Source organism: Triturus cristatus, chromosome 4_1 (genome assembly GCF_964204655.1).
Source record: "Triturus cristatus chromosome 4_1, aTriCri1.1, whole genome shotgun sequence".
In the NCBI taxonomy this organism is placed as follows: domain Eukaryota; kingdom Metazoa; phylum Chordata; class Amphibia; order Caudata; family Salamandridae; genus Triturus; species Triturus cristatus.
This window is the reverse complement of record NC_140585.1, coordinates 580,444,763-580,516,851: the sequence shown is the minus strand read 5'-3', so window position 1 is coordinate 580,516,851 and position 72,089 is coordinate 580,444,763.

Below are 72,089 nucleotides of genomic sequence, written 5' to 3'. Positions count from 1 at the left end.
CTTTCCTTCCCCTGACATCTGCAAATTTCAAAGCACTTGTAAAAATCCAAATCATACAGGAATACTCTTCAGGATGAAGTATTATATGCCTGCAAGGACCTGAGCGGAGTAGAAGTCAAATCGCACAACAAGCGGAATCAGCACAGTTCCCACTACCATAGTACATTCATGGGATTTGACAGGATGATTCTGGCATTAAAAACGAATGGTAAAATGAAGGGAACTGTCTAGATGTGAAGAAAAAATTAAGGGGACATTCCCCGGCAACCATTTTTGAATAGACTAATGTTGCAGAGGGGCTACAAAGGGAGGATTTTGATGTGGCCACGACAATGGCATGTCAAAGGCGTTCCAAAGGCAAGCCAGTCAGCACCCATCTGCTCACCGACCTCGCTCAGCCCCAGCCATACCGCCACATTGGTTATGGAAGGGTCAAATTAGATAAAACAGATGACCCATTCAAGTAAGGAGTTGAAACAGTTAAGACCAGTTTGTATTAATTATAATATAAAGGAGGGAAGAACAAACCGAGTGGGACAAGGGCCAATAATCACTCAAGGTAATATCAAAGAGGGGCCAAAGCTGATTAGATTTGGGTTAGTAATTGCACAATCATCAGTACAATATGCATTAGAAATTACTATGGTACTAGAAACTAATGCATGGGACATGTTGTTTGCCACAGAGATATGGATACCCTCGGAGTGTAACTCTGCCCCACCAAAATGGATCCATCAATTGAGACAGGACAAAAGGGGACGGGAGTGGTGCTAATTTACAAAGAAAAATGGGAAATCACCATGTTAAACGTGGAACAAATGCCAGGAGTAGAGATGATAATTTTTTTACTAATGGTGAAAAATTGTAAGGATTTCTTTCCGGAATCTTCTGTTATCGAACATCAGGCACCACTTTCACTCAACATTTCTTGAGAATTATCTCAAATCTCATCCTTACATATGCTAACTTCTTCATGTTAGGAGATTTTAATTTATGGGCAGAAGATAAAACACTCCCTCAGTGTTTTGAATTCTTAGGTTCCTGCAAAATAATTTGATTGGAACAACTAATAAATGGCCCAGCACATCAAGTGGGACATACACTGGATTGACTAATAGTACCAAAGGACTTAATCACCGTCAAAGATATGATCCCTTTGAGCTGGTCAGAGCACATGTGGATAGCTTTTGAAATAAAAAGCTTAGAATCACAATGAAGGTATGCAGTCAAAAAAGGAGTACATGGCAGAGCATGGCATAGGTTGAATAAGAGTGAGTAAGAAAGAGAGGAGGCCCCACCAACCCAAGGGACCAGGGCACTACTTAATAGTGAAGAACAATTATGTCCCAAGGAGAGAAAAGAAAACTCATATTCACACAGATACAGTTTCACTCAGACTCATCAGCCCGTGAAAACGGGGAGTGCATATATGCTAGGATTATTCCACTAAGATACCACCAGGCCAAAGAATGTAGTGTCAAAGGCTTTATTTATATATATGCAGAAACTAGACTCATATTGCAAACAGTACAATTCACATTTAAAAACCTTTGTTATCTTACAATTCTTAAAAAACATGATAAATCTGATGTGCTTTAAAACAGTTCATACAAAATACAATTAATCGAATGTACATTTAGAACCAATTTGTTATGTTTTCATTATCACAAACACGTAAACCATAAAAACAATGTGTCAGTATTTAATAAAAGAACATTCTACACAAAAAAATAAATTTAAAAGAAAAAGACCATAAGTCCTAACAGGGAGACCCTATTGCACAGTGAGAGAGGTACTGTTACAGAACCTGATCCAACTTCTCACGTACAGTTCAAATCGTTATCGCTATCTCTCAGTGTTCTTTGCAATAATCTTTCTCACGGTTGGATTCAGTACTTATACAGCGTTGACACATTTTGGTGGACTTGGACCTGCACACCCCACCTTCCTCAGGACAATAAAGTGTATCAGGGATTAGAATCTCCCTCTTAGGGATAATAAAATAAGGTCAAATCAACAATCAGTGATGTGCTTTCCAATTTCATTAAGATAAAAATTCTCTTTTGGAGCAGCGAATATAGTACCTGTCTTTTTTCTACCAGGATAAAAAGATATTGTCCTTGGTTCTTAGGAACAGGTTTCTATGTTATGACAGAAGTACATTGGTATTAGATTCTTAATAGACCATTAAAAGGAAAGTCCTAGCATTGTCGGTATTTCGAATAACCAGAAGTGTGGTAATACACTGGTCCCTTATTACACTTCGGCGTAAACCATCAGCACTGTGGTGCATGGAAACTTTAATAGAAATTAAAATAAAATGTAAACAACTAGAAAGACAATGGCAGGTGCTCTACATAGACAGTGATGAGCAACAGTTAAAGAAAGCATTAGATAACTATACAACAGAGATACGGAAAGCTAAAGAATGTTATTACGCTAAAACAACTGTAGATGCGACAAATGGGTCTGAAAGTGTATTCAACATTGTAAGAGAATTAATGTACACTGACTGTAGCAAACAAACAATAATGCATTCACAAGAACTTTGTGATGTATCTAAGTGGTTTAATAATAAAATTGAGTTGATTATTGCTGACATAAATCTGAATTCATCCAGAATAGTTCAAATGTCAAGATGTGAAAATATCAGAGAGGAGACAGAAATCAAGGTGTCATTAAAACTATAAAGAATGGAACCAATAAAAAAAGATGCTTTCAAAAGTTTAGCAACATCGATCTCCTCAAGGGCTATGCTGGACCCGATTCCCCCCAAATCTAGAAGAAATGGGCAGATGATTTATAACCGTGTCTGAAACAAAGATGTAATCAATACCAAATTATAGGCAGGGCTCCACAGATGTAGAAGAAAGCATTAATAACCCCCTACTGAAGAAATCTACAGCCGGTCTATAAGTGCTCAGCAATAGTCACCCAAAATCGCAACTTCCCTACCAGTAAACATTTTAGAGAAATACGTCAGTAAACAATGTCTCAAATTTTTGAAGATCACAACATGCTATAAAAAGAGCAACTAGGTTTTCGACCTGCTCATGGCACAGAGGCAGCTCTAATTTTGGCCATGGATGAGCTCCAACTGATGGTTGACAGGGGTCTAACAGCGGTTTTGGTATTGCTTGACTTATCAGCTGCGTTTGCCACATTCAAGCATCAAATACTTCTCTCCAGATTAAAAGACATAGGTGTGGATGGGATATTTTACAATGGATCAAATCCTAACTTTCAGACAGAACTCAGGCAATCTCTCACCCCCCTACCCATCACAGTTCATAAAAGTAAAACATGGGGTGACTCAGGGCTCTGCCCTTCGCCCTATCCTCTTTATTATCTATTTACTCCCCCTGCTGAAAATGATTCAATAATATGGGATTCGTTTTGTGAACTATGCTGATGATACACAACTGATTATTTTGCTAGATAGAGTTAAACATACATCACTAGATGCATTTAATAATTGTCTACGAAATGTAGCAGAGTGGTTGAATAGCAATTAATTCAAATTAAATGGTGAGAAGACTGCATTTTTATGCTACTTGCCTTAAAAAAACGCTCAAATGCTCCCAAATAACTTCTGGCCTTCAACCTGCACAGGCAATTTAGCTACTTCAAAGTCAGTGCGCAATTTAGGAGCACACACCGATGACAAGCTCTCTATGGAGACACAAGTTAACAAGACAGCAGCTACATGTTTTCGACTTCTATGGAATTTACAGACAATGTTACCACTACACCACGGCCTGCAGGAAAGCTAGTGGTGCAAAGTACATTTCTAAGTAGAATTGATTACTGTAATGCCTTGCTGCTTGGAAGCCCAGAGTATTTGCTAAAAAGTATGTATAGAGTACAGATATAGCAGCAAAACTTGCACTAGATGAATCTAAACATGCCTCCTCTTCCGACACTCCAAGAAACTCAACTGGCTCCCAGTGAAATAGAGGATCACAATTAAATCAATGTGCATCGTGTATAAGGCGATCATGGAAAGAGGACCCAGGCTGCTGCAAAGAAAATGTAAACATGTTCTAGCAAGGAACCTCCACTCCTACTCAGATAATTTGCCATGCATTCCGAAGTTTTGGAAAGTGAGATATGGAAGTCAGATTTGTTCTGTAAGGGCAGCCCAGATATGAAATAACTTGCTGGCCCATTTAAGATCCAGTAAGAGTCTTCTCCAATATAGGAGGGACCTGAAAACATGGTTCTTTCCTAAATAGGTAGCTGAGTACAACGGAGACAGAACAAAGAGCTGTGTTTAAGAGACTTCCTCACAGGCAGTTTTTAAGAAAGTTAACTTAGTGCCAGGATATCTTTTAGGTGAAAGAAGCGCCTTATAAGTGTAAATAATAATAATAATTCAAGATGTTTTGATGCAATAAAAGATGCTACATCATTTCATTTGTTGGCACTGTACAAATGGGGCTGGTTCTGTTGAATTACCCTTGAAGTGTTTGGATTACATGCCCAAGATAATTTGGCAATATTCAGCCAATACCCAAGTTTGAGAAATGCACATGATTGTGTGAGATCGGTTCAAAGAATGTTCTGTTCAGGCTCTCTGTGCCTGCTATTAAATAACTTTAAAGCTGTTCTTTTCAAGACAATTACAACTGGAAAACCACCAAACTTAATAGGGGCATGCAGAGTTTTCCTATATAAGTAAAATGCATGGACTAACTCAAACAATTAACATTTCAACAATTGTACCAACTCGAGCACCCTGGTAAGGGTAGGTGCATAAGAGGTGCTGTGGCTCATTTCCAGACTCGGGAGGTCCAATCTGTAAACGAGTGAACATGCATTGCATGCACATAGTATAAGAATATCAGGGGCAAATGGCTGTGTTGCATTACTCCGCCCCAGGGAGGTATTTCATGGGTGGTGCGTGGGTGTTCCCATGCAACACCCATGGATTTTGGTACATTCACAGATTTACCATCAGTAGTAGACCTGTGAATGCGTCAAAACTGCTAAGCATCCCCAGGGGAGGCACAACAAGGAGATATGTCTTCACTTCTCCTCGTTTTTTTCCTCTTTCTATCTGTGCTGCATTCTTCAGCACACATAGAAAGTGGAAAATACCTCAGGGGATTTATTTTGTGCAGGAAAGTGTCCCTTCCTGCACAAAAACAATCCAACTTGCAACACAGGCACCCATGGACCATGGTGTAAGAGTGCCTGCATTGGCGCTAGGCAGCACATTGTGTGCCAGTGCGGGGAAAGGCAGGAATGCACCATATTAGGTTAGATACAGCCCATTCCTGTCTTTTCCTTGTCACGCAGTGCAGCACATCAAGGTGGTTTTCTGTACTGTGCTGCGTAACTTGTTGATAAATAATGTTGTTATTATTATTTTAGATTTATAGAGTGCATTGCTGCCCAGAAAGGGTTTTCCAGCATTAAGGCACTCCGGGCAACTTAACTAACGCTAGCACTGCACACAGAATCAAAACAACTAGGGGGCATTTTATCAAGAATGACGTTAAAATTATCGCCGCTTTAGCAGCAGGAAACTGCCGCTAAAGCGGCGATAATGGGCTTGATAATATGCCCGTGAGAATTCCAATAGAAGTCCATGTTCTGGTGTGAACCTGGGCTTCTATTGGAATTCTCAAGGGCATATTATCAAGCCCATTATCGCCGTTTTAGCGGCAGTTTCCTGCCGCTAAAGCGGCAATAATTTTAACGCCGTTCTTGATAATATGCCCCTAGGTTTTTAACAGCTTCTGAATGACAGAGAGAGAGAGGTAAGATATCCAAAATGTGGTAAAGAGTTCCACAACTTGGTACCCAGAAAGGAGAAAGCCCAGCCCCCTTACTGCTTCTTCCTGCTGTGGGGACTGAAGCTAAATTGGAATATCTGGAGTACAGATGCGGTTTGGCTTTTATGCCGACACCAAAAGTCTGTGGTAGGAGGGACCCATGTTTGACAAATGTTTATGCATGTCACATGGTGCTTTAGGATGAATTCACATCTCAATTGGAGATCTCAAATGGAGATCATGAAGAAGCTTGGCTGTAGATGTAAATTTAGAGGGCTGCAACAGGAGTCTGGTGGCCACATATCAAACTAACCGAAACCGCTTAAGCAAAGCCAAGGAAACACCCAGGTGGAAAATGCTGACATAGTCCAACCTGGACATGATCAAAGTCTGTATCACTTTTTTTATGCTGAAAGAGGGAGACAACTGAGTATTTTCCTTAAGCCATTTTAGGATTCCAAAGCAGGTAGGTCCAACCCGGGTGATCTGATGGTTCATAGAGACCTTATCGTCCAGCAAGAAGATAAGATTCCTGACAGCAGGTACTGGAGTTGGAGATGGCCTCAGAACCTCAGGCCAGAAATGGAGCCTCCAAAGATGAAGTTGGTTACCCACTAACAGAATCTTGGTCTTATCCTAATTCAATAAAGATGTTAGCGTTCATCCAAGCAAACACTTTTGTAAGGCAAGTATTTAAAATGTTGGCACTCTGATTCTACTGGGATGACAGAGAGACAGCAATCTGAGTCTTGTCAGCATATGAGAGAAGTTTAAGACCACAGCTTCCCACAATATCTGCAAGAGGCTGTACATAGGTATTGAACAGGCTTAGTCTAAGAGCAGAACCCTGAGGTATGCCAGATTATAGTGGGTAGGGCTTTAAGAAGTGCTGTTTAGCACATACCTGAGAAAACTGGTCCTTCAAGAATGATGTAAGCCATTTCCAGGCTTTACCATGCACACCTATGTCCTCTAATCTTTGGAGCAGAAATATGCCCCCATGTATCAGCATATTGATGCAGCATGTGCCCTAGAGCAGACCAGCAGAACTGCTTAGCCAGACTGTCTTTGCCTTATCTCTATTGCCTGTGTCAGGAGCTGAGGGTCACACAGCACTTGATGCCAGGGGGCCTGAGCTCCCTAAATCAAAGATAAACTACTACTACTCCTGCCTATGATCTACCTAAGCCCCAAGGCCCTCAGTCATGAGGTAGTTTTTAATTTGGGACTTTCCAGGCATTAGAAAACAACATCTTAGTTCTCTGGAATTCAATTGACATCTTCAGCACACAATGACACATTGGTTAGAGTGGTGCACGTCCTGTCTGGAATGCTGGTACAACCAGACAGTCCTAGGAGGACTCTACAGCTCACAGCATCAGCTCAGATTCTCATTTGAATATGTGCCTATCCTGGCTGAAATGCTATTGTTACAGCTGCGAGACTGCACGAATTGGGGAACAGCAACATCCTCACATGCCCATTAACATGTTAAAAAATAACCTCAGTAGTAACATGCCACATTTTCGCTTGCATGTCTCTGTATCATTAAGTTGAAATGCATGGCATGTGTTTGATAAGGGAACACCACTCACAAGGAAATTAAAGTGCAACAAGTAGTCTTTTACAAGACCTGGCAAAATAAACCTGTTGCTATGCCTAGACCTCCCTTTTTAATGCATATAAGTCACCCCTAGGGTAGGCCCTAGATAGCCTAGAGGACAGACTGCAAAATGTGGACATAGACTTTCTACGTTTTAAATGTCTTAGGAGTGAACAACTATCAAATTCATTTTTCACAACTGCAAGGCCTACCTCTCCCATAGGATAACATTGGAGTTACCTTATTGCATTTATTAAACTGCAATTTCCAAATAGGGACAGGTAATCCATTCATGTTTGGTGTATTTAGGATTGTTTTGAGAAATCCTACCTGATTGTGAAGTCAGATTTTAAATTAAAATTGTGAAAATGACACTTTTAGAAAGTTGTCATTTTCCTGTCATAGCCATTGAGTGCCTGTTGCTTGTCTCTGGGTCACATGACTGGGTGTAGCTGACAGTTTGGCTTTGTGTATTCCTCCTAGAAAGCCACACACAATAGAGAGCTTAGGTGTGCCTGGATGGTCCAGCACTGGCAGGATGCGAGGGGGAGCTGGGCACAGCTATATGTAAACTTGAATATGCTTTGTCATGCCTCCACACTAAGGGCTGCACACCCCCTGTAGTTAGTCTGGAGCCAGAACAGCAAAGGCAGGATGTCTGGAGATTCAAAGGTAATTTCTAGAAGCTTCCCCCAACTTCCAGAGGAAGGGTACCAGGTAATATATTGGACCTCAGACACCAACTCTTCAGAACACTTCTGGACCTGTGTATACTCTGCCAGGAAGAAAGACTGCTCTGCTGCTGAAGGACTGCCACTCTGCTGGACTGCTGCCCTCCTGGTCGACTGCCTTGCTGTGCTGACCTGCTGACTGTCTTCGCTTTTGCCTGGGTGAATAGTACTGGCCCTGCACCTCTTGAACCCAGGACATCTATTGTGCCTCCAAGGAATAGTCTGCTGGCCTCCTGCTCTGAGTCACAGGGGCATAACAGGCTACGTTGTGGGCTCTTCACAATCACAAATGGGACCGGTGGTGCTGAATCTTTGACTCTCGCATAGCCCCAGCAAAGAAAAGGTCTGCCAGTCCGACCCTTTGCGCTACAGCATCAACCAATCAGCTGGAGCGACACCGCAAAGTGCGAAACCAACCTACAGTGAGTACCATCCACGATGACCGCCCTGCTCTTCAGGCTGTATCAATGACCATCTGCATTGCTTCCCTGCTCCTTGCAGGTCCCTTTACCGCGAACGGGACTCTTGACACTGAATTGAAAAGATAACTTCTCAGCAGGAATAGCTGTAACCGACCCGCGTGCCATCGCGGTCAGCCTGAACTTGTGACTTTTTTGCAGTCTCACGTGGCCAAATAGCAGGGGTTGGTGCTTTGTGCCTTTCAGCGCTATTTTAACCTGAAATATTTAAAAATTCATAGCACCTGTCCTATTGATTGGATTTTTGCCATTTGGGTGTTGTTTTATTAATTACATTTTGCCTATTTTTCGAAACTGGTGTAGTGTGTTTTCACTGTGTTACTGTTTGAAGTGTTACACAAATACTTTACACATTGCCTTTGAGTTACATCTGACTGATGTGTGCAAAGCTACCCGAGGGTTGAGCACAAGTTAATTTAGGGTTGCTTGTGACATCACACTGAGAGGAATTGTGGTTTCTGCTTGACCAGGGCTCACACCCTTCAACCAGTAACCCAATTTCCTACAGTTTTGTCATGTGATCATGCTTCATTGCCATATATTAAGAGAAAGACCTTAATTGGCCTGATCATTTTCTATCAAGAGCCAAAGGCCTTTGACCTTTTACCATGCTGCCTGCTATTTTGCATTAAATGCTAGTTGGCTTTTAAGCGTCCTGGCTGTTGTTTTTTATTTTTAACACTGTAAACAAAAAAACACAGAAAAGAAAGAGAAAAGGAAACTGATTCAGAGAGATGAGTGACAAATATATATTATGCACCTGTAGACTTGGAGCTAATCAGCAACCTTCGAATTCTGAATTCTCTTTTTCTAACCTAATAATGCTAGACTAGATGGTGTTTTTTACTTCACTTTCGGCACGACTTGCATAATGAAATGTGTGTGTAAATCTGCTAAATGTTCCTGTATATATTGTGGAGGAAGGTAAGTTTTCATCTCACAATCGGATCCATTTTTCACACATTCATAATTTACATTTTCTTATAATTGACGGCATGCAGTATGCACAAAGCACATGCTATCACTTGTCGACCTGACCTACAATAGTCTCAAAAGGCTTTGATAGCACGAAGAAAGTGGGGGTGGACCCGTTTGCTCATTTCCTGTCTTTTCTTTAAGCGTGCCCGGTCCTTAATCTCGCTGTGAGTCTTATTGTCTAAATGAATCTTGTTGCTATTTATATTCCAGCCCTGAAATCTACTTTTTCATTTTTTATTTTGGATAAATATATAAACATTTTCACCATTGCCTTATATGTTTGAAATGTACTGTTTATAGAATGTGATGTGAAATAGCTTTTTAAGCGTAAATGCACCTTGACCCCAAAAAAGCCATCTTTAACTTGTGAAATGTGTGAACACCCCGGTTAGTTTTTGAAGTCATTTTGAGGCTGTTCCACCAACGTTGAGACTCTTTGTCACTGTGCACTCGTATTGTCAGTTTCTGCTTTGATTTCGTGACCTCTTTCCACGTTTCTATAAGATTTTGGTAACCGGTCTGCAGCATCAGTCAAGCCTCGTCTATACAAGACGTTTAATTCTTTAACCTTCTGGTTCAGCTTCTGTGAAAGCTCCCCTGAAAAGAGCGCTAAATTCGTTTTTCTCCACGGTGAAGCGAGCTTCAGCTGAACTATTATTAACGACGAAGGGACTTGAAAAATGGCATTGGTTGGGAAAAACTGTTGGCTAGTTTTGTTGATCTTTTCTCATGTGTCTTCAAAGATCTACAAATTATGCATTTTACCTAAATAAACATTCAATCACACCGGCTCCAAATGCTTGGACAGTAATTTTAAAAGTAAATGTTCTATCTGAATGTTCCCATAGATGTCTCCTGGATTTTGCTACGTCTAGAGACCTGTTGATGGCGTTTAGAGATTTTTCCAAAGACTTTGCCACCATTATTAAATGGGAAAAAACAGCGGAGTTGTGAAAAGTTGCCAGCAGTCCAACTTCATAAAGTTGGGGTGTTATCCACCTTAAACAAAGATGTCAGTGGAAATGCTATTTCCGCACACCATTGCATATTTACCAGGCAGTATGACTTGCAGATAGCTGAGAAGATATCATTCACATAAGGCGAAATAGTCCTGTTTTTAATATTTAAGGCAGTGGACTTTGACTCGGAGCTTCGGCGTGCCATCTACAGGAGATCAAAAAAAAAGTGAAACATTCTTAAAATTTCAGTCACATTACTTCATTTCAGAGTGGCTGTTTCTTACACCTAATTGGCTCCAGATTGTATCAAGTTGCAAGCCTGAGGTACATCTGGAGAAAATTGTACTTAGAAGGTTGTTCTATAGGATCTATTCTGATAGAACTGTGTGCTAACAATCCACCAGCCCCATGCAATTACAAGTTAAACCTCATGGAATGGGGAATTACCATGCAGAACGAGATTTATCTGGCAGCATTACACATGGTATCCCTCTTTCCATTGGCTTTAATGCACACATTTACCACCTGTTTGAGCAGGTGGTAAAATTGTGCAGGGAATGTGGTGAAAGTGAGCAGAGGACTGTGGTAAAAGTGTACATGGACCTGTTGTACGATGAGGTGGAAGTAGAGTAAAGGAAGGAATGGAGAATATTGTCTGGCACGGAGGAGCATATAATGTTCTCTGTGCATTGTCTAATGTTTGGGCAGGGGTCAGTAAAAGGGTCTTGGCTACAATGCAGTCTTTTCCCATGGTGATTTTACCTGCTTGACTTTCCAGTTGGTAAAATCAGGTAAATTGTTCCCGCATCCAGTACATCTAAATGCAGCAACACTGAATCGCTTATAATTGTGTGGAATGGAATTTGTATTATGGATGCCTTACATTTGGGTTGGTTAGTCAGAGAGAGTGCAACACCATGAGGAATGGGAAGCAATGAAAAATGAAGAAAGCCTCCTCTACAAGCAAATGGATGTTAGATTACCTCAGTGGTTCAAGGGGGTGGGATCTATCGGGAATGCCATTCCCACTATTTTTTATTCTTTTCAATAACAGTTTCCATACTTTCTTTAAAAAACACATTCCAGAACAGATAATGGGGACCTTCATGTTCTGTGAAGCCAAGGCGGAGGCATACAGTGAGAGTAGAAACAATCCTTCTTGCCACAGTGCCTTGTACCTGAAAGATATGTAAAGGTGTGCAATTGGTTAATCTGCAAATCTAGAGACTGCTTGAGAGTCACTATGTGGCTTTAACCCGTTCGGTGTTTGTGTCGGCCAATGGCCGACGCAAAGCACTACCTCCCTGGTGCTGCGCGTGTCTGGTGGCGCGTCGCAGCCCAGCCCCGCCCGCTCTTTAATTCTCCCGCACCACGGGAGAACTTGCGCCGCGGTTAAGGGGTTAAATGAGTCATTTGAGGCTTCATAGTGACAAAGGTATATTCTTGTTATCAGCTGCGTTCTAGAGAGTGTCTTAACGGAAAAACTCAGGACACTTTTATTGCATTTAAACAAAACAATTACTTTTTTTAACATATGTGGGGGCAGATTTACTAATAATTTACGCCTGGTAACAAAAGTTAAACAAGCTAGCACAAACTATTGCTTGGCTGGCTAAAACTTGGAGAAATGTTTTTAGTTCTCTAACTTTTTCTAACTTTGCATGCATGATGCACTGTACAGCACTAATACAAAATAGGAAAAGTATTATACTATGTCTAATCATACTATTTTGTACTGGAAGGGTAAAATACCTATGAATGACGACACACACACACACACACACACACACACACTTGCACAATGACGTAAGGGTGTGCATTAGCAGATGTCCGCATACGGTGTGCTAGAGCAGGGAGAGAAGAAAACAGCACTGTTTCCTAGTAGATATGGTACTGTTCTGCTCTCTCCCTTTCACCCAATGCTCTGCAGCAACTTTGTCTGCCTTACTGCATTTTGTGAAAAGTTAATATATGTGCCCCTGAATCTCTTGGTATATTTTTCGACAGCCTTTCTATATACTGTGTGTAATATAATTTTCCAATAAGGACTTGAATATTCACAGTGCTTTTACTTATATGCTGGGACCACAAAGCACTATAAATACATGTAACTATTATACTGGTGCCCCAGTCATGATTCACTTGTGCGACTCCTTGGTTACACACACACATGCATCAGCAGTAACCACATTATCAGCTTAGGTTTCATAAAGTGAAAGAATGCATTCTCCACTGATTATTTTCAGACTCATTTTTCCTTCAAGGTGTGTGCCTTCTATGTTATATTTATTTACCTGAAGGTGAAAGACAATAGACTAGTTGCAGAATATTTTGGGCCTCATTTATGAGTCCCTATCGGTACTTTTGCGCCCCCAGAATGTCACTTTTTTGACGTTGCGGTGGCGCAATGTGCCACCGCATATTTATAATGCCTAGTAAAGCCACTTTACATGGCTTTTCATGGCCTTATAAATATGTGCCCCTTTCATGCAGAAAAGTGTATGAAAGGGGCATTCCATGGGTGTTGCCGTGGATGTACCCACACAACACCCATGGAACCTGACACATTCCCGGATTCACGAGGCATCATAAATCTGGGAATGCGTCATAACCTATGCAATGAAGAGAAATGACAACATTTCTCCTTGTGCTTTCGTTTTTCTGTGTGCTGCGTTCTGCAGCACACGTAGAAAAAGGAAAGCGCCTGAATGGATTGACTTGTGCAGGAAGGGTCCCTTCCTGCACAGAATCAATCATCCCCGCAAGGCAGGCACCCTTGCACCATGGTGCAAAGGTGTCTGCGTTGGCACATGGCAGCCCATTGTGCGCCAGCACAGGGGGAAAAGGACAGGAATGCACCGTATCATATAGATACAGCAGATTCCTGCCCTTTCCTTTTCACGTAGGGCAGCGCAGCAGGGAGGCCTCTGGTGCTGCCCTACAGCAAAAGTCCATAAATAAGGCCCATTTTATCTTTAGCCACATCACAGACATTGCACTGCACAGCACTCATCAGCTAAAGAACTGCTCGTGTCCTGTAAGCTGCAGCAGTTGGGGTAAGACACACGATGGGGGGTGAGGGCACTGGAAGTGGGGTCTGAAGCACTTTTAGGCCAATGGGTTTTGGTGCATGCCTGTCTATAAGTCATGGCTCCATGACAGTGACTTAACACTTTATTTTCATGCAACTTGGAGAGAGAGAGAGAAAGAGGGGGAGAGAGATTGAGGGAGAGGGAGAAAGAGAGAGAGAGAGAGAGAGAGAGAGAGAGAGAGAGAGAGAGAGCGTGAGAGAGAGAGAGAGAGAGAGAGAGAGAGAGAGAGAGAGAGAGACACTTGATTACCTATTTGGTGGATGGGATACTCCATCAAACATGATGGATATCCTGTCTGCTGCAATACAAGTTCCATATGATATATGATATAATGGAATTGTGATTTGGTGGACTGAATATCCGTCATGTTTGTGATGGAGTAATCAGTGGCGGCTGGCTCGGATCTGGGGTAAGCGGCGGGGGAAAGGGGGCAAGTGGGTGTAAAAGAAGCAAGACACCTATCTCCTCATCGCTCTGTCCCATGTCATCTCTCCTCCACGTCCACTGAACAGGTAGAAACCTGGATCCCCTGAGCCAATCAAAACTCTTTAATGCAGCATTGTGATTGGCTCCCCTGAGTTAATCACAACGCTGCAGTGCAGCGTTGTGATTGGTCTGAGTGCCATAGTTCGACGCTCAGTCAGGGATTGGGAGCCTGAACATGTTCTTCACCCAGGCTAAAATGCAGCCTGGGTGGAGGACATGCTAAGTGCCAACCACTCCTCCCCTGCTCTCCTGAGCAGAGCAGTCCCGCCCTGCCCCCATGCTGCCGCAGCAGGAAAAAACAAAATGATAATAAAATCAAGTTATTATAATTTTATATTTCCTTTTTTTCACTGCTGTAAAGAAGTAGGGAGACGCTCCTCTGCCTTAGCGGAGGAACCGCCACTTGGAGTTACCCTGTCCACCAAGATCGTAATCGGGTCCTTTGTGTTTTTTCCCGTCATGTTTGATATTTCTTTTGGTGTAAGCGTAGATCCAGGGAGCACATTATGGCTTTACAGGGAATCTTTTATGTCAGCAGGGGCATATCAAAGTTGAGACTTTGTACACATAACAGTATTGTGTGTGTTGGCGGGGAGGGGGGGCTGAAACCATATTACAAAAAATCAGAATGTGATGATACATTGGGAATATAAGATTACTAGTAGGACTTTACTAAAAGGAAAACTGTGCAGTTATTTTTACATTATCCATTTTTACACTTTACATAGATAAAAAGAGAAACAACATTTAGACCACAGGAATACAGGCTCCAATTTGAATTAGGCCATAATATACACTTTTAATCTAAATGTGAAGCAGGTTACCAGCAATTTATGCAATTAATACCTTACCTGTTTATCATTTTCATTCTCCAATAATAGATAAATGCCTTGCAACACCGACTGAACATAAAATGATATAAACTATATACTTGGCTGTTTAAGTTGATCAGGGTTGTCTTGCTTAAAAGTGACAGCTGAAAAACGTAATTCAATGCATTGAGATTCCTTGGTACATTCCCTATCTCACAATAATAAAACATAAAACAGTCTTGAGGAATATCATATACTTGCTTTCAGTCTTCCACTCCACCCTCGTTACTACCAATGAAACCTTTCCATTTTCCCCTTCCTTTGAGAGGGGGCTGTGCGCTTCCAGGTAGCTCATTACCATACAAATCCGTGAAGAGTTCTCTCAGCACAGGAAATATTAGAAGCGCCGTTTTAAAGAGTGGAGGTACTTTCTGCAGCACATCATTGCAGAGTCATGAGGTCTCAATGCACTTTAGTTACCCTCTTTGTTGCCTCTTCTTTAGAGCACGTGGGAGCTAAATGCACACTTCAATGGTTCAGCAGACATGTAGTGATTAATATAGCTGACATCCATCACGGATACTGCCAGAACTGACTAGGAGGCTTTGGACACGACTGCTAACCGGAAAATGTACATATGCAGATGGTATGGCCGCCTTCGGATCCGGCCATGATTACTCCTGTGCGAGCCTGATGGACCTAATATTTGGGAAAATTCTGTCAGTAGGAGCAGTGTTTTAGATCCAAATTGTGTGCATAAACCAGTGTACGTGGGAACATTTAATATTCACCATTCTATTTATATGAAGATTCAGGTCACTGTGATGTGTACATGCAGTTTATTTATTTAAAAAGATAGATTCTTATAGTGTAGATCTGAACTTCACAAGTAAGATGCAACATGTAACAAGAGAGCAAGAATATGAGTAATAAAACCTGGAAATTAGAGAAGAGAATCCGGCATGCTAGCCATTTAAATGCATTGGATTGTAAAAAAGTTGTGTTTTTTAAAGTTTGCTTGGATTCGAGTTTTTGTGAAACACGAATCCATGTGCTTGGCACGAGGCAGTAAAAACCTGATCCTGCAATTCGGATTTTCTTGGTTCTTGAGATTTCCAGCAAAAGTCTCCAATTCAGTATGCTGCTTCTTCCTCCTCCCGTGCGAGTGATGCGACATATTTTATATTCAATTCTGTGTTTTTGGGGCGAACTGGGAAGCCAGTGAAGGTCTCTCAACGTTGGGGTGATGTGATCTTGTTTCCTTGATCCTTTAATGAGGTGCACTGCAACACGTATGATAGATGTGAGAGGATTAGGACAGATTTTAAGAGGCTGCTCATTAAAGTGTTTCTGATGTCTAGGAAAGCTAAGACTAGGGTCTGGAGTTAATTTCTCAAGTTCGAGGGCTTTAAGGGGAGTTTCATCTGCCAGGAGGCAATGTATATGACTTTGGCTATGTGCAGCGCCAGGAGCACTTTAGTCCATCATACAGCTGAGCACTTCTGTCAGAGTATATAAGTGTCAGAATTGAGAGGTCTGTTGAGTTGGATACTTCTGTATATAATTGTATGTCTTCGGCGTGTTGTTCGTGGAGTAGATGCCTTTTTCTTGCAATATTTAACTGAGTGGTTCCATGTAAATATTGAACAAAGGGGATTCTTATGGGATGCTATATTTGGAAAGAAGGATGGGGGATTTGAATCAGTCCAATACCGGTCCTTGTATTTCCATCCAGGTAGAGAGGCTGGGGATTGGCATTTGATAACATTTTAAGATGGCATATTTAGTTGTGAAACTCTGGAGTTAAATCCTGACGGCCATTACCAACCCAGAGCAGACCCTGCCCACTAGTCCATTGAAACAACCACACAACAACGTATCAGAGACGGCCCCCTCATTGTTCGAACAACTGTGAAACAAATGGACCAGAGACCACCGGGCCATATGCTATAATATTAGGCGAGAACACAGGCAGTTCCAGTTGTTTCTCTTTTGTATTCAGTTGTACGTTGACGCACATGATGCTTCATAATGCTGCACCATTTAAATGCTTTTCTGTCATCATGTGCTAAAGAGCAAAATCATGCCAACCACCTACTTCGCATTCTCTGTCCAACTTGTCTTGACGATCCTCCAACTGAATGTCCAGCACAGGCAGGTCAGAACATCGAGCTGCAGGAAATTGCAAGATTTTAATCTCAGGTTATAACAGCACTAGTTCTTAGAAGAGGCTATTACCTCATTACTGCTCGGGACTGAGTGACAACAGGTTCATTGTGACTACTCTTGACCCCCGGAGTTTCACGCTACCACCTAATGCCTGCGAAACTTAACCTTTTATTTTTTTCAACTTTAAAAGTTTTGCACTTAGACCCTCTTATGCCCCATCTTATTGGGAAAGAACAATGTGGTTTTGTCAAAGGCCGACTTACCTCTGATAATTCTCGCCTCTTCCTTAATGTTTTAAATAAGGTTCCATCTCTCTCTATCCCCTTGGCGGCTATTTCTGTTGACGCTGAGAAAGCCTTTGATAGAGTTGACTGGTCTTTTCTCTTTGCTTCATTGCGTTGGCATGGTTTTGGTCCTCGGTTCATTTCCATAATTTCTCTCTTGTATTCCTCCCCTAAAGCTGCGGTCTTGGTTAACGGTCAGGTTTCTTCATACTTCCCTCTTCAGCGGGGTGTTCGTCAAGGTTGCCCCTTATCTCCTTTACTTTTTGTCCTTGCCCTTGAACCCTTTTTGTCTTCCATTCGTAACAATGATTCTATTTTAGGTTTTCCTTATGGTGATAGTCAATTGAAGCTCTCTGCTTATGCGGATGATATTCTTCTCTTCATTTCTGCTCCGGAAACTTCTATTCCCCCCCTACTATCTGAGTTTGATTCCTTTTCCCAGGTCTCGGGTTATAAAATTAATTGGGATAAAACTGAAATTCTCCCTCTTACCAAATTTTGTACCCCTTCTGTATTCTCCTCTACTGGATTTGCTTGGAATAGTTCCAAAATTAAGTACTTAGGAGTATGGTTTTCCAACTCTATTTCCTCCTCAATTTCCTTAAACATGTCTGTGGTTCTCTCTCGTATTGATCATTTATTTTCCACCTGGAACCCCCTCTTTCTCTCTTGGTGGGGACGAATGGACTCAATCAAGATGATGATAGCTCCCATTTTAATTTATATTTTTTCTATGTTACCCGTTCATATACCCGCAATTTATTTTAAACGCATCGATTCTTGTTTGTCGAGATTTCTTTGGAACGGAAGGAAGGCTCGAATTTCATTAGCACGTCTTCGTAAGTCCAAATCCAATGGTGGGGTTAATTTCCCAGATTTTCGTCTCTATCATAGATCTTTTTCTCTTCGTCAGGCGTCCAGATGGCTGGATTCCACTCCTTCTCCTCTTGCTCCTCTTTCGCTGCATATTGAGCAAACATGGTTGTTTCCTTTCTCTTTCAAAGAGATTATACACTTCTCTGCCAAGGCTCCGCACTCGTCATTTCCTCTATTTAAACATACTTCTTCTCTATTAAAACCCCTTTTTAGTCCCTCACCTACTACTCGGGAGTCTTTTTTGGATTCCACCGTCTGGTATAATTCACTTATTCTTATAAATAACAGACCCATCTTCTGGAAAGTTTGGAGGTCTAAGGGCATCATCTGGGTGAACCAATTTTTTGATGGAGTTTCTCCTTGTTCCTTTCCTCTATTTCAGAGGTCCTTTCACTGTCCTCGCTCCTTTTTGCAAAAGTTTGTTACTCTAATGACACTCATTCTTGATATTTTCTACTCTCTTCCTTCTTCACCCTCTTCTGTTTCCCACGCTCCTCTTCTTAAGGTGCTCTCTACCCTCCCCAAAGCTTCCCTTATGTATAAACTCTTTTCCTCTCCTAATCCAGATCGTCCTAAATCTAAAGTGGAACTTACTTGGGAGGCGGATTTGGGTTGTGTTTGGTCCGTTGCCCTATGGGATAAAATCTGGTCCAGATCTCTAAAAATTTCTCGTTCTGCTTCTCTCACTCAATCTCTCTTTTATTTGTATCACAGGCTATATTTCGCTCCACTTTCTCTAGCCCGTTTTTCCTCCTTTACTGATTCTCTCTGCTGGACATGCTCTGCCCCTAACGCCAATCTTTTTCATCTCTTATTCTTATGCCCTTCTGTTTCTCACTTCTGGGACACTGTTTGGCTATACATCTCGCGTATTTTCACAATCTCCTCTCCTTATTCTATATCTATTCTTGGCAGTTTATCTGATTCGCCAGTTCTTCCTCTTCACTCTCGCGGTCTTTTTGACCTTATGCTTGCCCTAGCCTTTCAGCATATCTCTTCCAACTGGAAGTCCCTCACAAAGATCTCCATCTTAATCTGGCAGCATTAAATGGCCGTTTCGCTAACGACAGCCCCCCGTCAGCCACTTTCCACAACTCAACAGTTAGCTCCTCCATAGATTTCACATTTGTATCCCTGCATCTCTTCGCGAAAATCACGGACTTCCGAATTGGTACAATGTCAGCTAGCGACCACCTGCCCCAAGAATTTGGCCTTAACCTCCAGGGGGTGGTGCAAGCCAGACCGGCGATAAACCTGGGTTGTTCACTGCTGGTGACACAGAAAAGAATCAAATGTAACACGTCAAACCTGGAAGGCTTTATAACTGATGCAAAAAGGCGGTGGGAACAGAGCATCTCAAATAACTCTGAGCATCTAAATGCCTGGGAACACTTCACAAGCAGCCTGGGACAGGCCCACACAAGGAAACCCAAGACTCGTCGTCAAAGCTATGAAAGTCAAGGAAAGAGACACGATCCAACTGGCAATTGCGACAAGGCTTCAAACCAAAACATCAAGATAAAACATCTGAAAAGTAACATCAACAAACTGCTGCGCAAATTACACCGTGACGGACCGGACCCTACAATCCAATTGGAGATGCAAAACTTAAAACAGGAAAAAAAGAGAATAATCTGGCAGGACAAAAGGGAAGCAGAGGATGAACTGTGGGCAAGACTTCTACACGACGCTAAAGGAACCAACACAAGCGGAAGATTCTGGAAAACAGTTAATTCACGCCAGAACTCTAGGACTCCGACCATTGACTCTTATGTATCCGAGGAAGCCTGGGCCAACTATCTTCAGGCTCATTTCAATACAGTGTCACAGCCCACAACTATTAGTCGACCGAACAAGATAAAAAAAAGTCCAACACGGACGTCACAACTGGGCCGTAACGCATCTGTCCCTACGAAAAAACAAATAATAAGCAGGATCGCGATGGGGAAAGCAGAGGGGGCGCCAGGCGCCAATGAGATTCCCCCAATACTGTACAAACAAAATCCGGACTACTGGGCAGCAGCCCTAGCGCCACTCTTCAAACAGATAACAGACACTGCAACAATTCCAGCATCATGGAAAGGGTCCATTATAGCACCAATACACAAGAAGGGCAACGTAAAGGACCCAAAAAACTACAGACTAATAGCCCTAATCGACAACGAAGCCAAATATTACGCCGGTCTCCTATTAGAGGAGCTTCTGGACTGGACAGAAGAAAATGCAGTAATTCCAATTACCCAGACAGGATTCCGCAAACAAATGGGCACAACATCAAACTTGCTAGCTCTCTCGCTCCTCATTGACGCCACAAAGGCAGCTAAACATCCCCTGTATGTATGCTTCATTGACTTTACCTCAGCGTTCGACACAGTCAACAGAAACTTACTATGGTCAAAACTGGAAAAAAGGAACATTCCACCAGGCCTTCTCACACAGCTGATATTACTTCACACAGACACATGGGTCCAAGTAAAGCTAGGGCCAGGAGATTTCCTTTCAAGAAAAATAAAGACCACGAAAGGTTTAAAACAAGGCTGTGTCCTAGCTCCAACACTTTTCAACATTGTTATGTCCGACCTGGCACAGCTGCTGGACGAAACTAACTCCCACGCCCCTAGCCTAGGAGGCCTTACTATTTCCAACCTAATGTCTGCTGATGACATTGTCTTAATAAGCAGAACACCGATAGGGCTACAACATCTGATCAGCACTACGTTTAAGTTCTCAATAGACAACAACCTTACCATCAACCTCTCTAAAACCAAAACAATGAGGATCAATGCAAAAAAATCATCAGCAGGTTTCCACTGGCACATGGGTGGGACCACACTGGAAATAGTAGAGGAGTACAGGTACCTGGGGGTAATTCTTGACAGAAAGGGTTCACTCAACCAGCAAAAGGAAGCAATAAAACGGAGGGGCATCAGCGTAGGGATTGCACTAAGGAACCTCAAAACCAAAGCAGTCGGCCGAAGCTTCACACCCCTGCTTCAAGTGCTACAGGCAAAACTAACATCGGCTCTGACCTACGGAAGCGAATGCTTCCGAGGAAGGGATGCCAAGCAACTGAATAGCACAATAGCGAAGGCCATGAGAATAATCTTCAGTCTGCCAAACCACACCTCCCAGGCTCAAATCAGGCTGGAATTCGGCCTGAGAAATCAAACCCTAGAGCGAATGGGTGCCTATGCTAAAAGATGGCACAAGATACAGAGAGGGGAATCCACAAACCTAAATTGCCACCTACGGAAAGAGATGGAAAGCAAGAGTAAGAGTGCGGCTGCGTTATACCTGAACCACTCTTTAAATTCCCTGAGCCTACAAGAAGCATGGACGAGCAGTGGATCTCACAATATCTTTAAACAATCAGTTAACAAATCAGTTAGATCCATGTCGTTAACCGAGGACAAAGCAAGCCTAGCAACCCGGGCCCATGGCTGGACAGTTATCCAAAGCTACACAACCAGCCTCAGCCAAAGCTACTTAGGAGTCGGGTTTACTAGGCGCACAAAGGAAAAGTTCCTACGTCTACGGCTGGGCCAACTTCCAGTTCAGAATCATCTCCCCCCATGGACAAGGCCCAAAGAAACAATCAACTGCCGAATTTGTGGGACCTCAAAGGAAGACATCCTGCACTTACTATGCACCTGCAAAGGCATGGACGCAGAGCGCAGATCCCTTCTAAAAAAGCACTTCAACAGGCTGGGCATAAGAACACGCCGGCAGGCGGTAAAGGCTTGCTTGGACGGAACGAACATTCAACTAGCAAGCCACGTCGTCAAATTCCTGGAGAAAGCAGAAAAGAAGCAAGAATGACAGAGGGCCAAAATAGGCCGATGCCAACTAACGAAGTGAAATCCAAAACCGAAAAGGAATCCTCTTACTCGGTATGGGTAATGGCCCGACACCCGCATGGTAAATTAGGAGACAATATCACTGCAGGGGACTGTTATGATCCAACAGACCCAGCAACAAAAACCATAGTTCGGCCTAACACCCAGGTGCAAAACAACAGACAGTCCATCTTTTTAAATTCTATGCTCAGTCCGAAATAAGCACAATTTTTTGTATTCATTATAGTTATTCTCTTTTTATCACCTGATGCTAATTTCGTTATACATATATATTTGTCATTGTCATTTTTAAACACCAATTGTATTTAATTTATGGTTTTTATATGCTAATAATTGCAATGGTTTTAATTAACTGAGCAATAAAGACTTTACTTACTTACATACGTGTTTGGTGGAACTCTCTTTGTCACTTTCACAGACTGGATACCGCCTTTGCTTCCTCCTGTAATCCTGCACACAATAGGGATCTATTCTGGTTACCTCTTACCTCATACCTAGACCGGATGGTTCGTAAGAATCTATCAAGTATCACTGCAGAAAATGTTGATCCGCCTTGAGGAAATTATATCTGCTTTTCTTATAGTAATATTACAGGATGTATCTATTGTTAGGATTGCTCTTTCGTGTTGCATTTTGATTATTGTTTCACTTACAGCACTCACTTTCTAAAGCATGTTATTGTATTTTCATAATGCATTGTTACTATTTCTCTTTTCCCCCTTTTATTTCTTTACCCCCTTCCTTTTTCTTCCCTTTTTCTCCCTTTCTCCTGTTTCCCCTTAAAATCCTTGTAAAAAATGCTTTTGCTCGTTCCTTATGATATTGGCCTGTTTATGCTATTTTAATTGTACTTATGCTATTGCTGATATCTTTGTACTAATATTTTCCTGAATAAAGCTTTTCAAACACAAAAAGTTTTGCACTTCACGAAGCATGCAATTAAACAAAATATATATTAATTTGCTGAATTGCATAACTCGACATTGTACATTCTATTCTTGAGATGATTTATTGGATTACATAATACAACTAACTAAATGTTTGTTTTATTTCCTAGCAATTTGTAGGGGGTAGTCACAATTCTTTTATTAGACAGACGTACGTTTGTTCTTTATTGTATGAGATTTGTATTTCTGCTATAGCTACCAGCCTCATGAAAGCAGCCTGTGCTCAGTATCTTTATCATACTTTAGGAGTTTCGTTGTCCATTTTTAAAGCAATTTGGTGGTTTTCCTCAGGCAGTAGGCATGAAAAACATGAGTAGGTGACAGCAGTTTTCCATAATTGTGAGAAATTAGGTTACTGGTTGTGAAAGATGTGAGACCTGGACAAGTTGTAGGTTCACAATTACCTCCTCACTGTGAACCAAACACACCATTGCAGCACTTGACTCTCTCGGGGAAGTCAAGTCTAAAGCCTACTCAGTTGAAGAAGTGTAGACTAGTAATTGCCATTCGCTGGCACTCAATAAAAGCACAAAAAGATGATCAATGGAATGCTGAACATTGTCAAACATTCACCAAAAGGTTCAGATCTGAGTTAAATCCATCGTTTTTCTGCTCACCTTGCCATCCCAGTTTGGACCCAGCCATATGCAAACCAGTCCTGACCCTGATCCTCATGTGAATAGTCCAGCATTAACTGTCAGGCTAAGTCCTCTCTGGATTGGAAAACAAGTTTCCTGGAACAGTTTTCGAAGTATCACCCTTCATCAACTAAGCTAGCTTGAATCCAGTGAAATAGTGAGCATGGGACCCATGTCGGGGCATATCCTTCCCACTTAGGGTGACTGTAGCAACACAAAAAGATGATGGACGGAATGCCGAACATTCTCAAACAGTCAACCCCAGTCACAGATCAGGGTTAAATCAATCGTTTTTTTGGTCACAATGCCAAACAAGTATGGACCCAACCATATGCAAATTAGTCTCGACCATGCTCTCCATGGGAATAGTTCAGTGCAAACTGCCAGGCTAGGTTCTCCCTGGACCGGAAAACTAGCATCCTGGACCGGTTTCAAGGTATCAACCCTCATCAGCCAGCCTACCTTAAATCCAGTGGCAAAGAGAGCACGGGATCGACGTCTGGGCATAACCTTTCCACTTAGGGCAACTGTACCCACACAAAAAGACAATGGTTAAAATGCTGAACATTGTCAAAAATTCACCCCCAGTTGCAGATATAGGGTTAAATACATTGTTTTTGGGCTCACCATGCCACCCCAGTTTGGACCCAGCCCTATCCCAAGCGGCCTTGACCCTGCTCCCCATGGGAACAGTCCAGCACGAGCTACCATGACAGGTACTTCCTTGACCAGAAAACAAGGTTCCTTGGACTGGTTTTGGGGTATCACCACTCATCAGCCAGGCTAGCTTGAATCCAGTGGCATAGTGAGCATGGGACCCACGTTCTGAGGCACAGAAGTCCAGGTCTTTATTCAACTGTTCCTCAGGTGTTGTAAGGAGGCCAGCATCACAGGCCCTGGGGAGATCCACTTGTCCTCGGGTCAGCATCAGACATAGTTCTCAGTCCATTAGGGGGTTTGTCTGTCCAGCTGTCCATAGAATTGCAGCTGTTGCAGTCCAAGTCTATGTTCTTGCGCTTCTTTATGTTCTCAGAATGCAACTTTTATGCCCAGTCCAGACTATGGGTGGGATACACCGCTTTGTCTGACCATAAAACTGATTCTGGATTTCTCCCCTCTTCCATGAGTTTGACCCCAGCCTGGCTAGTGATACAAAAGGCAGGTGTCAGGTCTCTTTTGTGATCTGTGGAAAGGCCAATGTGAAGAGGGATCAGGACAGGGTCTAACTCGCCTCCACCCTTCCTGTCAGGAGACTCCGTCCGCTCTACACCTAGGCCCTTTTCTACACTGTCTGATTCCAATAAGCATTTTCCAGTAGGAGAGTCATCACCACCAAAAGGCAGCTGGAAACTCCAAGAAAATGCCAGCTTCCTAAAAGTGGTATTACTAAAATATTAATTTAAAATCTGACCTTATCATCAAAGAGGGTTGCCACCGTTCAGAGTTTAGCATATCATAAATGTAACAATGTAGTTCAATGATTCCCTATGGCAACAGCCATCTTTGTTACAGTGAAAATCGTTTTGGGGAATATTTCACTGTAAGGACATGCTCAACATTAATGTCTGCATGTCTTACCTAAATATATCTCACCCAGTCTTAATGAGCAATAAGGCCGACATAGGGGTGACATTAATATTTAAAAAGAAGTTTAGGTCTGTCAAAAAGGGGTAAATTGACCTGTTGAATTTGCAGTTTACATGTGTGCAGCTACCTGGCTGCGTGCAACATTAGTCTCTCACATGCAGTCTTTCTCCCTGCACACACACGTGCACACATATTAACATGCAACCAGCCCAGTAAACCTTACCGTAGCTGTGCCCCCGCAGTCTAACCTTAAAAGGCAGACACCGGTGGTGAACATTTGCAGAGCAACTCTTCATGAAATTACTGTGAGTGAGACTCAAGTAAAGAGAATCATCCACAATAAAGGTCCAAAAACCAGATGATCCAAAGCACAATATTCTGAATTACTAAATGGTTAGAACCCATTTGCAACGATAATGGATATGATTAACACTTGGATATTCTTCTTCCGTATTTCCATTAAGCTATTCAGGATTTCAGTGTTGCACACACACAGCACATGCAATAATCTGCGTCCCATAGCTGTGCGAGTGGTCCACTGAGCAGTGAAGGTTAGACAAAGCAAGTGAATGAGGTCAGATGAAAATATTTTTCCATACCCCGATAATTCCTAGACTCGCTCTCCTATACAGTGCATAACAGCAGTCTTCAAAAATTGTTGTTGAAAAGGCTGTGCTATCATCAACTAGGCCTGGATGTGGTCACCCACTTTGAGACTGGAAGCACTTCCTATAGCGAAGCTCCTCTAGTGTGTTCATTTCATTGTAATGGTTATCTGCTGAAAGGCGTTGAACACAAGGGTTCGTGGGATGCTGATAGATTGTGTAGTATGAGCAGGCTCACATAGGGAGTCTCTATGGAGCAGTTCACATATGTCCCTTCATGGACTCAATTGTGTTTTCTGTCTCTTTTTTCTACAGAGTTTCTCAAAGTGTTCTTCCAGAGTGGATCCTTAAACGTCTCATTGTGTTCTGCCTGCTTTTAGGTTCTCTTTGGTACTTCAGGAAGTTCGATATAATGTGCACCAGGCATCACATATTAAGTAAGATGCAAATGAAATGCTACCATTATGTGAACAGTGTTTCGCCTACATCTAGGTCCTCTTCCCTAGTGACTCAGCTATGGATTTCCCTACATATTCATGTGATAGCAATTGATGCATCTTTCATCACTAGGGCAATTGGTACACAAGTGTCAACCATTGATGTCTAAGCATCCTGAGCCCAGCACACCTATTTATAGCCACTGTTTATTAATAACAGAATCTTATACTTCTTCCCAGCCAAGGTCTATTCCGTCTGTAATTTCAAAAGAAGTATTAATAGCCCATTTCTGTTTTGGAAACCTGGCTATATATTTATGTTACCCTCAGGAGGCAGATGAAGAAGTAGTCTGAATCATCACCCTCCTGCAATTTGTGGAGCTAGTACAGGCATTGTCTATTTTTACAATATCGCCTATCTGAGTATAAGGTAGCCTATATATTTTGTAGAATGCTTAACTGTGCTCAGGGGCCTACTTGTGGAGATTCTGATGTTCCTTGGTGAGAGCCTGCAAACATAATTTTCTATTCACAGATTATGTGTTGGTACAAAATCCTATTGCACCGCAAGTATGTGATGCAAGGGTTTTCCTTTTGGGATACTTATCTGCATATCATCAAGTCAGGCCCTAATTGCACATTTCAACACTGCAGAACGTATTTTTGTTTAGCATAAGCAGTTTCATTATTTAAATAAGCCATATTCAAACAACTGGGCGGAATTGGTGTCGGTGAATTTTTAACATAACACATTTTAATTTGTGCTAAAGTTTGGAAAGAACACGATAAGAGGTTACATATTGGATGTAACATTCTAACCAATCACAAGGGTTCCATGACGTTTCAACAATAAATATCCTGTACATCATATCTCTTATTTCTACTGAATATGTCCTCATTTGCAAAAATTGAGAAGTCTTCATGAATTTCTTAGGGATGAATCCGTATCGTTCAAAGTTCATTAAACATTTTACAAAACGGTATTGTAAAAATTATCAGATTACAGAAAGAGAAATGCTGTATTGTTGGTGACAGGGTTGTGAAAACTAATGTGAGAACTTTAAAAGAGAATGAAACAAGGAAACAATGTGAATGTGTGAGCTTGTAAAAAGCTTAACTGTAGCCCAAGGGCATTAGGAAGCTTGAAAACAGAGCACTAACAGTCAGGAACGAGTTAGGAAAGGGCTAATAACTGAGCAAAAGTGTTAAATTTCAAGTCCCTGCCTAAATCCTTCTAAATTTTGCATCCAACACAATAAAAGTAGGAGGACTTTCCACAGTGAGGGCGCCAGTACTGAAACAAATGACCCCTCATCTACTCTTTCAGAACTGAGGCACAGGCAACACATGCTGCAAGGCAGGGATTGCTTGAGGATGCACTTGTTTAACAGGTTCTGCAAAAACAATGGCCCAGACCCATGAAATGCTTTATGACAGAAGCCACTTATATAGGATTCCATTTAGAAACTAGGAAGCTGTGCTTGCTGGGCCTCTGACACCCTGTCAAACTTTATAAGTTGCAACCGAGTGTAAGAAAGCGGAATATTATTTTGGGTGGGTGACTGTTCACCTCATAGAATGACAAAGCTTCTTGTCAGGGTGAATGAACCCTCAAAGTCATTTAATCTAAGCTGAGCTCCGTGGTGGCTAAGGCACAGAGCATACATGCTTAATTTAGCGTGATGCATAAAGTATTTATGGAGTACCAAAACAGTAATGAAATCAAAACATCAAGCAATCTAAATTTCAAACTGATTCAGAAAACTAGAGTAAACAACAAATATGCAATAAGGGGAACTAGAGATAAGAGTTTTTCAAAGCTTTAGGTGAAATTAGCAAATAAAAGGGACTGTATTCAATAGTTGCGGTAGACCTAGGCATAATTTGAGGCAGATCGTGATGGAGCAAAGTTCGGATACACCAGGGTGTCACCAATCAGAGTCCAAAAGCAAAGTTCAGTCCAGGTTTAGTTACCACTTGTCAGCTGGGCACTTCAGGCAAAAGGCCTCGTAAAGCTTGGTGTGTCCCTGCAGCACACAGGAGGTCTGCCAACTGACCCCTGTAGTCTGCTTCTTTGTCCTGATTAGAGGAGGAAGTAGATATGTCCTTCAGAGCTCCTCTCAGGTCACAGAAGAAGAGAGGAATAACCTATGACAGCATGTAAAATATTATTTACGGAGAAAAAAATCTGTAATGAACTAAAAGCACCAACCATCCCAATCCAAAATAGAAAACTGGAGTAAAATGTAGCAATCAACATAGCACAAAAATGTGAAAAAAAATATGGAGAACCAGACATATGATTTTTTAAAGATTTAAATGAAAATAGCTCCAAAAATCACAACGCTCTAATGTTAGTCGATGATCACAGTAGACCGGGACCTAGGCGATATTTGAGGCCAAACACAATGCAGCCCTGGCAAGATACAAGCCAGTTAGTCTTGGTGAAAATCTGGAAATCAAAAAGTTCAAAATTGTTTCTGAATTCCAATAGAGAAAGAGACTTTGTCACTTATCTGAAGAAACATTGGCAATTTTTCTAAGTCCCCAAAAAGCATAGAAGTACACTTCTAAGGACCCCAAGACCTCAGGTAAGGGAACTTAGAGTTTCTCAGAGTATAGGAAGATGCCAACAGCAAGGCACATTCCAGGTCCTGTGAAACTGGTCAGCTAAGCCCTTCAGGAAAACGGCCTCTCGAACCTTGTTTTTTTCCCTATAGTTACACAGGAGGTCAACCAACTGACCTTTGGAGTCTACTCTGGGGACAAGAGGGAAGAGGTCCAGTTCTTCAGGGCTTCTTTCAAGTCACATACGGCAGTTCTAGCTCTCTTCTGATCTTTAACTAATGGTCACACACTCACTTGTAATTTTTTTATATCAATCAAGTACTCCTTTTAGTGGTGCAGGTTGTTAAATCCTCCTATAAGGTGTAATAGATCAATAATAAATGCAATATCTGCAACTTGTGCGGAGCCTCCTCAATCCGCCAGAGAAAATAAATAATTTGTTCAAAATGCACTTCAAGTTATTGCAAGAAATTCCTTTATTTTCTTTCCACAATTAAATTCAGGTAATGATGGTAATGTAATTTGACAACTTTTATATCCCTAAATAGGTCCTGCATGCTGGTGAAGCAAGGAAACATGAAAGCATGCACTCAATTTAGATCGAAGAGAATTGTGCAGAAAGGGATACACCAAACCTTACTAGTAAATGTGCTCTATGTGTAACCCGTGCTCGAAAGATGGTGATAGGTGTTCATAAATAAGAGACCGTGTTTTCTACTTTTCAAAAGTTCCGCATTCAGTAACAATCGATAAAAAATCCATTACCATCATAAGTATGGTTGGTTTCTGAGAGTATAACTGTTGTACAAAATCGTACTAATTTAAGTTTCCTCTATTTTTGTTGGAATTTTCCCCTGATGAAGGGCGCAGCATTGGGAAATGTATTGAGCACATTCAATTTAAGGCTATATGAGTTTGAACTAAAACAATTCCAAATGATTATGGACCCTTCAAAGTGAAAATGAATTTAATTGTGGATAGAAAATAAAGGAATTTCTTGTAATTACTTAAAGTACATTTTGAACAAAGTATTTTGAACTTTAATTTCGAGTGCGGATTGGGACGCTCCCCACAAGTTGTTTATATCACATTTATTTACTCTTCTGATCTTCAACAGGTCTAGAAAGTTTTGTGAGGAGTTGCTTTGGGGTACCTCATTTATGCCTGGCATTAGCCAGTGCATGTGGGTGACTCCTGGGGATTCCTATCCATTGGAGTAAAGGTTCCCCAGGGTCAATCTTACCCGCTTTTTCCATAATTCCTGTTTGCCTTATCCCAAAAAAGGCCCAAAATGCCATGCAACATGGTGTTTTCAAGATGATGAAAGTCTTCAGGCACATTTAACTTGGCCTCTAAGGAATGTGGTTGTGGGGGAGTGCATTATGGTAATCACTAGTATCCTGCCACATCTAACACTAACATTCAGTGGGAAGCAGGCCCTATCTCCACAACAGCAGACACAAATCTGGTAGGACAAAGGAAGGGTCATAAAGAATGTTCCTGGCATCACGTTTTCTTCCTTTCAAGTGCATCAAGGTGCTATATGTTGCTCAGAAACACCTAACAGGTACGAGTTGACACTTGGGGTGCCAACAGGATGGTAGCCTCCTCTTTTCTACTGAGCTCAGGTGGGCCATTTCTGCCCATTCACATTCACTTGTCAAACACAGCGACCTATTGTGTGGTCCATGGAAATAATTTCACCTCTCTTTAAGGGCTGAGGACAGGCTTGGAGTTAGTAATGATTAATCTTAATTACTCCAGTGAAAGCTCAGGCAGTTAAAGGACAACTTCCTAAAAGTTACCTTTCCAATATATTTAATAAACTTCCAACTGTACCATTAGTACTTTTAACAAATATAAAAATAGATCATTTAATTGCGGATGTAGCTGGTAAAAGTCAAAAGTTATAGAGTAAATATTTGATATGCTTTGACCTTTTTAATGTGCCAGTTACAGCCTGGGCAGTGACAAGGTTGTTTTGGGCCTACTGACTAAAGGAACATGTCATTTTAATACCACACATGTTCCATTCATCAATTTAATGCACTCTACCTGGTGGGCAGCAAGGTGCGCTTAGCGGTGACTTATTCAACCCCTTGTGTGCTTATGACGAGCCCAGCTCGTCATGAGCACAGCTCCACTGTGCCTCATGACGAGCTGGGCTCATCATAACGGTCGCGCTCCGCCCACATGCGATTGCTTCCCCGCCTGTGCGGGAGAATCAATTAGTGGGCTCGTCACGAGCACAGTACCGCCGCTGCCCCCCTCCGCCCCGCGCCGCGGGGGAATTACCCCCACGGCGAAGGGGTTAAAAGTTTTAGTCAGGTTTTACTTCTTGTCAAAATAGTGATTTTGATAGACATGGGAAGCAGAGTTCAAGCTGCTGCTGTCAGGCTACACATGTGAGGCCTGAAGCCATGTTTTCATTGGCACTGTAGTAGATGCAGTCTAAAAAAAGGCACTAAGCATCAATTTGCTGCTTATTGAATCCAAATGGATGTCAGACCTGCTTCCATTATGTCAGATTTCATCAATCTGTTTGTTAAATATCAATTAGTTGTGTATCAGCAAAGGAGATTATTGTAAACTCAAAGTCATAAATGATGCATTGCAAGTGGGCAGGCAAAGATATCAAACAGAATGGGAGCAAGTGAGGTCACTTTGGGAGGCATACATTTAACCTTCAGAGGTTGAGATTGATATGAGAGAAACACAAGAAACTATGCTTCTTCCAGAAAGAAAAGAAGCAAATCATCGCCTAGCATTCCGCTATATTCCCACCTTCTCAATACATTTGAACAAGATACAATGAGCCACTAAATCAACGTCAAAGGACAAGTCAAGCATATGGAGGCAGGTGGGGGAGCATTTACAAGGTCATTCAACACATCAAGCACTGCCATCTCCATCCCCAGGCCCAGTCAAAAGTCCATCTGACTTAAATCTTGAAGAAGGTGATTTTTGAGATACCTATACAACCTAGCAAGTGAACATTTCCTACCAATGTTCACCGTTGCTGGTCAGAGGGAGATTGGTCTATAATAAACTTCAAAAGAGGATTCTGTTTTTTTACAGCATATTGACAATGCCCTCTTTCATTCTTTTGGGAAAAGTGGCAGAAGAAAATGAGGAGTTAAGGATAGACGAGAGAAGAAGAAAACCATAGCAGCTAGAGTCTAAAACTCCAGTATGGCATATGTTAATGGGGGAGAATGATTTTAGAGAGGTAAGTAAAACGAGTACATCTTTTTATAAGATAATATTCCATGTGGGGGAAAAGCTTTTGTGATACTGAAAGCTTAGTAGAGAAGATATCAATCCCGAAAATGCTGTAATGTGTGCCCTGATTTTCTTGTGAAAGAACAGAACCATCCTGCCATAAATTGACTGATAAGGTAGAATATCTGTCTTAGTGATTGCTCTCAGGGTAAGGGAGCCTAGAGATCACTTAAAAAGTTGATCTTGGTATAAATAAAGGCCTGTAAAATTTATTTTTTTCTACACTGTACAGCATTGATTCCAGTGATCATGGAGTGTGTGCAGTTTTGTCCCTAATTAGGTATGTCTTGCGGGTGCAAGTGCCTAGTACCCATTAAAAGGACTATAGATAAGAAATTAAATCATGGGCAAAGAAGCTTTGGTAATAGCGTATGGCACACCAAATGTTGCCACATTGTTTGCCTGAGCTTCTAGTGAAGGTTGTAGTTAGATGCGTCAAGTATGACAACTTAGGGGCAGGGAGCCTGAAGGTAGAGTTTTGCCAGATAGAGTGTTGGAATCAAAGGAAGAAGAGGGGTGACCTGATGAAAAAGATGGAACTTGAAGGGTATGATTAAATGTGGAATTTGTGACACTTTGTGATTTTTCTTTTTCGCTGGTGGTAGTGAATCAATTGTCAGGGGAGAGGATTTGGGTGCTCAGCCAATTATTTGCTGCTTCCAGATGTCTCAAGACAGCAATCCTTTGTAGATGCCCATGAAAGAAACCACTTAAAGAATAAAAATGCAGGACTTGTTGTTCTTTGGAAAGGCTACTAAACACACATCAACATGTTATCCAGATTCCCACACTTTAGTGTCCCTATTTTGGTTCTCACCTTACAATACGCTCCCAATTCCAAAATTTCTTTTTGCTGACACCTGAAGACAAAGACCTGTGGCTGGAACAGTCTTGTAGAAATAAACAAACGGCAAGAACTGCTCATAAATTGACTCAGAACTGACTGTTGGAATTCAGAAATCTTGTACGCAACACGAGTATTGTGATGGGACAAAAATTCCGAGCTGATGTGCTCAGACAACAGAACCAAGGAGCAATATCACTGGCATCCACAAACTCATGGTTGGTGTTTCTGACAGCCTTCTTCACGTTCAGGACCACAAACCTGTGACATTCTGCAGCCTAGCAGGAGAAGCTGTTTTGGAATCCACTTGAACGAAAAAACTGACTGCCTGCTTGGAGGGGCATGGAAGATGTATTTTTATGAGGAAGATGAAGTCTAGAAGAGGAGGACAGTGATGGAGATGATGTGGCAATAATCTGAGCATTCCAGTGCAACTTGGGAGGATCTGCACTGCTCATAGCAACATGTGAGGTCTGACTGTCACATGTGTCATTGCAGCAAGTGCCAATCCGTGGAAACGCCTGTGAACGTGGGGCTTTCCTGATTTTAGCAAATGTAACTTGAGGGTTATCCCGCCAAGAGAAGCCAGTGTCTAGAGGTGCAAGATACTGATGAACTCACAACCAGAATTAGGAGTCGCAGCTGACTGACCTGTGCCCTGTCATCAGAGAGGATGTTGATCGACACCCAAATAGCATTACAGCAGCTGAAGTGGTTTCTAGCTCTGTTTAGCTATTTCTTTTAACATTTATATGGTGCAATGGAATACTATTGATTCTAGGGTACTTTACAATGAAACATTCTAAATTTAAATAGTATGTCGAGATGAAGATGAGAAACAATGTCCTAGTCATTAGCAGGTGATTTGAAAATTGAAGGCAAAGCTTTTGAAGATATAATATTGTGAGATGGATGCAATATAATTATAGTATATATTGTCTAAAGAGGAGAGCCATTAGTTGTTTTAAAAAACAGTAGTGACTGGAGTCGAAGTTCTGAAGTTTGGAGGGGGACATTCCAGGCTGTGGGGGCCACACTGACAGAGTATTGGCTTTGAGCGCAAGAGGTTCTAAACTTGGGGTTTCGATAAGAAGAGAATTATGACTTCTTAGACAACCAGAGATCCTGAACAAGCCAGCCAGGTAACATGAAGTGTAATCACGGATGGCATTGTTCACAAGGCAACAGTTCTCGAATTTGATTATAGCAGCATTGGATAGCCAATGCAACTAACAAAGTATGGATGAAATGTGATCAAATTTACCAGCAGAGCGTTTGTGTTGTTTTGGGGGATGGGGCTTGTGCTTGGGCCTGGGAAGCCTGTGGTTTTAAATACAAAAGATCATGAGCATAATTACAGGTTTGTTTGATAAGAAGAGCTTGCTCTGTGCTCCAGATGTAGCCTATATAGGAACAAACCTGGGACGCATTTGAGTTATCCACTCATAAACGAGAGGATTTCTTTTGTGCTCCTAAGAAATCTGAAATTTTCTTGCCCCCTGTCAGCTAACAGAAATGTATATATTATTTGTAATGGATAGAGTTAAGAAACATTTAGACTCCAACAAGTAGACCTGGAGGTTTGGTTTGCAGGCACTTTTGGAATGCCTATTGTGACGGGAAATCCCGAAACTGTTTCGAGAAGACCTGAGCACAGCTCTCATCTTGAGAGCCACCATTGAGCCTGTATATGGGTGCGAGCAGTAAGCAGCAGAAAAGTACTATAAAAAAAGAGAAGTCTGCTGTAGACAATGTAGAACCAAGTACTAAAGATATAGGGAAGTTTATAATGAGAGGAGCATCACAAAATAATAATCAGAAGTCTTTCAATTGTATTGATATCTCATGTGACATAAGTAGAATCCTCTTAGTTCGGCATGAACTGAGAAAAGGTTTTGTAGAGCCTGGCTACAGTGCCTGGCAGTGCAATCAATGAGCAGACACCAATGTGTACATTCATCATTCAAGGGGTGTTCTATGAAGCATACATTACAACACGCGCCAAAAGTACCATTATATATTTAAATGTGATGCCTTCTATGAATAGCCCTAAGGCTGACAGTGTATTCTTTGTTAATCAGTATCATTACCTACACGATCAAATATGTCTCTTTTACTGGAAGAAAACACAAACTAATATTTTTCAACACATGTAGATTCAATTACTTTAGGAAAAAAATGCACAACAATTTTGTTTCGTTCAGTTCTATCACTATCTTTCCTCCTAACTCGAGCTGGTGAAGAAAAACAGCTTGTGAACACATTTTTCAAGAAGTTATGTTTTTGGATATGTTTACAAATTATATAATAATTTGAGATTTTGAATTATATGTAGTGGTTTTTTGTCCTACTTCATTTTCCTTCCGAAGATCCGTATTAAGTTAGACATTTTCCTCCTCATTACTAGGTGTACTTTTTATGTTTACACTGGATGTCCTCCCATCATTTTAACTGCGTGCAGCGCTGACTTGTATTAAATTGCATGTTATTTTAACATCTGCTCAGCCAATTTACAGTGGTTCACAAGGAACTCATTTAGATAATTTAAAAACAATCTTTTTAACAAGGTATTACTGTCTTGCAGCGATTTAAGCAAAATTAGCATACAATGTAGTCAATATGCATTACATTCATTATTTTCTTTTAGGTGATACTAAGTAATTGACTTCAAAGAACACATATGACTAGAGAGAAAACAGCCCCACAAAACAGTTCTTATGCAACACTCACTTCCGCCAAAGTAAGCGCTTTTTATTTTCACTTGTAGTTTAGGAAATTAGAAAAATATCGTAAACTTATACTGTGTAATGACACAGTTTACACATACATTTATGAACATTTTTGACTTATGTGACACCAGTGGAGTGACCATAACCAAAACAGTAAATATAGCTACAGTGACAATTCTTAAAAATGGGAGTTGGTTATTGGAGTAGAAAGGATGTCCATAAATGTTCTAGTGTTTCTTGGATTATGCTTTATCAATTGTCGACGATGTTTCGACCCTCTATCGTTATGGGGTCTCCTCAGGATGGAGATTCTAGGCACTTCAGTTATGCCGATGGTATAATTTAATATAGTCATCTAACACCAATAGTCAGAATAGGGTCCAGTCTGTGCGGTCATCCCATGGATAGACTACCCTCTGTGGGCATGTTCCCTCCAGATAGAAGGGTTAATGACACCCTGCTTCTGTATTTGACTTAACGGTGTGGCAGATTGGTCGGGGTATTAGAAATAACCCAACACTTGGGATAACTGTGAATCTGGTATCTAATACGGGGAGATGGTTGCACCTCGCATCTGCAGCCCAAGTATGAGTGGACTAAATATATTTGTGGGGACACATGTGGCCGGGAATAACAATTCCACATGTTTATTCCTAAATCTAGCTATTACAAGTTAATCTCAAGAAAATGAGGAAAATACCCAATGTGGACCTGGTTTTAATGGGTCTGATTCAGCAAAGTAGTGCGTTTTCAGGGGGGGTTAAGGGTTTCATGTAGTACCTACTCAATGCAGATGGTAAGTGGGAGTGGGGCTCAGTGTAGGGCAGGATTTGGGAAGCAGAGGTGGACAGATCAACAGAGGATGCAGCTATGTATCTGTGTTCTGTGCTCCTCTGGTACTGTAGCATAGGGTCAGGTGAGGCATAATTTGATTTCCTGGCTGGAAATTTTGGGTGCAACGGTATCCCACCCCAGAATACCTCTATGCCAAGCTTGTAATCAGAGCCATAGAAGGAAGTATTCCACTTGACCACCACAACAACTGGAAGTCAGGTTTTGAAGAAACTCCCACACCCTGTTGAAAATGATCTACATTCAGCAGGGCAACTGCCGTATAGAGACCATAAGTTAAGGATTTGTGTTTTTTACATGAGAGAATATCTCACACACACAGCTATGAAGACAGATGTACATACATACTTTCAAAGACAGACACATGACAAGGCAACAACACAAAAAAGACATGTAGAGAAGTACAAAAGCTAGACAGATAGAGTAAAAGAGAGAAAAAGATAGATAGATTCTCTGGGCAAATTAAGTTGGTAGCAACCGAACCATGAAGAATCACAGCACTCTCAGTTAGGACATTGGTTGGAGTCTGTACGAGCGTCTCAAAACGAGTGATTTTGTGGATCAAAATTCGGAGATTGGCAGTACTAACGTAAATTTTCATTAACTGCAGATATATACTTTTAAGCTGTTCTTTGCCACCTCCCAAAAACGAATTGGTCCTCTAATGAGACGTATCTATAGTATCCTTTTATAGGTCTTGCCTGAGCATGCGCATGCACTGCTCTGGCGAGACATTTAGTGAGTGGGCTTTAAAAAGCCGACCACAGCTTTTTGTGTGGCCTAGAGCGTGCGGTTACGCGCACAGTTACGAGCCGTCATGGCTCATTAAGTGCATCACTCGTGGGCACCCTTACAGCCCATGATCGTGATCACTTTCACTTTGACGGCTGCGCGGCCTTTTTTTAACTCCTTTCTCTCTCCCTTTTTACTCCTTTCTCTCTTCCTCTCTCCTTTTTTACTCCTTCCTCTCTCCTTGTTTGCTCCTTCCTCTCTCCTTGTTTCCCTTATGTAGGAGCTATATTCACTCCTTACTCTCTGTGTCATTTTGTGGGAGCTGCAATCACTTTTTCACTCTCCGAGTCTGGCTGCTGTCAGCTGCACTCACTCTGTTCCTTCTTGCGGGAACTGCACTCTCTGACTCTCTGATTCCAGCTGCGGAAGCTGCACCGCTCACTCTATGCCTCTTTGCAGAAAGGTGCACTCACTCCACACACTTTTTTTAACCTTTTTCAGGAGCTGCACTCACTTCTCACCCTCTTTGTCCTTTGGCAGGAGCTGCACTGACTCTTCAAACTCTGCCCTTTTATGTGAGCTGAACTCTTTCCTCACTCTCTGATACCAGCAGCTCGACATGCAGTGACTGTTCGCTCTCTATGCCCTTTTGCCAGAGCTGCACACACCCTTCACTCTCTCTGCCCTTTGAGGGAGCTGCTCTCATTCTTCACTCTCTGATACCAGCTGCACGAGCTGCAGTGACTGAGAGCTTTCTGGGACCCTCACTCAAGCCTGGCTGTGGGACCTGCACTCACTCTCTGCCATTTTGAAGGAGCTTCCTTCACTCTCTCCCCTTTTTGCGGGTGCTGCTCTCACTCCTCACTCCCTGATTGCAGCTGCAGCAGCGCTGTCAGTGACTGCCTCTCTCTGAGCCGCCGGAGCCACCCCGCCCCTCACTGAAGCCTGGCTGTGAAAGCAGCACTCACGCCTTGAATTAAAGCCCCGCCCTGGCACCTGCACTCATTCCCTGCTCTCGGAGCCTTTCTCTTGGAGTCATGCTGAGAATTAATGGCCCTGGTAAGACTCATGAAGGGGGGCGCCTCCAGACCTCCTGTCCCAGATTTATGAAGTCAGCATGTGTTCCTCTGCTTTGCCAGTTGCCGCTTCCAGCCCGACATTATTTGTGATTTTTTTGCTGTGTTTGGACGGCTCTTTGTGAATATGCCCCTAGTTTTTCCTATCTTTCATCCTTCTCTCCCCTTACCCATGTGCATCTTCACCCCTGCACTTTGTTTCTTTGTTCTTTCACCTTCGCCTTCTTAATTCCCTCATCCTTTTCTTTTTCCTTCTTTCTCTTGCCCCATTATTTTCTCATTCCTTTTATTCCTTCCCTCTTTGCCCCCTTTCTCTGTCCCTCGCTAGGTTCTTTCCCTGTCCGCCCACCTTCCTTCTTTCCCCCTCCCTCGGTCGGCTCTGCCCTACCTTCCCTCTTCCGTCCATCCTTCCGACCTTCCATGTTTCCTTCTGCCCTACCTTTTTTACATCCCTCCCTTTCCTTCTCACGTTCCCTGTCGTTCCTTCCCTCATTCTATTTGTCCCTCCATAGTATCTCCCGTCCGCTCCATCCTTTGCCCCAGGATCCCAGACTTTCCATTCTTTCTCCTTTCCCTGCTCCCTTGCATCCCACCTTTTTTTCCTGCCTCTCTTCCATTATTCCATCCTTCACTCTTTCCTTCCTTCTGTCTGTACTTTCTTCCGTCTGTCTTTTCTATATTCCCTCTTCCTTCTTCCCTGACCTGCCTTCCTTTTTACCTCACCTGCAATCTTTCCCTTATTCCTTCTTCTTTTCCTCCTGTCACCCGTTCTTTGTTCCGTCCCATCCTTTTTTGGGCACCTTTCCTTACACTTGCGAGATTTTGTCCTGCCTTCCGGTTTCACAGTTTTGTTTTGTTCGCACCAAGGCCGTCCTTCACCTCAAAGGCCTCGAAGCCCAGCGTCTGTTGTACTGGACACAGCATTTTAACTCTGTAGGTAGAGCGCTGACGCCGGGTGTGTTTGCTGCCGATCAGGCTTTAAGCACGGATTGGTTCTTTGTTTCCTCTCTAGGACTCAGCCTTGCTTGTTGTGTGTAGATGTGTACTTGAAGCAATGCTTAATTTGTAAAAATAATCAAGCATTGGCATAGCCAATAGGTCTCGCCTTTGGGAACTTATAAGTATTTCGCCATGCAACAGTTGATAATGTTGTACCAAGGATATTGTGCTGATTAACTAAATACTTATAAGGTCCCAAAAGCGAGACCTATTGGCTTTGCCAATGCTTGTTATGGATCCTTGCCTGTTTTGACATGGCTGTTTTAGGTTGATTGCATTCATCGTTATATTTTCCCCACTGACATACTATGAGGCACATTTACCAAAAAGTGTTTCAGTGATGCAGTGCAGCTCAGCAACCAAAGTTGCTGCACTGTGTTGCATGAAAGTGCGAGAGCAAGACAGCACCACATTTAGCATGATCGTGCACTGTTGCTCCCACCTTGGTACTGGTACATTTTGAGCTGCCTTGTGCTACACACATACACCATTGCTCTATAATGAAAGGTTTTCTGTGTGATGTCTAGCATAGCCTTACACTGGAAGGGAATACTTGAAGTACAAAAGACTATGCTTACACATAGTTTAAAGCTTTTCCAGCTTTGTGCAATATTTAAAAAACTTGGAGAATTTTTTTTTCCTTACATCTGCCTTGAGGAGGTGTCAATTTTGGGTGCTAATCCCCATCTACAAATGTTAGTAAATAGGACTTTGCGGCAAAATCCATGAGTGGATGCAGAGGAAACTCATGTAACACCCATTGGATGCCAGATTGATGGCAAGTAGTGCAAATCACAACATAGTGCTAGCTTGCATTGCTTTAGAGCTACTTTCCGAGACAAAACTAATTTTGCGCTGGAAAGCAAATCCCAATTCAACACTTTGGGGCAGATTTACAAGCCCCTTGCGCCTCATTTACGCCGCCGTTGCTTCACTTTTGTCACGCAGCAGCGGCGCAAATCCTGCGCCATGGTGCTGGGTACTTACAACGTGACGCATCTTGGAGATGCGTCACGTTGTAAAGCCCTGCGCCACATGTAGGCATTCCTGCGCAGGGGGGGGGCGTTCCGGCGCAGGACGCCTCCTAAAAGTGGCTGAGTGAAATCTACAAGATTTCACTCAGTCACTTTTAGGCCCATGCTGCGTCAAATCCCTGTGCCTGACTGAAGCAGGCCTAAGGATTGACGCAGCATTAACAAGATAGGGCCCCCCAGAGCATTGCTGGAGCTGCAACGCAACTCCAGCAATACTTTTACGGCACAGATGCGTCACGCATCTGTGCCGTTTTTGCCCCATGGAGCGCCGTATTGTAAATGCAGCGCATCCATGGTGGCGGAGCTGTGGCGCTCAATAACTGGCGCATTCCTGCTGATATGCAGGGATGCGCCAGTTATTGTAAGTATGCCCCATCGTGTCCGTTTATATCCTTTTTGGTGACACTTCACAGCGCAAAGTGGTGATAAATGTGGCCCTGTGTTTATCTACTTATTTTAATATAAAGCAAATAAAATGCATTTCCAACTGAAAAAAAATGTAAGTTCATTAAACACACCATATGTGAGCGGTGAAAAAGACCTGTACCGATTATTGTGCATATGGAACCATCTGCTGCTCCACTTAAACAGAAAATGCTGTAACATTTCTATTGATAAGGGCATGATGGCAGATTTTGTCAACTTTTCTCAAACTGGTTGTTTACTTTTACCCTACTGCCTGGAGCTGTTTATTTAACTCCACTCCCTCTGATCAGATACTTCTCAGGGACCAGAAAACTGTTTAGGGAATGTTTTTACCCCTGTTCCGTGCATGCATGTATTCATATCATGTTACATTATTAAACTACATATGATCATACACCGGTAAGATATATTAGTGAGGTGTCCTTTATGCCTATAATTATGCATACTTAAGGGCTTTCAGCCAGAGATCTTTATCCATTATTCTGTCAAAGTACAGCATATTGCACTTGGTCAATCCACTTCAGCCATTGGCTAATGTCACTGTGAACGACAGCATGTTGCTCTGTCGAAAGGAGAACATTCTCAAAGTAGTTGCCTTCAGTGCCAGGGGCTAATATAGCAATATGTGCTTGTTTGAAATGGGGTTTCTGCTCGGCCAGGATATGCACCTAAGCCAGGCAGAACCCACCACTCTAGTCAGGATAAGGGAGTTACACACCCAAGATTACCCCTTGGTAGCTTGGCAGAGCAGTCAGGCTAATCCCAGAGGCAATGTGTAAAGTATTTGCGCAACACACACACACCAGTGACACACTAGGCACACCACAATAAGAGACCCCATACAAGGTTATATAAAAATACCCTTTACATTTTACATACAATACTGTAAACCATAATCACATAAATCACTTTGCCATTAGGCAGTAGTCATAACCGCATAGATAGTGTAATAGGGTAAATACTCATAGATTGCACATATTATAAATCCACCATCCTGTACTTGATATGCAGATCCTGAAATAATGCTTGTTATCCTGACTAATGCAAGGCAAAACGACATACTTTAGAATCCATCAGGGCATAAGTAAGAAGCAGTTGGGAAATGCACCCCAGCAAAACACATGAATCACCATATTCACATTAGTACCGACAATATCATTCTAAGGCTATAGGGCACAGTGCTCCTGAGCCTCTACCTAGGTATTATGCGGTAACTGGGGTTCCTAATGCAGGTAACAGTCACTCCTGCACTCCTACTACACAGTATATGGTAGGTTATAGGTCCAAAAAGGTTGGGACCTTCTTTAAGGGTTTTGATCCTGCCTGCCACAACCACGGCAGCCAGGTGCCCCCACCAGTTATGTAAAAGTAGAGGAAGGGTTGGCACAATGCTGAATCCTGTGGGAAGACCTTTCCGAGTCTCCCGCATGTGAGATACTGCAAAGGCCCCCACGGCCAGTGTGAGGCGCTCTTGCGCAAATCACTGCAGCTTGCTCCAGCAGTTGGCCTGCATTGCAGGGTGTCCGCGGCCCTTCAGGGCCTTCCGGACCACCGTTTACCAAAGTTTTATAGCGGGGCAGCCTGCAAACGTTTGATGGCTTCGGGGATACAGCCTACCTCCCAGAGCACCTGTCAACTGCTTACTGACTTGTACATCTTTCTCAAGTGAGCCAGCTCTGCCCACTCCATGATGTAAGCAGAGTTCTCAGTCCCGTTTTTGTTTGTACCCAAGGCAGGCCTTTGGGGCGCACCGGTTGTAAATCCCAGTGGGGACACCGTACTGGATTTCCCCGTGTGCCAGAGTGCAAGGGCAGCTGCCCGCAACCCTGCGGCACAGCTGCGAGAACACACTGGAAGACACAGATGTGAGTGATGCAGTGTAGCAACTCGGACCGCTACCTCAGCCACCCACAGGAAGACAGCAATCAGCTGATCAGAGCCGAGTGCCCTGTTCTTTCTCAGATCACAGATTGGGGGCCAATGTCTTCGGGAAGGGCACAGTGCTCCCCTGGCACTGGCTGACAGAGGCGGGTATATAAGTGCCCACCCTCCAGCTACAGGCAGCATGAAGCGCTTCACACGTGCTTCTGTGATCGCCAGTTTCAGCAGCCCAAGCGCTCAACACTAGCTAAGAAGGGAAGAAGGGCTTACCACGCACTCTTTGTAGGCAAAGGAGGGATGCACAAGTAGGGAATGAACAGGAGAAGTCAACAGCACTCATCTCTCACTGAGCTTCTATGAGAGCACTGGGGGCAAGCTAAGCAGGAGGGCAGGCAGTAGTCCAGCCCACAGGTTCCTTTTTGGGAAGGTCAGCACCCTAAGCCAAGTCCCATGGCGGTTCCTTCTGGCAACATAACAGCTTCTCCTGGAAAGGTGCAGGTTGTAGAGCCAGTAGCACCTGGTTACAAGTCCACACAGTGTCTCAAAACATAGAGCTACAGCTCCTGTACTTATACCCTTAAAGTCTTTCTTCTGGGGGCACTTCAAACAACCTTTAGAAGAGCACAACACCCCCATTCTACCCCTAGCCCTTGCTTCATACACACTAAAGTGGTGCATAGACAGGTTTGTGAAAGTCAGGCACAGCCCTATTCAGGTGCAGGTGTCAACTCCTCCCACCACTCTAAATGCAAATCAGGACTATTCATTCCACTATGAGTCACCCAGGAAAGGCAGGACACACCTCAGTCCCCCTTTAGACTGTCTACAGTGAATGCACAATCCCAGCCCCTGTCACTCCCAAACCAGGAAGGGAATACACGACCAGGCAGGACACAAAGAGTCATAAGCACACCGAAATGCCGACTTCTAAAAGTGGCATTTCTAAAATAGTAATTTAGGATTTAGTACTACTATTCCAAACATACCAAACATGGACACGCTACCACTTTCATATAAAAAATTACCACTGAAACACATATCAGGATATTCCCAATGCAAACCTGTGAGAGGATCAGCCTCACAGCAGTGAGAAACGAAATTGGCTGTTTGTCACTACCAGGACATGCCACACAACAAACCCACATGTCCTACCTTTTACCTTTTATCTTTATTGGAGGAACTCACCGACTTCGCTAGTGATCAATACGCTCAAAGTGACAGACAGATTTTTCTGGGGGACTTCAATCTCCATTGGGACTCCTTGGAAGACTAAGCTGCCAATAGGCTTACCACTTTTCTCTCAGCTAATGATCTTTTCCAACACTGCATGGAATCAAAACACTGGAAGGGCTCAATTCTTCACCTTGTTACCCAAAGCAGATCTGCTAACTATTGCTGTCCCTATTCCGGTAGACTGGTCCGACCACTTCCTCATCCCCCTTCTCTCTTCACCTTTCTCACTCTGTAGCTCTTGGTCAACCTAAAAGGACTACTAACTGGTTCCGTAACACCAAAAATATTGACCTTGGCATTCTTTGCGATTCTGCCATGCTATCACTTCCAACTTTAGACCCTAATTTGGATGTCAACGTTCTTACCTCCCAATGCCTCTCCAGCCTTGCAGTCGAAATTGATAATTTTGCTCGACTTCAAAGAAAAAAGAAAAGGCCTATTCCTTCTGCTCCATGGTTCAATAAATCTCTTTATGCAGAAAGGAAGAACCTGAGACTCTTGGAGAAACAATGGAGACAATCTCCATCCACTACTAATCTCTCTATTCTGCGTTCAACAAGATCAAAATACCACAAGCACATGTTCCAGGAAAAAGCGTCACACTTCAGAAACCTCCTCAACACAGCTAAAAACAGACCCAAAAAACTATTTGACCTCATCAAAAACTCAAACGTCTCTCCCTCAACCTCCAAACCTGATGATCCTCCAAAGAAAGGTGCAGAATTCGCAATATTCTTTGATGAAAAAGTGAAATCACTGGTGGATCAGGCCATTCATCCTTCCCCCCCTAGAGAAGCACAAATCCTTAGTCACTTGGCAGCACTTTGACGTCCTCCCTGAAGATGCCCTACTCAAATGCATTCTTGAAACAAAACCCTCTAATCATTCTTTCGAACCCATTCGGAGTGAGATCGCCATTGACTTCTACACCCATACTCTTTCCTATTGGACCAGTCTTATTAACCTCTTCCTCAGCCAAGGCTCCCTTCCTGTTGCCTTTAAAACAGGACAGGTTACCCCACTTCTGAAATAACCCTCCGCTGATGTAAACAACCTCAACAACGTCCGCCCAATCACCAACCTCCCTTTTCTTGCGAAAATCACAGAAAGATGTGTCGCAAAACAACTTTCCTTTCATATTAAGGACAACCTTCTCAACGAATTCCAATCTGGTTTCATGCAAGACTGCAGCATTGAAACAGCTCTGCTGCAAGTGATCGATGATGCCCTGCATGTACTGGACTCGGGGAAGTCTTGTCTTCTGATTCTTCTTGACCTTTCTGCAGCCTTTGACACTGTGAATCACAAAGCTCTCCTAAACATTTTAAAAGAGAGAATTGGCTTGGAATGCACAGTGCTTAAATGGTTTGCTTCATTCCTCTCGGATCTCTAGTGATTAAAATAGCGAACAGCCTTTCGTCTTCAATGGCGGTAGGTCAAGGCATCCCTCAAGGTTCTATACTCGCACCCACTCTTTTCAGTCTTTACTTGTAACCATTGGGTAATCCCTTAAGGAAATCTGGGATACTTTATCACCTCTATGCTGATGACACCCAAATCTACCTTAAGGTATCTTCCTCACACGACATCTCAATCCTCAACTCTACTCTCAACTCTATTCAAAACTGGATGTTAGCTCATCAACTCATTCTGAATCCTTCCAAAACTGAATTCCTCATCCTCTCTACCTCACTCTCTCCTTCTCCTGTTCAATCTTGGATGAATAACCTGAACTTACTGAACAACAAACCTATCATTGTCGACAGCGCTAAATCTCTTGGTGTCATTCTTGACAAAAGCTCAATCTACACTCACACATCAAATCCATTGTAAAGAATGCACGTTACCAACTGCGCCTTCTCTGGTGGATAAGACGTTTCCTTCTGGAGCAATACCTAAAAACCTTGGTCCAATCTCTGGTTCTCTCTAGATTGGACTATTGAAATTCTCTGCTTGCTGGCCTCCCCAAATCTCAACTTTCCTCTCTCAATTCCCTACTCCATTCAGCGGTTCGTTTTGTCATTGGGGCCAAAAGAAGTGACCACATCACGTCCATACTTTTTCCTCTTCGATGGCTTCCCATTGAAGCAAGATCAAACTACAAGCTTGTCTGTATCACCTACAAAGCCCTGCACACTTCCTCCCATCGACACCTGGCAAATAACCTTCAAAAGGGAAAGATCGATGGCTCAATATTTCTCAGGCAATGTGGTCAGAATCTGGAACTCGCTTCCTCCACTACTCCGTACCACCCCACTACCCGGACTTTCAAAGCTGACCTCAGTTCTCTTCTCTACCAAAGACACTTCAAGAATTAATGCATCCCTATTCATGCTCCTCAAGGACGTTCTTACAATGTTGTAAATATGTCATCTATGCCTGTACCATCTGAATCCTATTGTGTTCTTGATTTTTGTGTGACTGCCATCTATTGTTTTATTTAACTTTTTCTTCTATCACGTTTGTATTTGTGTCATGTAAGTATGTAACTTTCCTCATGTAACAGTCTTGGTTCTATTGTGAAGTGCTCTGACACCTTCGGGTAAAGTCCACACTATGTAAAATTGCATTATATAAATAAATACCTACACAGCACCCTGCCCATAGAGCTACCTAGGGCCAACCTTAGGGGTGACACCTATATGCAGTAAAAGGGGTGTTTCAGACGTTGGAAACACTTTAAATGCCACCTCACTGTGCGCCCAGGCCCTGCAGCAGCAAAGGCCTGAGACAGGTTTGAAAGGCTACTTCAATGGGTCGCACAAGCAGTGCTGCAGGCCCACTATTAGTATTTTAATTTACAGGCCCGGGGTGTATGGGATACCACTGTACAAATGACTTACAAGTAAATTAAATATGCAAAACAGGTGCAAAACAGGTGTAGACCAATCTTACAGTAGTGGTAAAGTGCTCAGAGTCATAAAACCAACAAAAACCGGTCAGAAAAAATACAGGAGTAAGGCAAATCATTTGGGGATAACCCTGCAAAAGGGGCAGTTCCAATAGTGCTTTAAGGATTGTTGTAAATATTGAAGCAGGACTAGCAACTTTCCCAACAATACATTTGAACAAAAACCATGGCAAAGCCAAAAAGGCTGATAGCCAACACTAGACATCTAGCCTTTACCAAAGCTTGTGGTTAAGAATTCTTTGCACTCTTCAAGCTACACCCTTAGGGCTGATTCAGCCTTTCTCTCTTTGTTGATTAAAGGAGAGCAATCAAGATGGGTACTGGTAACCTTGTTAGTAACACGAGTGCAAAATATCTTAAAATTGGCACTGAATTGTTAAGAAGATCAGGTCATTATCATCATGCTTGCCCAACTCTAATGCATTTCGAGCCATTATTTTTTAACATTATTTATATATAAATATATATATATATATATATATATATATATATATATATATATATATATATATATATACATACATACATACATACATGTTTACACATACAGTAGGTATACATACATATATATATATATACACATACAGTAAGTAGTTATAGTTAGGACCTAGTTTCCATAAGAAGAGCACTTATTCATTTGATAATAACATTGGCGCAGTTTGGCGAATTGTCAAGAAATTTTTAAAACTGATATAATGCTAACTTCAACTGCTGTCTTGAAAGTTTCTGGGTTATCTGTAAAGCACGAGTCGAGAACCAGGGGGTGCTTAAAAGCGCTTTTTCCCCATGTTAATTCCCATAGGACATTTAGCCACGGCTACAGCCCGAACTGCTGAACGAAATTACTCCAAATTTGGCAGAAAGGTAGACGTTGGTCCAAGGAAGTGCCTTTTTGTGATTAGGTGTAAATCCGTTTAGTAGTTTTCGAGTTATATAGAAATTTCCAGTTGTATATGTTGGGACGCGGTGGATCCACAACCCCTGCCGATCTTGTGCTGAGATCTGATTGGCTCCCAACACTTCAAGCCAGGAAGTGTTGGCAGCCATCTTGTGACTCTGTTGAGCCGAGTCAAAGGAAAAGACATATAAAAAGGAAAAGGGGGCAGGGTAGAAACACCCTGACCCCCTAGGCTTCTTGGGGGGTTCCACAGGGACCCCGCAGGACTAAAAAAGCATATTAGCGTGAGTCAGGCTGGATCCGCGACTCCAGCTGAAAACTTTACAAAAAACTAAGCGCGGTCTCCCGTGCATCATTAGTAATTAGCCCACGGATGGGCCAGGTCCAGGAAGCAGTTCACAGAAATGGGAGAGGGATGAATGGCCTCCCCCTCCCAGGGCTTCCAAATGTCCCAGGGACCACCCCCAGCGGGGCTTGCTTTTTAAAAAAAAAGGGTGATGACCACATGGCCTCCCCCACTGCGCCAAGGACCACCACCTCTCCCGGGCTTCTCAAATTTTACTAATGGGGGCTCATCTCAGACCCCCCAGCCCAGGGGACTTGTGCCTCCATAGGGCTTTTCTTAATAGAATTTGGGGGGCCCGCATCACTGCCCCAGGGCTTTAATTAAAAAAATAGCAGAGGGTCACACGCCGCCCCCCTGCAGCCCCGGGGACCACCACCTCCCCGGGGCACAATCAGAATAATAAAGGGGGTCAGTTGTGAACCCTTGGCCCCAGGGACCACCAACTCCCCAGGCCTAAATACTTGAAATACGTGACCTTGTGGAGCTGTAGATGACCCTGGGGACCACCACCCCCCAGGGCCGGCTCCAGCAATGCTCCGGGGTTCCCACCCCCGGAACATTGCAGTTTGCTATGGCTTGGCAGGAGCACAAGTTCCATCTGAGAACGCTATCCCTATTTCATTGCTCCCAAGGGGAAATGCCTTATAAAAACAAGCATTGACAAAGCCAAGAGATCTGTCTTTCAAATGCCAACAAGTGTTGTGCACTAAGCAGATGCGTCACTTTGTAAACCCATGCGCTATATTACACATGTTTCAGGTATAATGTATACAGGGTGGGCGTCCCCCGCAATAAAGTCGTAGAAGTGGCGTAATGAAATCTATGAGATTTCACTGCAACACTTCTATGATGCTACTGCGTTAATATCTTACAACTGCCTCACAGCAGGCGGAAGACTGGCACAGGCTCTTTCACATGGGTCTTGCCAATGTGAAAGGACACATTGCTGGAGTTGCATCTGTTTTCAGACACACCCCTGCAATGCGCCACTTTTGCTCCTACAGATACATCAGAAATACTGACGTATCTGTAACTCCTTGCCACATGGTGCGCTATACATTAATACGGTGCATCCATCCTGTTGCGAGGAGGGTGCAGTGATAACTGTTGCATTGCTCTTGTTTGTTTCTACAGCCATGTACCCCTGCGATGCAGTTACACTATTTCTCCTGTCACCAAAGAACCCTTGGATTTGAGTGACAGCTTATTACCATTTTAATGCTTAACCTCTCGAAAACATAGCTTGAAAACATTGGCAAAGCCAACAGATTTGCCTAAACACTTAAAAGGTCCTAAAGTCGAGACCTATTGGCTATGGCAATGCCTGCATTTACTTGTACCTCCTAGTAAAGTGGTAATACCAGAACTCAGGGCTTGCAAATTAAATGCTACTGGTGGGCAAGCAGCACACAAAACAACACTACAATAACAGAGAATAGAAACACAAGAAAACATGACTAAAATATACCACAACTAAAACAAACTAGAAGGCAGAAAAACAAAACATAACAAAGCACAACACAAAACACAGCAATAAAACAACCACACAGTGTAAATGTAACGCTATTACGCAACAAAAACACTGACAGTACAACACAGCAGAACACAAAATAAATGCAGCACAATACATGAAACTGAAAATACCACCCGAAAAAACAATAGCACAAAATATTAAAATACTCCAAGATATAGTACATTTATTCATATTTTCTTGTGTTTTTGTGTGTTATTTTGGTCAGTGCGTTGTTATTGTGTTTATGTGATTCAGTTATTCTTTCATATATTTGTGTTGGTGATTTATAGTGTGGTGTTGTTTTGTGATGCAGTGTAATTTTATAGTCTTACTGATGATTATGTTGATTTTAATGTTGTGGATTTTCTATTTTGTGCTGATATGTAATTTAAATGTGGTGTTGTGCAGTGGTTTCATTGTACTATGTTATAGTTTTGATGTGTGGTCCCTGAACTGCAATCCGTCATGCACAAAGTCTCGTGAGCCAACACAGTCGCCTCACATTGACTTTCATGATACAATGGTAAAAGGTGTTAGCGCCAAATTTTGTGCTACTTACTACAGAAGGCATGTACTACTGTCGACGAACAATGGTTTGTAAACAGGCATTAGATGCAGGTATTTGTGGAAAATCTGTGACTTACTGCATTTGATCTTGTGGAACTGTGGAAATGTTAGTGATATTCTACAGGCAATTGGTATGAAAGTAGAACCATTTCTCACATTAAATGTACTGATACCTTCATCTAAAAACAGAATCTGGTTTGTCTGGTACATATACATTTTATAAGTGAGAGTATAGTAAGGCCCTATGGGAGAATGATACCTTCTGTGTTATATTTGGACTGGTTTCCCATCGGTAGCTCTCTATTCCTGTACAAATTGCCACCCACATTGCTTCTAGATCACATACCACAGAAAAATCGCAAACATTGCCCATGAGGAAGTGGACTAATGTAATATTATGTTCATAAACAATCACAGATTTAGAAAATTAGTCTCAAATGCCCCAAAGGCTGCTGGTGACCTTGTTTATGATTTGCAAACAGATACCATGGTTCCGGATTGGATATTCGTTTTGTAGAATCTGTGGGTTAAATTCCATAGTCCCATTTTCCAAACAAAACAACATTCACATTAAACAACACAATGTTTTTTAGTTTCCTTCCTGGCTTCGTCCTTTCCTTGTTTCAAGTACATGCTTTCATCTCCCCTTTTTCTGACGGCGGATAGCTGATATGCATCATTATGAAAGACCCCAGACAGGGACAGAGCTGATTCTTCTGTTTAGAAGGCCACCGCCCCTGCACGCTCGAACCACTCCCCGAATACATCGCTGGGACTGGAGATGCTTCATAGTGGGAGTGTGTTGAAACTCTTATTGCTCCATGCAGTTCCTACTTCGTGTCTTGGTTGGGGTTTTGGGTTTCAAAGTCCTGCTGACACTAGCTGACTTTCCATACCTCCCAAAAAGTTGTTTTTAAATTCACGTTTCATTAAGGAGGTAAAGGATGGGAAGATATACATCAGCGGATGTGGGTTGCAGAGGTACTGTTTTTTTGGGTTCCACTATCACCAAAGAATATATGAACTATTATTTGGACAGTGGTTATTTTCTATTTCCCACACAGGCTGGGAGAAATCTAGTAGCATCTCACAGCGATACGTTTTTAAGTTTGAATTTGAGGTTTTGTATTTGAAAAAAAGTACGCCTTTTCATCCATGCCTCTATCACATGGTGGGCTAAGCAGCTGAAAGTGTTCCCACTTTGTTGACCAAAGCAATTCTGGTGAATATTCACGCTTTTGGGGGCGAATTCTTACTTAAACTGTACTTTTGTCGCCCCGTCCACGTTGCAGCCTGCCCATGATCAAACCTAAACAAGTTTTCCATTTTAGCTTGTATTTTAATAATAAATGCATTCTGGGAGTTGCAATCTTCAAATCCATAAACTCACTCACAACTGATAATTATTTCTAAGGCTAAGTCTCGAGACAAGCCATCTTTTGTTGAAGCATGAAACCTTTGCTCAGATCCTGCACTGTGGAAAGGCACACAATACTTTTTCAGATATTTCAATTGACTGTGTTTTGCCTGAGGGTATTGTTTGAAGAGTGGGGTAGCATGTGTAAGTACATTTGAATGTAATTGATCACTTATTTTCATAGAAGAAATATGCCATTAATTTGTTATATTCAAAGGCACTTTACAAAAGCTATGGCCAGCAACTTTGTGCCTTTTCCAGTGGATAGATCAGAGGGGCATATCAGCAACACCCGGCGATAATTATCGCTCAGCGCTCTTAGCGTGAGGATAATTATCGCCGAGTAACGTGGATTTTTATCGCTGAGATAGCGTGCTATTAGCAACGCTTATCTCCTCAGCGATAAAAATCCTCACGCTAACTGCCTAACGTGAGATTATCGCTGGAAACCCAGCGATAATCTCACGTAGTGTGGCGTTAGCTTGCTGATAGGGACTCACAAACTTAGCCATGATATCCACCTTCCATAGGATATCATGGCTAAGTCAGTCCTGAAGCAGGCATCAGGAAAGTAGCGATAACAGAGGTTAACGCTACTTTTCCTGACGCTATGCTTCATAGCGTGGGGCTTGATGATAGGAGAAATGTCGCTTAGCGACATTTCTCCTGTCATGTTATGTCAGGAACGCCCACTTTGCATCTCATTAGCGATGCAAAGCTGGGCGTTAGGAATCCCCACGCTAAAGCAAGGTTTCACGCGTTAGCGTGGCCTCGATAATTAGGTGATAAAATTATCGCCGCTTTTCGGACGAAAACGGCTGAAAAAGCGGCGCTAAGTTTTTTATCGCCAGCTTGTAAATATGCCCCAGAGTTTGGTATTAAGTGGCTACATGGCCCCTACTGTATAGGTCGGTCTGTTCCAAAGCTCATGCATTCAAATTAGTGAGTAGCCTGTTTTTCATGTGACACATCTGTGTAGCATTTTTCTAAATATATCAAACGCACAAATATTGTGAGAAAATTGCTTTTTTTGACATGCTTTAGTTTTAATGATGCATGGAATGAAAACTATGAGAATTCATGAGATTACTCCTGAAACAAAATGTTTAGGTCATGTAGAAGTCTAGATTATGCTGTGAATAGTTAGGCAATATTTTTGGGTGATACACCATTAATTTTAAGGTGGTTGTTGACATTTCGCGTTTTTCAACTTGCTCCTGCTTATTTCCCCTCACAATCAGTGTGCTGCTGCAAAGCCATCTCTTCTCTTGTTCCAGGGAGCATTAGGCATATGACGTCAATGAATTAGTATTGTATAAGAGCATGGTAGAAAGTGTGTAATGTGAATGAGTCTTCCTTGATGTACCCAAAGTATCATTTTCAAGGACTTTGGCTGGAAGTTGTGCAGAAGACGTGTTAGTCCTATGGGCTATTGTTCAAGAAATGTTTCATTTGGATTATACATCTCCGTACCCATTTTTTCCTAATTTTTCAATTCAACATCTTTTTGTAAGTTCCTGACAACTGATGTAAAATACAGGCAATGTTAGTTCCAAAGGGCAGCCTTAGCCTGCACTAGTTTAAATTTGAAGAACCTGCAACTTTCTACCAGATCTAATCATATGTGAGTTTGACTTCTCACAACAATCTTTTGCAAAAGATTAAATATTACCAGGCTCTTATATCTGATATCCTTGGTGTGATATTCCCCCAAACCGTTTGCCTTCACTTCTCCTACAATGCTGAATTTATTTTTGTTGGCTTGGGGGCTCTGGGCACTTTAGCACTGCTAACCACTGCTAAAATGATTGTGCTCTCTCTTCAAAACATGGAAAAATTGGCATACTCCTGATTGGCACATTTAATATACTTACAGTTCTGTAATATATGGTACTATGTGTACCCACGGCCTGCAAATTAAATGCTACTAGTGGGCGTGAAGCACTTATCGTGCCCCCCCAAAGTAGCACTTTACAACACGTCCCAGGCATCTAATTGCAGCCAATAATACAGATTTTAACTGCTGTTTTGACCTGACAACAGAAAAAACTTTTTTCTAGGCCTAACCTTCCTTTTAAATACGTATAAAGCACCCCTAAGGCAGGCCCTAAGTAATCATAGGGCAGGGTGCATGGTATTTAAAAAAGTAGGACATATGAATTTTAAGTTTTACATGTCCTGGTGGGGAAAACTCCTAAAGTAGTTTTTCATTACTGTAGGGCCTCTGTCTCCCATTGTCTAACACTGGGTTACTGTAACGCCCTGAACGTCTCAGGATCGTTTAACAGACACGACAATGAGGACGCAACCACTTGTGAAGGGTTAGTTCTTTTAATGAAGGCAAATAAAATACAAAGAACAAACAAAAGTTATAGTCACTGGAATCCTCCAGGCTAAGTACGTTACCAGCCCACAGCACGGATGGTCCTAACCGTCCTCTGCATATACGCCGATCCCGGCGTATGCCAACAGAGGGCAGAAATGAAATGGCCGACAATGCCAATCGGTAGGCTGTGAGGGGCACGAAGAGTGTTGGGGAGAATCGAGGAGTCAGGGAAACACCCAGCCGGGGTCTCTACCTGAAGGGAGCAGCCGCTCAACCTCTTCCTCAGACTGCACCGGGACGCGGAGTCACCTCCTGGTGATGCGTCACCGATACCCCAATCACAAGCAAGAAGACTGAACCGAGAGCAGCCGCTCGATCGATCCTGTGGACTTCCGAGTCTGTAACGCGGCAAACACCTCCTGGTGTGCGTTACAGCTGGCAGTCCCTGTGTCTCTGGTCGGGCTGGGAGTTACGACTCCAACCAGCAAAAGCGCCACTGCGCTTGGACTCAGCCGAGTCAAAAAGCGAAGCTCAATGGTTGACCGGTAGAGCTTCCGGGTCCTTCACAGGTGACGATGGGGCAAGACACGGCCCAGGGAGTAACGACTCGACCTACCTCCGTTCTTGCCTTACTGGAGCACCACTCCGGAACACTGCTCTTCACGAAGCAGGTACGTCGGTGTAAACACAATATCCGACAGCCTTGTACCTCCCGGTTCCTCCCTTTATAGGGCGTGTTTTCCTTGAGTTATGTAACAGCTCTCCTGTTTACATAAGGGCGTGTTTCCCTTGAGTTATGTAACAGCTCTCCTGTTTACATAAGGGCGTGTTTCCCTTGAGTTATGTAACAGCTCTCCTGTTTACATAAGGGCGTGTTTCCCTTGAGTTATGTAACAGCTCTCCTGTTTACATAAGGGCGTGTTTCCCTTGTATGACAGGAATTCTTGACAGTTACCTCATTACATTTAATAAGTGATAACTTTGGATTGGGAACAGATAGATATCTGCTATTTAGACTTAAATACATTGTAATAAAAAATCCTCATCAATGCTAAGGTCAGATTTTAAGTCACAATTCTGAAAATATCATATTAAGAAAGTTGGCATTTTCTTGTCCTAACCATTTGATCATCTTGCATGACTGTGTGTGGCTTTGCTGTTGGGGGTTGTGTATTTCTCCCAGACAGTGACGCAAGAGGACTAGGTATCAGCAGGATGGGCCATCCTGTCAGGATGGCTGAACTTTTCAGAATCAGATGTAGAGGTAGAATAGGGTGTCCCCCTCACAAACAAAGTCTGGCACCAGCTATAAATATTGGACCCCAGAATATCTCTTGGTACACTTGTGGACCTTTGGAAGATTCTGAATGCTGCCTTGCTGTCCTGCTGCTTCCTGGTTATATCCCAATTTACCTTCCAAAGGCACTGCAGAAGTGCTATTTATTTTCTTTTTACAGTTATTTGAGCCAGTTATCCAAGGAGCAGCTTGGCCCATGGAGCAATGGAGTAATTACAGTGCCCCCCTTCTAATGACCAATGACGTGCAAGTGATATCTCGGCTAATGCAGATGGAACCACTCCATACGGAGAGATCAAGAAGAACATTTTAGATACTTGTGCAGCAGCCACATTATCAATGATTGCCAGCCACGTGTACCTCAGTTAATTTACTAAGACTGGCTTTGTTTAAATAGAGATCAAGCAAACATATTCCTAGCATATGTTGATGCTTGTTACCATTTGACTGACAACCCACTTTGAGGATGACCACAATTCCTTGAAGCAAGTCTAGGAATGTATAATTTGTCTTTACCTCTGACTTGTCTTTCATTTGTCAGTTAAACAATTGAAGAACATTTTTTTCACCTTCTCTGATGCAGTCGTGTCATGCTAGATATTTTAGGATTCTGAATCACTGTTGTAAGTGCTGCTGTCATGTCTTGTCTTGGTTAGACTTCTTCAGAAATTGGAATGGGGCTCCTAGCCATAAAGGTATGCAAGCTTCAAAGTTAAATTGAAACTTGTCAATTGCACGAAGACATCACCAAGGCATACCAGTGAGCAACCAAAAGATGAATCAGAGAGAACACAATAGAATTGATTGCATTTGGACACCTGAATGTGCCTTCTAATAAGATACTCAGATAACACCATATGAAATCATTTGTTCTGGAGCCACTCAATTTGAAAAATGTTTTTGGTGGACACATGTAAATGTAAATATATATATTTAAGGACAGTGTTCCTTTTTTAATTTTTTTAATGCATGTATTAAACATAATCACTACAATGTGGTGAATTATTGGTCAATAATTAAGAAATATTGATGACTTTAAGACCTATACAATCCAATTCTTCACTTATTCACATTGCAGTCACCTTAAAAAATGTAAAACAGTTATAACGTTGTTAAATGAATGACATGACATCATTGCTTTAGCCTAGCTGTATGAAACATGTATGCACTAAGCAAGGTTACTAAACTAATAAAATAATTATTTATTTTTTGGGGGAGTTTTATATAGCGCAAACTCGACCCGAAGGTATCAGAGTGCCTTACATGAGCACCAGTTGCGTTACAGATGGATACATTCATTTTTAGGCATGGGGAGGTTAAGTGATTTGCACAGAATCATAGGATGTTGATCGTCCCCGCCGAGACTTAAAAAGGTTTACAATGTGTCCATCTTTAGGAACTATATACTGCCCATGACCACGATTGACCCATTCACAGCACTAAAGATTTGCCGAGTGGGCACCATATTTAAAAGGCCATGCTGGGATATTTTTTTGTTTAGAAAATTCCCAAACAACTAGGGTGCATCCCTGCAAATCAGCAGGGATGCGCCAGGAAAGATGTGTAACGCAAGTTACCCTTGCGCCACCACAGGTGCGCCGCATTTACAATGCAGCACATCGTGGCGTAAGGATAAACAGATGCGTGACGCATCTGATGGCATAAGGGCGGCGCATTGCTGGAGTCGTGTTGCAAGCACGACGCAACTCAAGCAATGCTCAGGGGCTGCCCATAGCTAACATGCTGCGTCATGCCTTACGCCTGCTTCAAGCAGGCGCAGGGTTTTGACGCAGCAGCGTCGGAAAAGTGACTCAGTGAAATCTTGTAGATTTCACTGCGTCACTTTTCCGAGGCTTTTTCCGACGGAACGCCCACCCTGCATACATTAAACCTGACGCAGGTTTAATGTAGCGTAGGGCTTTACAACGTGACGCATCTCCCTAGATGCGTCACGTTGTAAATAAGGCGCAACATGGTGCATGGTTTACGCCGCCGCTGCGTCACAGAAGTGACGCAACGGCGGCGTAAATGTCTCGCAAAGGGCTTGTAAATCTGCCCCTCAGACCAAAAAGTAAATGAATCACGCTGGGCATGGACACTTCTCGCTGCATGTGGGGCGGTTTAATATTTTCCCTCCTCGTTTCTGCCATGTCTTGCATTGTGGACATGGGCAGGGATTGGAAAATGAGTGATGGTGCTTTCACTCACAATAGGGCGCCATGGTCATCACTCTGAGTCAATAGACCTGTGGCAGAGAGGAGACCACTGGATAAAGAGTGTCTATTGGTAGAATCAGCAGAGCCTCTGCTGAAAGTAACCGGGGGTGTCCTCAACTCTAAATAGAGTGCAGGAACTGTGGGTTTGGTGGGGCAGGAGGAGCGCGGATTTACAGCATTCCTCCAGCTCTGCCAAACTCTAAATGAGACCTTTAGTTATCAAACTGTTACTATCAATAATATAAACGCGTTTGGACCTTCATATCCTCAATGTCTTTATCTAACTTGTTTTATTCGGTGCAGTTACATGCCTTACCGCCACACACTTTTCTGTAGGATTGGGCTTGATGCTCCCATCTTGGTATTCTCCATGCGCAAAGCACAGCCTTGAGTAAAGCTGGTTTACCCAAGTGGTGGGTGTGACTGTCAATTTCATATTACAAAATGTGACCTTTATTGCCGAAAATCTGCTAGAAAGATTCCCTGTGTTATTCTAGTATTGTAATTGTTTTTGTATTTTCGAACTGTGAAATATAAGCAAAAGATTAAAAAATGTCTAAGTGAATGTGCAGGATTAACAAAATGTACTTGACAATAAGGCGAGAAAGCAGGTATGCCTTGCTTGAATAGGAGAGAACATGACACTCTGGGTGATTTAGTGATTATTGAAAAGGCCCCTGTTGAAGCCTGGATTAAGCGAGCAGGTGTGTTTCCCGCAGGTAATGATCAATCGTCACTTGGGATATAAAGTGGAAGAATTTACGTTTTCAGTATAGAACTGCTAAGCAAGAAAACATGTAAACGTGGTTTGGGCTTGTGAAGCAATTTATAACACATTTCCGCTGTAAAGACTCAAATGGGAATGCGGGGCAGGTGAAAAATGTTTCGATATTTGTCTGTGCAATTATTACCTTTACTAACATTGTCCTAAAAAGCAGTCGATAAAGTCAGTTCTCATGTGTTAAAATGGCTGGCGAATAGATGGATGATCGACTAAATACCCATGAGTCCTTAGGCTTATAAATAAGACATTAAAGGTATCTGTTTTGCATGATTTTGAGTGTTGCTTTTTCCAGTCCAAAACGAAATATTGTTGAAGATTATACATTACCTTGTTACCCTCAAATCTTTACTCATCAAGCAAACCATTACAAAGAACTGGGATACCATTCAAATATTGAATGAACTGATCGGCCAAACAATGGGGTCGACCCCCAAACAAAAACCTTACAACATACTTTGTAGAGTACATTTTTATGCTGGTCACGTGCCCTCAGATCTCTACATTTGGTGCATATTTAAATATTAAAGGACGCTGACATGCCTTCTGAGTATGATGTTTGAAGTTAGATCTATATTAGCAAATGAAGGACAATGAAATACACATTTGGCTGAATCACCGGCTGATGATCCAAACAGCATGACATGGCTCGTGTCTACAACCCTTTGAGGTTATATTGCATAAACTGGCCCACATTATCAATTGTGGTGAATTTGTGGTGTTTCAAATATGTTATTTCCTTTAACTTTATGGAATATTTCCCATACAAATGAGAGCATCCCGACTGCGTCAGCGCAAGGAGCGTTTATGGAACACGAGCACGGCACTGAGCCACCCTAGAGGCGCTGGCAATGTAGACCACCCAGAAGCGACTGCACGTTGCAGCTGCTGCCAGGCGGACATTTGCTCGCGGCAAGGATAGTACCACACGCCACATGTGAGAGCCCCCGCCGCTCTCAGAGGATGAGAGGAGGCTAGAATCCCCCTGACATTTGTCACTCCGCCAGGTGACAGCTGTGCTCCCAACAGCAGCACTTTTCTTTTTCGTGACAGGTGCCCATGTGCCATTTCTCCAAAGAGTAACAAACAAGTTTGCTATCATTGATTTTGTACCAAGATCAGCAGCGATTAAGATGCGAATTACCATTATCTATGTTAAAAAAAAATGTGTGTGAAACGTCAGAATCGAGTTCGAGCTCGGCTCTCTGCAACCCGAGGTTTCCAAAGCTCCCACTTCCCCTCTGTGAGCTCGTGCCAGCGCCATAACAGCTGTTTGCTCATTGCACGTGCTCCATGTTATTGCCACTACAGTTACTTTCACACCTTGTCGGGACCCTTTGTCCCAAGACACACCAGACTAAGTTGCAATTTCCATTTCCTGATGTAACTTTCCATGATCCTGTTCAAACCTTTGCAGACACGCTTTATTTGAACGCATCATAGTCAACTCTTTAGTCATAAACATAAGCCCCAGGCACTATTAGCCCGTCCGTTTCCGTCACACGCAGTAAACACCCTTCCACAGCCCGCTCCGGCCTGTCCAGCACATATTTATGGGCGGAATCTCATGGAAATAAGGGATGCTCTGCTTTTCTCTAAGTTATGGGGGCGGGGAGGGGGGGCGGGGGGCATAGAAACCCGATGTTTCAGTTTTAATATCCATAATTACGTCAGTTTACAGGAGTATGGAAAGAAAACAAGCATTGGCAAAGCCAATAGGTTTTGTCTATGTGAAATCTATGGCTTTGTCAATGTTATTTTTTTAACACATCGCACAGCAATTGAGCTTCTGTGCAACAGGGTTTAAAGTAAAAAAAAAAGCTATGACGTGCCCAGTGTTGACAGTCACAGCACTTTTTTTACCTTTAAGCCACGTTAGCCATGTAACACAGCAGCCCACACAAACAAGCATTGGCAAAGCCAATCGGTCTCGCTTGTGGGACCTTATAAGTATTTAGTTACGCAGCACAATATCCTATAACTGTTGCATGGTTAAACACTTATAAGGTCCCAAAGCAGAGACCTATTGGCTTTGCCAATGCTTGTTCCTGGATGGGAATCAGCATCAGCAGTAAAATGTGCGGTGTCTTTTTCTGCTGTGCCGTTTGTAGCAGGCACCGGGAGAGGGGCTGAGCAGCCTGGCATGCCATGCAACATCTGCTAGTCGCACCGGCAGATGAGGGATTTATTCCTGAGCACGGTACGTGTTTTATCATTCAATGTGCTTAGGACCCCTTTAGATTTTTTTATTAAATGCGGCGGATTTCCGACTCCACGCGCTCCAAGGCACCGAAAGGGAGAAGCCGATGTCATCTCTTTAATAAATAATGCTGTTTTCTATTATGCAACGCAGCATCTGTAGATATTATTTCACAAATTCCCCGTGACTTGCACGCGCCCGAGGGACATATTTGCCGGCTGACCATAATTCTTAATCATGTGCTGTAATTAGTATTCCAAATGTTTTTTTCTCCATCATTCGCATCACGAAGGAGTGTGTTTTGAAGGCGCGTATTAGACAGATGACTTGCTGCTTCGTTTGCTGCTGAAATTCATAGCAACCTTCAGCGTCAGCTACCGTTTTTTCAGCTTTTTTTTGCAAATGCTTTGCAGTTTAGTGCAGGCGGGGTGTAGGTCATCTGTTTTTTTGTATTTTTTTTTTATATGGATTGTCAATGCTGTCCCAGCCCCACCTCCTCTGGGTGGTGCGGTCCAGCCCAGTGCTCTTAGCGGCTTGTGTGCAGGGATGTGGAAAGTTATATGATGCTCTTTGGAGACAGACACAAGCTCGCACAGACCACAGACAATATCCGCGCTGTCTAATACCAACAGGCAAAATGATGCTGAACTAAATGCGACTGAGTACATATTTCATAATATAGACAGTTACGTTTGGAACCATTCGCCTAGAAGCTAAATCTGTACTTCCAAAAATAAGTATAGTTTAAAATATGAATCTTTATTAACGTTTCTCTTGTTTACGATTTGCTAACAAGCCCGGGAGTTGTGGAAGACGCGCGGCCAAAAATCGCACTCTGTGGTGGGGGAGGAACGTGGAAGTGGGATAAGGGAGGGGGTGTCAAATGGTGTGCACTTTCGCGGCTGCTTTGATGTTCTCAGTGGCCGCGCGGCTCACTGACAACATCAAAGCAGCCGCGAAAGTGATCAGATGGATGACAAATGGTGCGCGCACCCGGCGCACATGCACTGTGGCTGGAGGCCTCAATGAAGCACTAGTTTGCACTTCCATATGCCGCTTTCTATAGATCTCGCCAGAGCAGCGCTAAAGCGCTGGCTCAGGCGAGACCTAAAAAACAGCATGTGAGTATTTGGGGACAGGAAACACATCAGAGACCTGGATAAGGGTGGGGGTGGGTTAAAATCACTGGACGGCGAGGGTGGTGGGAGAAAGTCATTTTGGAGCAAGAGGAGGACAGGAATGAAGGAGAGGGACTACAAAACATAGATTCTTTGAGTGCATGCTGGCATGTTAAAAAATGAGTACCTGCTGGCCAATAGAAGGACACTGGCTAAAGGAACCAGTACTTAGTCCATTCTCCACGGCATGGACGAAGAACCCGAAGCCCAGCAGGAAGCCGAGTGCCAGGAGGATAAGATGACCAATGAAAGCAAGGAAACGAAAAGCGACGTAAGAGCCAACCAGTGATAAGAAAAGGTAAGTAATGTGCAGGCTCTAAGCCCCCTTTTTTTTAAGTACAGTAGCTTTCGCTGATAGCGCATGTGTACTGAAGGTGAAACCTAAAACCGAGCAGGAAGTGCATAAGTAACCCTCTCCCTACAGGTATAACGCATAGCCGCTTCCGAACTACAAATGCCACTAGGGTCAGAGTGGGTCAGAAAATAGTCCTGGGAACCAACATAAAAGTGGTCCCCATTAGTGATTTAGATAGCTAAAAGTGGTCCACATTTCCAAACCGAGGCTGTTTTGAACTTGTAAAGACACGCAGTATAAGTGTTTTGCAAGATAGGGGAGACTGCATGTGTTTGTGCTTGCTGCAGGCACTGTTTGTGGTACTTATCAGGGAAATCAACAGTAAAAACCATCCCACCAGAATTTAAAACAGGTCCACAAACAGAGAAAAAGCAGCCGGCATACTTACCTGCCAGACCAGCCAATCAGACTTTGCCTGATTGACCTATAGGACAATTACTGAATGTCATAAATGCAACAATCTGTGGGCGGGCTACTTTCACACTTCAGACTAAAATGGAGGAAAACACATAGAAAAATAGGAGCCTTAATGAGAAATAGTGACTGGTAGAAGCCACAATATTGAGCTTCTAGTCCAAATCACAATTGTTCTTGATATCAAAAAAACATTTTATGTAAAGGTGACTCAGAAAAGCATAAGCAAAGTAAGCAATTGCCCAGGACCACTATGTGAAAGTGGACTGCGTAGCAAGAGTTAAGACAGTGATAAGAGAGGGCAAGAAAAAACTCATTCCCTTCAAACTGACAGCTGGACGTAACTCCTTCAGAGAAATTTAGAGTTCATCCACATCTTGCTAGAACTGCTCAGCCTTAATCCTGGCTCTTCCAGGGAGTAGGAAGCAATTCAAATAAAAACAAATCTTTCTGCATCATAGCTTTCTATTCATTTGCCACACCTTTTCCTCATCACCCCTCTGTACATCTCTCTTTCCCCACCCATTCATCAATGACCTCCCTTGAAAAAAGATTAGTCCATACCTCCTTAGTCCCACTCATTCTGATTGAATATAGAGAAGTTCCCTACCGTATCTATTTCCTTGTAGGTACCCACCCCTTTTATCTATCTCAATATCTCTTCTATTTCCTCCTCAATTATCTCTCAATACATCTCTCTCCCATTACCTCTTCTTACCTCTCACAAGCTTATCTCTCCATACCATTCTCTAGTCCTTCCTCTACCTCTCTACCTCCTCACTATTCTTTCCCCACCCCTCTACCTCAACTTTCTCTATACCTCACTCTTCTTTCTGCATTTCACTGTTCAGTTTCTATCTCACCTAACTGGATCTCTCTTGTCGCTCAACTTCATTTCTTCTTATGTTACCTCTCTCTCTTTCTCCATCTCTTGTTTACTACTCTTTGTCATCTCTCTGCCTCACATTTACTTCCCTCTCTGTCCTACATCTCGTATTACCTTATCACTCTGTACTCCACCTTTCTCACATTACATAATCTCTCAATTTACCTCATCATTCGTTCACTCAACTTTTTCTCTACCTTAATTCTTTTCTCCTACATTTCCTTTGCTCCCTTTCTGCCCCTATCATAATATACTCCCTCTCTCTCTGCACCTTCTATAATATTTCAACACAACCTCTCTACCTGACCGCCCCTTTCTAACTCTTTCCAATTACACAGCTTTCTACCTTTTCTCTGTCTCTCAAACTCTACCTCTCTCTCCATCTGTAACAACTTCACCACTCTTTCTCTACCTTATCTTCTCTCTCCTTCACCTCTTATTTCTCTAAACTTCTTTATTTCTAACCTATGTTCCTCACTCTACTTTTCCCTGAGCTTTAAATTTCTTTGTCTCTCTTTTTGGACCGTTTTTCATTGTCCATCTTTCTACCTCACTGTTCTCTCTTTCTCTCTACCTTGCATCTCTCAATACATCTCTGAATATCTCACCTCTTTATCTCAGCCTTTCTCTGTTTCTACCACTCCCTAGCTGGCCTCATTGTTTACTTTATCACTCTCTCTACCTCATACCTCAGTGTTCCCCACCTGTCTCAACATTTCTTTCTCCCTATCTCTAGCACTTTCTACATCTCTACCTCACCCTAAGATCTTGCCTATCTCTCTACCTCTCTTTCTCTACCTATCTCTTCATCTTTCAACATCTCTGTATCTTTTTTTGACTACCTCACCTTTCTAGTTTTACATTATGTATTTTCCCACCTCACCTATCTCTCTACCTCATCGCTAGAACTTCTTCCCTTTTCCATCTGCTTCACCTCTTTCACTATATTGATATTCTTGCCTCTGTCCTTTTCTAGTCTCTACCCAGTTCTCTTAGTCATTAGAGTCAGCGGTCATTGTCTAGCCAGAGAAGTGCACACATTGAAAGAGGGGGAAGGGACATAGCAGGGGATGAGAATTAAGGAGGCACATGTGATATTTGCACCTGATAGAATGGTGAAAATTCTTATGGCAGGGCTTTAACATTTTCTTTAGCCGCAAGATCGACAGTTGTGGAAATGAATTAAAATTTTCATTTAAAATTGCTGAAATTTAAAGCTACAGTTACAAGCAATATGTGTATATGTCTTATTTTAACCCCTTCAGTGCCCCGCCCTTTCCCCGCCCTGTGCCGGGCCTTTCATTAGCGGGCGGGGTTCATGACGAGATAGTCTCGTCATGGGCACAGCGCAATCGCGCTCCATGACGAGACCATCTCGTCATGGGCACTGAAGGAGTTAATATTATAAGGTAACTATTCACCAAGTCACTGTTACTGATTTGTTTCCAACAATGGAAATAATAAGCTATTTAGTCACTGAATACCGTGTAAAAGAAACACTGTTGCAAGACAAAAAAATCTACTTCCAAGCATAAAAAGCAATTGTTTTTTATCAATGCTCATTGAAGCTTTCTTTGGTACTATTTGGATGGTGGACACCATGCAATGGAACACTTGTCTGATTTGTATGCCACAATTTCAGAAAACATAATATGTAAATATTGAGGTCATTTCAAGGGCTTGAAACAGCTTCAAATGGATCAAACATTACCATCTCTAACATCTCCTACCATAGGTACGCTGATGATATGCAATTGTCATGAAGATTAACTCTCTTAACAACATCATCACTCTAAATAACATCTTGATCAAAACTCAACACTGGTTAACTCTTTACCACCTCAAACTTAATGCCCTCAAAACCGAATTCCTATTAATCTCGACACCCAACCCCATCTCTAACAACAAAGACTGGCTCCCACTACTAACCACCTTGAACTGTACACCACATATCGTTGGTTCAGCAAACTCCCTAGGAATAACACTAGACAACAACCTCTCCATGTTGAATCACGTCAGCTACACAACCAGAGGGACTCATTTCCATCTCCATGTCTTAAGAAAACTATAGCCTTTCCTTCCCAATGCAGCTCTCAAGATGGCGGTTCAGGCTCTCGTGATCCCAAAATTTACTCTGGGAATGCTACCCTCATTGGACTACTGAACAAACTAGCACCCCTGAGGGCTACCCTCAATACGGCTGCACGGCTCATCACAGGTATAAATAAAAATGATCACATCACCCCGGCCCTCCACTCTCTGAACTGGCTACCCTACGAATCTAGGATCCACCTAAAAATAACATGCATGATGTACAAAGTACAACAATGTACAACACTCCTCACTACCTGGCTCAGAAACTGGTTCTAACTGGAAGGATAGAGCTTCTCGTAGTACATGCTCCTGACTGCTGAAACTCCAAAAACGTCACAAAAAGAAACCCTACAAAAGAACTTTTTCCGGAATTGCTCCAAGAATTTGGAACTCTCTTCACCCAGAGATCAGGACCATCCCTTCATTCGCTCTCTTCAAAATTGAAGTAAAAAAAGAGACTACTGAAAAATCTCCTTACTTTCTGAGGCGACTATCTATGCCAATTTGATTTTATTGCTGGTGTTTTCACTATGTGTCTTTGTTTTATCTCTTCACGCTGTATTGCTTCTCCCTTTTTATTTAGCATCCGCCCCATGATTCTATATTTTGCTCCTTGTATATTTGATGCTATTTGTTATGTTGTACAGCGCTTTGACACCACAACTTTGGTCTTGTTTGTGCTTTAAAAAACTTCATAAATAAATAAATAAAATGAAAGTTGGCCTGAGAATTAGGCCCAAAAAATGGGTAGCTCAGGACCCCAACAATAGGTAAGATGACAGCAAGGGGCGTGGAAAGTTACAAGTATGTTCTCTTGCAAATCTTCCATAATTCTATCTAACACTAAGATTACTTTTCATAGTAAATCTTGTGTGCAAATGATCATATTAAAATCCAGTATTGTGCACTTCTTTAAAATGCTATGATAAAAAAGACGCTCTCTCTTTTTTGTGCACATTTTTATTAAGCAGATATAACCAACATATAGCACATTATTTACAAAAATACAATCAAAAACATATTTAATGAATATTCAAAGCAAGCTGGTAGAAATAAAGACATGAATACATCACATTTTCATTACAAGATAGGAGGCTACCATCATGCAATTACTTTTATTGCTGCCCCAAAAATTCAGCCCTTTAAAGAATACTAGTACATCATGAACAAATATAATGTTCATGTGGACACTATAAATATCATGTGCAGAATCTCATCCTCCTCTTTCACTAGCTGCTCCTGATCAAGATAAGTATATGCACTTCACTGCTATTTTATATACACCTATTGGTCTAGGTTTTTTTGTTATGTGTTGTACTATTCAGATATTGCTAGTGTTGTTATCACTGTCTTAGCTACAAATGTAGTTTGCCTTTTTCTTCATATTTGATATTTGCCATATGTATCCTAAGGTAAGGAAAACCGTAGCCCATCCAATGTATGGTAGGGCCAGGTAAGCGCTATTCGTCCATTTATTAACACCTCAAAGATGCCTAATTTACAATACCCATGGACGGGGACAGCCAGAAGTATCTCCGCTTTGCTTGGAAAGGGACTCTATCAGTTTCTCTGCCTCCCCTTCAGACTGTGTTCAACCCCATGGTGTTTTACCAAAGTGCTCTGTCTGGTAGTTATTTACCTCAGAGAAAGAGGAGTCTGTCTAATTATATACCTAGACAACATTCTCATTATACCTCAGGGCAGGTCAGAAGTACAGAAACATCTAACTTGGGCAATAAACCTCCTGGAAAAATTGGGTTTTATAATAAACTCAGAGAAATCTGTCAGGATTCCAACACAAAACATAGAATTTCTTGGCTTTCAGGTAAATGCCATATTATCTCATTTAGTTCTACTGTGCAAAAAAACAAGAATAAAGAAAGAAATAAAACACGTTTTATCCAAAGACTCCCTATTACTAAGAGAGCTGGCGAGAGTTCGGGGACTTCTTTCATCCTCAATTCAAGCAAATTGCCCAGGTCCCCTCCACTACAGAGGGTTATAAAGATTAAAAGCTTGGAGCTTAAGGAAAGGTCTTTGGTACTGGATACCCAGGAGTAATTATTCTGGTAGCCTAAGAATCTCGAAGCATGGAATGGCAAGGCCATCTTTGGGAACGTACCGGACTTCATCCTAGAATCGAATGCAATCACCCAAGGCTGGGGAGCCCGGTTAGGCAAATTAGAAATAGGGGGAAGGTGGTCTCTAAGGGAACAATTAGTCCATATAAATTACCTGGAAATGTGGGCTGGACTAAATGCCCTTATGAGTTTCAAAGGCCAGCTGAAGAATTCAAACCATTTGATTTGATTAGACAGCTTCTCAGCAGTCTCTTATATAAATCGGTTGAGGGGTTTCAAATCAGATATAGCAAGACAGACATGGTATTTTTGCTGGAATCAGAAAATTACTCTCAGATCAGAATATATTCAAGGGGTAAAGAATATAAGGGCAGATTGGAATTCAAGGTTTCTCCAGGATTCCAACTACTGGAAACAACACCCAGAAAGGTTCTCCCTGATAGAGAATCTCTGGGGACCATTTTGAGTGGATCTATTTGCCAGCAGATTAACATCCCAAGTTCAGACATATTTTAGTTGAAGGCCAGACCCAAATGTACATGTCTTCCTTAAGATCCGGGGAAGGAACCAGAGCTATGCCTTTACCCCATGCTCCATGATTCAGAGTGTTGTGGAAGGTGAGAGTAGAGTCCTGCTGTATCATTCTAGTAAGTAACCCCCTTTTGGAAATCACAAGTGTGGTTTCCAGGTGTAATGGAACTTTCAATAGATATCCCACGCTAATCCCGACGTTCTTGGGTCTTCTTCAAAGTCCAGAAGGAGAGGATCCTCCTTTAGTGGTAGAAGGGAAGATGCACCTTCTTTTCTGGACGATTTCAGGGGATCAGAGAGATATTCAGGCCTTTCAGGAGAAGTTAAACGCTTACTGGAGGAATCATGGGCACTAGGAACTGTAGTAAGGACTCCCTTAATACGTACATACATTGTTAAGTTAGCATAACCACGTTAGATGTTAGAAAGCCATCTTGCTGCTTTTGCGCACGACACTGCGTTTACATGTTATTGCTTAAACAAACTGCTGACTCGAGCTTTGTCTCACACGAGAGCAATCTGTTGTTACCATCCAGAGCTCTGCGCAGCGACCTTGGTCTGTACATGATGTGACAAACAGTCTGGGTTGTTAGACAATGCATGTTTTCCACTCTAGGTTGATCGACCCTCTATTTAGCCATAACACACAGGCAGCTGCAAATACCTGAAAGTTGGTGCTTTTAATATTGCAGCACTCATGTTTAGTATTCAGACCGAAGACGAGCCTTCCTGCGAGAAGACTCCTGATGCTCCTGTGATGTGATTTCACTAAGCTGATCTTTGAGGTATGGGGTCCCCTATTCAAGCCTAAGAGACCTTCTATTAGCATAATAATAATAATATTAGCTTCTTAGTAAAGGGAAGGTGGTAGTATCCACTGTCATTATAACATGATCACCCCTTTTATATTCTATGGTATTGTAACGATGCTGATGGTTTTGATTCTAATCATTTGTCTGCTTGTATTAGCCAAAGTACTGCATCTTAGGACACGTGGTCTATAAAAATAAACTCTTTTTATTTTCACCGTGTCTCTGTTGATTCTTGTTGTGGACTGATGTGAGAATAATATACGAACAGGTATTTCCGATTCCCACCATTCCTGAGAGTACACTGAGTAGCTTGTTCTGGGTTGTCTTTTCATTGGGATCGCCGAGCCAAATCTCGGATAACGAATGGGACACTTATGCTAGCCGGATACTGGGTTCTGGGTTCTAAGGTGAGTTTCTGGTACACCACAATTCACTGAGGTCCTGGGGTTCTACGCATAGTTCTGTATATAAGCAGAATCCCTGCAACATGGCGCACCTAACGTTTGGTCTATGAGTTGAAACGCCTTAGTAGTGCTTATATTAGTCCACAACACCCTCATTCTTGTTTCCGGATAACAAGTCTGACGGATTTAAACCTACCTATTTCTGTTGATATAGGTTTCTTCAAGCTTGATCATTAAAAAGGTTATTGAACCCTTGTGCTACTGAATGCTTCAAGTGTAGCTTGTCCTTATGGCGGTAGATATTGCGGCGCATAGCCGTGCAGCTCTGAAACGTCATTTGACGCAGTATGGGGTGCCGGACACTGGTATGAACGTCATCTTTGTGGTAGGAGCCGATGCGGCTCATCCCTATGAGTTGTTCTACTCTTGGGTGACGATTCCGGCGGTGAGTGAGGATGATAATACCTTTCATTCTTACACTGCCACTGCCGTGCCAGCGAACTATACACCGTATAGGACACAGGAAATACCAATATCTGCTTGGCAGCATCTTATTTGGTTTAATGGCGCCCTTCCCCATGTGGTTATACCGTCGAGAATGGGCCCTTTATCAATTGCAGGGGCCACTTGGCTGGTACTAGCCGGATTTACGCCTCATCCCCGTTACCTCACGGTGACGGTGGCTGAGTTGCGTGTACTACACACTGCCCTTATTACGGTATATAGGGCGTTAGTGCAGTACGTGTCGGGCAATATGCAGGCGGGGGCACCTGCTGTTGCGGGACAACCAACTGACCACCACGCGGTAGTCATTAGTCCTGTTATGGTTAATTCTGTTATGGGCAAGCGCCCCCAAACTAGGGATGATTTCCCCTTATGGCTTGCTGAAAAATTTGACCAAATAGAAGCGGTATACCCGAATACATCTCCTGTGGAGAAACACAGGATCCTTACCATTAGTTTAGCTAAAGACTTGGTCCCCGACGTTGATGATTGTGTAAACTGGGGCAAGGTCTTTGCAGCGAAGTACGCGCAGTGCTTTGGCACTCCGTCTATGTTGATGCTGTCCTCCGTTATTAAACGTGTTCAAGAGAACCACGGTGCGGAGTCTGCGATAGAATTAGGAATGCGGCTCCTCGGACAGTTTGACCTGGTGGCTACCATGATAATGGATAACCTTAAGGGTGATGCTATGCAGTTCCAAGTTCGTAATGAACTGAAGAAAGTTGCTGATGAGGATAAGCCGCGGGAATTTGCGAAAATAATCTTGTGTGCGTACAGAGATTTGGGTCGTAGCTCTTTAGGAGTTAAGCCTGTGATCAAAACTCCCGATATTAAGCAGCAGGGTAAGGCGGTAGCCTCTGGTAAGGATGACCGTCCAAACTTTCAGAAACAGAATTGGCGGTCAAAACAACAGGGAAAGCAGCAGCAGAAACAGGGCTCTCGGCCTGCCTCTCCCGTTCAGTCAGGTAGTGAACGCACTTATGATCTGCGTGATCGTGCTACTATTAAGTCTCCTGATAGATTTCAGGTTTCTGAACAACGTTCTCCTCGTTCTTCACAGGAAACATCGGCTTCACAGTCCGGTGGCGGAGGCGGTGGCAAAGGTCGGGGTGCTCCACAAACACGTGACCAGCCCCGACAGACTGAGGGTAAAGGCAAGCAGGACGAATTTGCACGACAAAGACCCCCGTTTCAGAAGAAGAAAATGGCTGCTCTGACGGCGAGGTATGCCTCAGATAGTGCGGACACAGCTTTGGAACCGGACATGGGCGCTGACGCTACTGGACAGCGCGGCGGAAATTACCATAGTCCGTCAAGCTCTGCGTCCATTTCTGGCGGCGACAGCAACTGATATAATGGTTACTGTTGAAACAGCTGACACCAGAGTGGCTCCCCCTGACAGACTTTATGAAATAGTCTTACTAATTGAGGGTGACATACAACGTACAATTAAGGGGATTTTTTGGGATAATCTGACTACCACCTATGATATCCTCCTAGCGGAGGCAGATTGGCCCCCAGCTTTCATTTTAGAAGCTCCTAGAGGGGAGGAGGTAATCCTCCCGTCCTTTGCGCACACAGTGCCTAAGGACCAGGCTGAAGTGTACGCTGAGGAGTGGGCGCTGAGGCTTGCGCCGGCGGTGTATCGTACTCAGGTGGGATGGGACCGGTTGTCCCCCTGCCATGAGATTCCATTGCGGTCTATGCCCCAGCCTCAACCCCAATATCCCATGCGTCGTGAAGCTAGGCCACACATCGCGGCGATCCTTGAACAATTGGAATATCAGGGTGTTATTGAAACTTGTGTGTCCCCTATGAATAACCCTTTATTCACTGTAACGAAGCCTGACGGCTCGTACCGTTTAGTTTTGGATTACCGGCACCTAAATTCCCATTGCCGGACCTGAGCGGTGCAAAATACACACAGCTCGGCTCTTGTCGACAGTCTCGTGCGTAAAAGATTTAAAAAGACACTTGACATTTCCAATGGCTTTTTTAGCCACAACCTGTCCACACTGAGTAGCCAGTGGACGGCGTTTACTTCGGGCGGCAAACAAAAACAGTTTACGAGATTAGCCATGGGCTACAAAAACAGCCCTGGCGTCTTTTCCGCTCGCGTGGTCTCTCTCTTAGAGAGAATAGACCCCGATGCATACTCCTATGTTGACGATATATATCTCACGGATGATGAGCTGATGCCACATCTGTCTCGAGTCGACAATATTATTGTGAGTTTTGCAGACTATGGCTACAAATTTAATTTTGCGAAGTCTCACATCGCGGAATATACAGTGTTGTTTTTGGGCTACGAGCTCAACAATGAGGGTAAGGGATTAGCTCCTCACTTTCTGGAGAAGTGCGCATGCTTGCGCGCTCCTACAA